The following is a 72,089-nucleotide window of genomic DNA, read 5'->3' as shown; positions in this document are numbered from 1 at the left end:
ATATCTCATTGTTTTATAGATAACATATCATATGACTTGTATCATGTAACATATACTTTATTCTCTTATAATTACATATTCATAAATCTCTTATGTTTATATTACATAATTTATATTATCTCTTCATGTAATCACATATATTATTCTTATCAATTCACATGGCTTATCCCACTAACATGTATTCGCACAAATCATGTAACATATGTAATAACACATAACATAACACATACACTCATGTCAAACATATGCCTACATTTATGAATTTATACATTTTACTATAGGAAATAGACTCGTCACAAGTCCTATTTCCATTGAACATCATATACCACTAGTTTGCACTCACTTGGCCTCACTAGTCAATGTCGGTTTATTATCTCTTTCTCGATGACTATTACTTGGTCGACTTGTCCGCACTTTGCTCTCGATCATTATCTACACGAATACACTGTCCAATACATATCATAATTCGAATTACTCACAAAGATTCTTACTATTGCAAGCTAATCACAACACTAATTTCTAAATTCTAATACAATTAGTATCGGTATTACAAGCACAATATCGATACCTCTATGCTTTTAGTATTGATACCCTTCCACGGTATCGATACCCAATTTCGATTCTGAAATCATTATTTTAAAATGGTACCGATACTTGTTTAATGGCATTGATACCCCCAATATTGATACTACTCATTTGGTATCGATATTCTTTGAATAATTTATAAGTTTTTGCCTTATGGTATCGATACTCTTTCAGCAGTATTTATACCCTTTAAACCAGTATCGATACCCATGCCCCAATAATCAATCATTTTCTCTTTGAAGTATCGGTACTAAATGAACAGTACTGATACCCCTTGCCCTTAATACACTTCTTCAACCTGAAAATCTTATCAAACTCCATTAATTCTTCTACTATAACATCTTTTTAACCCTTTAAACTTAAATATACTTCCTCAAACCATCTTATATCACTTTAAAAGATCTAAACGTTCAATATCTCATTAGAATTCTTAGAGCCAAGAATCTTACTAAATTTTCTATATGTTCTTAATTCATTCTATTGCTTTTAGCTTCATAATTAAATCCTTGACAAGTCAAATATGACTTAAAAATCCATTTATAACTTCTTCCTCATCAATTCACTTAAAAACTCTTAATATTTAATCATTTATAACTTATTCACCTTGGAGTTTCAACTCACTTTAATATCTTATTAAGCTTTCTTAACACTCCAAGAATCAAAACTAAGCTTAAAACTCAAGAAATAATCAGCTTGTAAGAAACTCACCTTTGAAATGAGCTCACGGGAAAAATAGAAAGAAAAAGAAGCAAGCTGAACCAAGTTCTCCAGATTTTTCTTTTCTTTCATTCCTTTTTCCACTCGGTTAAATCCCTTATAAAGAGAAAATAAAAATCTTTCTTATTAAATTACCATTTTGCCATTCCATCTTTCCTTCTTTCCCACTTAATCCAAGCAAAAAAATTACAATTAAATCCCTAAACTTTTTAATTTTCTTAATTTGATCGCCAAATTTTAAAAACTTATATTTTAGTCATTAACTTGACTTTTGGGATGTTACATATGGGCACAAGTAATTGGTGCTTAACATTTTTCTTGAACCATCCATGATAGTTTACAGTAATGTATCGGATACAGTACCTATGTTGGACATAGTGTGGTTGCCACATTGAACCCAAAGAATCCATTTATGCTTTGATCCCAACTCTGCGATATGAAATGACACAGATTTTTTTCCTCGTGATAACTTGTAAGCGTAAGTTTCGGAGAAAAAAAGACCAAGAATATGTATATTCTCCTTAAACAAGGGCAAAAGCAACTTGAAGTATGTTGTGATTACCATCTTAGACAACTGCCAATAGTAAAACTTGCTTATATTTTCCATACAAGAATGTCCCGTCGATTTGGACCACATGTGTAATACCCCAAACATCGGGTCAATTACTAAAATGTAAGAATTTAAAATTTTTATTGTTTAATTGGAATGAGTTGAAAAAATCAAGGACTAATTGTGGAAATGTTATTTAGGACTTGATATTAAAGGTGGAAGAATGGAATGGCATATTGCACTTTTTGTAAGGGATAAATTAAATATTCATTTTTAAAGATATTAAAACATGTGTGGATAAGAAAAAGGGGAGATATTTCTGGAAGCAAATTTATCTTCCCTTCTTCTCCATCTTTGCCACCGTGACTCTATTCTTAATGTGAGTTATGTTTCAAGTTGATTGTTTCTTTCATTTTAAGTTGGTTTTTGGATCTTGAGTGATATTAAAGCTTAAGGAAAGCTTAAAGACGATTAGAATATAAGAGCTTTGAGAAATTATAATGAATTAGAAAAATGGGTTTCTAAGGGAATTTATAAAATATGGGTATTAATTGGATTCTGAATACATATTTGACTTGTCAAAGATCTATTTAAGGTGTTTGAAGCTTTAGAAGTGATTGAAAACATGTTTGAATACTTGGGGTGATTTTTTAGTTTGAAAAGTTATATGAATAAATTAATATGTTTCAAAGGGATTTATAGAGGTAAGTTAGCTAGGATAAGTGTTAATGAGTTTGAGATTATTAAAGGAACTTTAAGATTTTGGTGAAGGGTGTGTAAAATTTGAAGTGGAAAAAGATGAAAGCTGGGTAAGGGTATCGGTACTGTAATAACAGTATCGATACTATAGGATTAAATTGAAGAAAATAGTTTGAAATTGAGGAACAATATCGATATTGATTGAAGTAGTATCAATACTAAATTGAAGAAAATGAAATTCTATGAGTATATGTTATTATGTTTTATATGAAAGTGTTTTATATGAGTTTATTCTATGTGAGGGCTTTATATGTGAATATGCTTTATATGAGTAAATTGATAAGTGGAATGTAATATGTAATATGAAATAATTATGAACTATGAGCATATGATAAATATTGAATAAATGTTATGTGAAATTAAATATTATGAGAACAAATTCTACATAGACTTGGATAATGTTTCGTGAAACTGTTCTACGTGAAAAATGTTCTACATGAAAATGTTGTATATGAAAATGTGCTAAGTGAAAAGATTCTACGTGAAGATACATTATGGAACGTACGCTGCGAGAATAAAACACACTTTAAATACTAAAATGAAAATAATTATATGGTTAAAGCCCAAAGTATATTTTATGAGAATTAGGGGTATAGTTGGTATGCCAAGAGTTGTGGGTTCTATGTGGTCATTCGGGATAAATCTAAGTGGTCCTTCGGGACAATTCTATGTAGTCCTTCGGGACAATTCTATGTGGTCCTTCGGGATAATTCTATGTGGTCCTTTAGGACGAATTCTACATGGTTCTTTCGGACAAATCTACTTGGCACTTCAGTGCAAATTATATGAGTAGTGGTGACTGCAATAGTCCAGAACCTCAATGTAAAACAATGAGTAAAAACATTAAAATTTTAATGAAGTGTCTATTGGTTGGATATGAAGTGTTTCAAGGAAAGGTATAAGCAAGTGTCAAATGTATCTAAATTAATCAATAAGTAAGTTTATATATTATAAATTATGAATAGTATGATGTTTCGTTAATAATTCTTTTGAAAAATTTTCCATAACTGATATATTATTTTAATATACTCTGTATTGCCTCATTAAGTCATAGAATTAGCGTGTGATTGTTTTCACACGTAGGATCCACGTGCTTCGAGGAGTAAGTTGAATAAGCAAGGGTGGTACAACGTACTAGTGAGAATTATTAGATCAGAGAGAAATTTGAATTGTATAAGTTTTTATTTGAAATTTGTTGGCATGTACTAATTTTATTGTTTTAAATTGTAGATGCTCTGATATATTTTGTAAATGTGGTTTCAATTTTTACTGTAAAAGTCAAATTTTAGTCAAATTCTCAAAGAGTCAAAGAGTTTAAAAGTTAATATGACACCTCATATTCTTATTCGGGTCGGGTACGGGTCGAGGAGTTACATTTATTGGTATCAAAGCCTAAGTTGAGCCAAGCTTTCGAAATAGACTGGCCGGTCGACTATCAAAAATGTTTGGTTTGTACATGCCAATGAAATAACAAGTATCTCTGATCTGATGGTGTAATGAGTATGTTATCGTGGCTAGTCTAGTTAAGTAATTAGATATTAATAGATGTCAGACTACGAGGGCTCCTAAGGTAAACAAGATATGAAGTTTAGAAACATTCGATTATAAGGAAGAACTTGAAAACTGTTGGATTAAAAATTTATTTCAAAATAGAAAGTGATGGTTAAATGTTTTAGGTTACAAAAGAAAGGATGAATAGTATAGAAGTCTCTACCGAGAATACAGGATAAATTTTGTTATGGATTAGACCTCTCAATTTTTAAGCTCTAATAGATGGTTGTTCAAGGTCAATGATTTAGAAAGATTCGAAAGTAAAGATTTTATAGGAAACAAGTGCAAATGATTAACTTTCACGATAAGATGCAAAATGGATTCGTATTGATAAAGATATCTTGTTAAGGAATGATGAGTTTCGCAGTTAAAAGTATAGAAACATTTCTTTATAAATTTGATTGAATATTAGAATTAGAAGATATTGAGGCTAGTTTGGCAAAAAAGTTTGGAGTTGAACTAGATTGCGTTGATATTTATGTGCTAGGGAATTGAATTCCCAATTGTCTGAAAGCCAACGATAATATTACTTTTCAATGATATTGGATTTAATGAAGATAAATGAAAGACATGAAGTAGAGTATAGATAAATAGTAGAAAGTATAATGTATGTATGAACAATGTTTGAGTAGAAAGTTGAAAAGTTATTTTGAATTCAAAATCTTTTGGAATTCTATGATTATTTAAAAGATTCATGAAGAACTCTGCGTAACCCTTCCCCCACTAAGAAAGTTATTATTAAAAGAGGCATCAATTATTTGGATTAATAAGAAACAAGGAAATGCAAGGAAGGTAATAATAAGATCAGTTGAAAATTTATAATTTGGAAAAATTAATTCGGAGAAATAAATGCAATGTAGCAGAGAATATTTGAAAATGATTATAATTAGTATTGAAAATAAAACAAGTTGGTTTCATTTGAAGTAGAGAAATTTATTTTGAAGGATGACTAAGGATTTAGAAATTTTTAGTTTATATGAAGCCAAGAGTTAGAATAGCAAGTTCAGTCTAAGTGTAAAAGTTTTAACTGGATTAGAAAATTCGTTAGAAATTGTAAAACTTGAAGTACAATATATATTTTAAAGGGTTAGAAATGTATTTGAATTTAGTTCTGATATATCAAGTGGAGAAATTTTGAGTCTAAAAAAATGACCTATGTCACAATGAAGTTTTTGAACTAAGAAAGGAAACTTGGAGTGTGGGTCAAATTCTAAAGTTGAAAGTAAAACAAAGAGAAGCGATATGACTTTCTAAGGATTTTAATAGAGTTGTAGAAATCAATATGTTACGTCGATTGGTGTTGGAAAAATAAGATTGCACAAGAATGCAAAAATAAAGTTCAAGTTGATTTTGTTTTAATAAAGGATGAACATATAAGTATATGTTAAGGATAGAACATGAAATCAAGGAAAAAGGAAGAGCATAGGATATATTAGGGCAGTAAAGAAATAAAAAAGTATTGTCACTCTGGAAGGAAATAAAGACATAAGAAATTCAAATGAATAGTTTAGAGGAGTAAATATGACAAGGGTTATAAAGCGGTATAGTCTAAAAGTTTAGCATGTTGGTAAATTGAAAATATGTGGAATAAGAGTAAATAGTTTTTAGTTTTAGGTGGAAATGGTAAAGAGTTATTATGAATTTTGGATCAAGTTGCTTTTGAGACTTAGTAAAAAGGACTCAAATTGGGTAATGGTGGAGCAGTTAACAAAGACCGCACATTTCATTACTGTTTGAACTGATTTATTTCAATGGATAAGTATGTGGAACTATACATCAAGGAGATAATAGACTACATGAGTGTCAATTTTAATTGTATCTGATGGGATTTAAGGCTTACTTCAAGGTTTTGGAATCATTTGAGCAAGACTTTCATAACTCTATCTAATTTTGGCACTATTTTCCATCCACAGTTAAATTGTTGGTCTGATCAGGTTATTCAGATTTTAAAAAAGTTATATTAAGACATATGGGATTGAGTTTAAAAGAATTAGGAGAAAATTTGTATGCTAAGTTAATCAAGCAAAAGTGTGAATTTTCTAAGGTTGTATTCTTGGCCATGTAGACTCAGCTAAGAGGATAAGGATATGTATTTTAAGGAAACTTGAGATATTGTTGAATGAAATTACAAGGATTGATCAGAATATAGTCAATGATTATATTTTTCTCTGACTAAGTTATTGAGGATAGGCATATTACTTAATTGGATTGGTAAGTGTCAAGAAATTTTAAGATGTTACAAATAATATTGACATAAGTTCCAAGGTTAGTATGATTAGAATTTGGAAAAGATAATGTTAGTCATAGCAATGTGTATTATAATTAGAGGATGTGTGTTTGTATAAGAATAAAAGTTTTAGTTACGTTGTTAAGCTACTAAATAAGTATGAAAGAAATCAACTGATTCACAATATCCAGTTAACAATAATTGGAGATACTTTGTTGATAGGAGACTACTAACTTCAAGGTAAATGGTGTCATATCTATAAGGATCTCTAAAGTCAAATGTATGTATTGAATCAAGTGAGTGTAAAGACAGGAAATAGATTGATTTTTTTGAAGAGCGAGGAAGTGTTTATCAATTATAATCATGAAAGGTTAGTATGGTACTAATGTGATAGGGTCAAGAGACACTTTCATTTTAAGAGTTCTGAATATGAAATTTCCTTTTAAGATAGTTGTTGATCAACAAAAGTCTTACGCGGATTTGAAGAAAAAGGAAATTGAATTTCCAGTAGGTGACAAAATTTCCTCAAAATATCACCTTGGAAGAAATTACTTCGGTTTAGGCGTAAAGGAAACTCAGTCCTAGGTTTATTGAACCTTATGAAATCTTAAAAAGAGTTAGACCAGTGGCATATCAGTTAGCATTGCCACCAGAGATGGAAAAGATCCACAATGTCTTTTACGTGTCTATGCTCAGGAGATATCGATCAAATTCTTCGCACATCATAGCACCCGATAAAATAGAAGTTCAATCTAACTTGATCTACAATGAAAAACCAGTGTAGATTTTGGCATATGAATTTAAATAGCTAAGGAACAAGAAGATCCCATTGGTTAAAGTTCTCTGGGAAATCACAAAGTAGAAGAGGCGACATGATAGCATGAAGATGATATGAGAAGACAATTTCCTCATCTATTTGTACAGTAAAAATTTGAGGACAAATTTTCTTAAGGGTGTAGATTTGTAATACCATAAACGTCGGGTCAATGACTAAAATGTAAGAATTTAAAATTTTATGGTTTCATTAGAATGAGTTAAAAATTAAAGGACTAATTGTGGAAATTTTGTTTAAGACTTGATATTAAATGTGGAAGAATGGAAGGGCATATTGGTCTTTTTGTAAGGGATGAATTTAATATTTATTTTTAAAGATATTAAAACATGTGTGGATAAGAAAAAGGGGAGATATTTTTGGAAGCTAGTTTATCGTCTCTTCTTCTCCTTCTTTGCCACTATGACTCTATTTTTAAGGTGAGTTATGTTTCAAGTTGATTGTTTCTTTCATTTTAAGTTGGTTTTTGGTTCTTGAGTGATATTAAAGCTTAAGGAAAGCTTAAAGATGAATAGAAGATAAGAGCTTTGCGAAATTATGATGAATTAGAAAAATTGGTTTTTAAAGGAATTTATAAAATATGGGTAGTAATTGGATTCTGAATACATATATGACTTGTCAAAGATCTATTTAAGGTGTTTGAAGCTTTAGAAGTGATTGAAAACATGTTTGAATATTTAGGGTGATTTTTTAGTTTGAAGAGTTATATGAAGAAATTAAGATGTTTCAAATTTATGGAGGTAAGTTAGCTAGGATAAGTGTTAATGAGTTTGGGATTATTAAAGGAACTTAAAGTTTAAGATTTTGGTGACGGGTGTGTAAAATTCGAAGTGAAAGAGGTGAAAGTTGGGCAAGGGTATCGGTACTAGAAGAACATTATCAATACTATAGGATTAAATTGAAGAAAATAATTTGAAATTGAGGAACAATATCGATACTGATTGAAGTAGTATCGGTATTGAATTGGAGGTAACTATACCAAGAGTAAGGTATCAATATTGTAATTGAAATCTGACTTTCAGAATGTCAAAATGGTATCGGTACTGAAGTGCGTATCGGTACTATAGAAGAGATGTATCGGTACTGTGGGTAGAGTTCAAATACTATTCAGTCGGAAATTGTTAATTAGGTGTTTCAATTTGCTTAAGTAAAGATTATTTGGTTAAATGTTACATGAGATCCTATATTTATATTGATCATGTTAATGTGTAGATTCAATTGAAAGCAAATGTTGAGCAAAGTGAAGTATAAAGTTGGGGAGTTAAAGTGAAAAAAAGTTACTTAGGGCTTAAGTGAGGCAAAGGTGAGTGTTGTTTACTTATTTTATCTATGATTGGAGGATGGCTTGCGATGAGCCATTCTCAAATGTTCTTGAGGAAAATGAAATGCTATGTGTATATGTTATTATATTTTATATGAAAGTGTTTTATATGAGTATATTTTATATGAGGGCTTTATATGCGAATATGTTTTATATGAGTAAATTGATAAGTGGAATATGATATGTGATATGAAATAATTATGAACTATGAGCATATGATAAATATTGAATAAATGTTATGTGAAATTAAATATTATGAGAACAAGTTCTACGTGAATAAATGATATACTTGGATAATGTTTCTTGAAACTGTTCTACATGAAAATCTTATATATGAAAATGTGCTAAGTGAAAAGGTTCTACGTGAAGATACCTTATGTAAACGTACACTGCGAGAATAAAACACACTTTAAATAATGAAATGAAAATAATTATATCATTAAAGCTCAAAGTATATTTTATGAGAATTAGGGGTATAGTTGGCACGCCAAGAGTCGAGGGTTCTATGCGATCCTTCAAGAAAAATATATTTGGTCCTTCGAGACAATTCTATATGGTCCTTCGGACAAATTCTACGCGTTCCTTCGGGACAAATCTACTTTTGTGCAAATTATATGAGCAGTGGTGATTGTATTAGTGCACAACCTCAATGTACTCGCATACCTTGAGTTCTCATCGATATATGTTGGGCTAATAAAACAAATTTGATATAAACTGAACAATGAGTAAAAGCATTAAAATGTTAAAAAAGTGTATATTGGTTGAATACAAAGTGTTTCAATGAAAGGTATAAGCAAGTGTCAAATGCATCTAAATTAATCGATAAGCAAGTTTATATATTATAAATTATGAATAGTATGATGTTTTAATCGTTAATAATTCTTTTGGAAATATTTCTATAACTATTATATTATTTTAATATACTATGTATTGCCTCACTAAGTCATAGACTTAGCGTGTGATTGTTTTCACACGTAGGATCCACGAGCTTTGAGGAGTAAGTTGAATAAGTAAGGGCGGGACAACGTACTGGTGAGAATTATTAGATCAAAGAGAAATTTGAATTGTATAAGTTTTGATTTGAAATGTTGTTGTCATGTACTAATTTTATTGTTTTAAATTATATATGCTCTGATATGTTTTGTAAATGTGGTTTTAATTTTACAGTAAAAGTCAAATTTTAGTCAAATTCTCAAAGAGTTTAAAAGTCAATGTGACACCTCAGATTCGTATCCGAGTCGGGTACGGGTCAGGGTGTTACAATGGGCTTGCAGTATTTCACAGTAATGCACTGTGCGTAAATCCAAAAAAGTCTGTAGAATTTGCATCGATCGCGAAGCACTCGATCATTGTAGTATGCATGGTAAGTTTCGAAGTCCATAATTGTCCTAGGATTCAATCTGTGTAACACTCTAAACCAACTTGGTAGTTCATTGTAAGATGCATCCCATTCACCGTGAATTTTTTTAATGGCATTTTGCTTTGCCTTCCATGTTTTCCTGTATGAGACGGTATACTCATACTGCGATTGTATAGCTGAAATCAACATAACAATAGCTATATGGGAGCTTGCTTTTACCATGGGCATGATGGCTTGGCAGATCATGTCGAAGTCCAAGTTGGAATGATCCTGGTTAATCCCTCCAACACAACATTTGTGAGGACCGTTGTATATCGTTAGTTCCCAAATATTGTTTTTCCTCTTCCTCTTCGATACACGAACCATCCAATTGCATCCGTTATCACGTTTAACACAGTGGCAGACATACTTTTCGGTGGTAGAGCGGTCAACTCTGGACTGAACATAATTACGAATATTGTAATTCTTAATTGTCATCATCGCTTATTTTTTGCATGAAAACTTCATTCCTTTATATAACTCACCATCATTGACTGATTAGTTAAATCCATAGTCACCAACATTAGGCATATCTGCAAATTCTGGCTCGTACATTACACCATAGTCAGTTTCATACATGTATGTTGAAGGTTCAGAGTGTATCGTATTTGTGGGAACTTCATCTACATCATCATCATCATTGGAGTCTATGTTGAACAGCGGTGATTCTGGGTGAATGAATAATCTAGTCTCAGTACCATCTGCACCTGGCTCACGAAGAGGTTCTTCTGGTGGAGATGAGGGTTCCTCCACTCTATTGACATTTAGGTCGAACAAGTTGGTAGTTGCATGCCTTCCCCTTGAACTTGAAGACATCTCGACATTGAGGTCGAAAAAGCTCGCAGTTGAATGCCTCCCTCTGGAGCTTGAAGGTATCGTGTCAAATGGGTACTGCACAAATTGTTGCATCGAGGGCATCTCCATATTCAGGTCAAAGAAATTGGCAGATGAATGTATTCCCCTTGAACTGGACGTGATGTCGCCATACAGATTGTTTGTGGACCCACCTCGGTACAGATCATAAGATGTTGCTGATGAATGTCTCCCTGTTGAACTTGATGGGATGACACCATGATGCGAATTTCCTATTATGGTGTTAAAATCATTACACATTACTGTAGTTGGGTTGTCAACTTGATCAGCTTATTGAGCCATCCCATAGTGGGAGCATAATGACATACCACGAACAACACACACTTCAACAAATTTCGCATGCATCTCCGTATCGGCGTCTGAATAATGATTTTGAGAATCAACCATCATTGCAATATAATCATCGTTCGATAGTTCGAACAATGTATAAGATAACGGAAACACCGATGTTAGAAATATGTACGGAAACGAGGACGGTTTTCTAGTACTTCCAACATAAACCTTCCTTGAAATCTTCGTTATTAGCTCCTCAAGAGTTACGTTTCTCTTGAAGGATATTTTGAGAAAATGATTTGATGTGAACACAACGTCGGTTTTATCTTCCCGAATTTCTCCATCATAGTAAACAATAGTTGAAATACGCGTCATTCTGAGAGTTTGAAAGATTGATAGTCTTATATCTGCAAAAAATAATAGCTAAAATACATGTAATATTTGCGTCTTTCGTTGACGTGGCGTCAGCTCGGATAAGGCACGGATCATGATATGCGCCTTGTCAGAAAGGGTACTAGATCAATATTTTTTTTGAAACGATGCCTGAGGTAATTAATTCCTGTCAGTGTGAATTTTGGGTAAAAAACGCCCATATTTAGAGGAATAAGGTGTCTCATAAACCACGTGAGTGATGGAACAAGAATATTCTAACCTTGCGAATGATAGAATAATTTAAAAAAAAATTAAAAGATCAATAATTTTTTTATTGTTAAGGCTGTTTAATGGGTTTGAAGTAATAATTTGTGTAGGGTAATGTAATAATAATTGAACTAACATGTCCTGTGATTTGAAGTGCTGTCTAAATGAAATTGAAATTGAATAGGAATTGAAATGGGAACAACTTAATTCAAAGCCCAATTATTTGAGAAAACAAAATACAGCATTTAAAAGCCATCTCAATCAATCTGCTCCACTTCCACCACATCAGCGCAAATCAACTTACCCTAATCCCAGGGCTCATCCTTAGATGATGCCAAGTACCTAATTGAAGTCTAAACCTGTTTCAGATAAAAAACAATTGAGGATTGAGCTGTAGAAAGTCTTGCAATAAAACAGCCGATGTTTGTTTCTTGGTAGGAGAGATGGATCAAATTTGTCAAACCGACCATGTCCCATGGTTCATATAAACAAATGTTCAAATATTCCTGGAAGACCAAACCTCATCGAATTGAAGAGAACAGGATTAGACAAAGGCCGCGCCGCCTGTGTTTTCCAATATGTTTCTCCCACTGTCCAACGCTACCTTTGACCCTGTTTTACCCTCGCAGATGGTAGACCAAAATGCCAAAGAAAACATAGCGATAAGAAGGGGGGGACCAATATATATTTGCTTCCCGGAACAGATTGTTTGTTTGCTTTTGTGATAAATAGTGAATTTTTCAATCAATAATTTAGAAAAGGCGCAATCGAATTATTCTAAATAAATCCAAATTTCGTCTTCTTTCTTCACTGTCAAAATGGCGGTGGCCATGCTTTGCAGAAAGCCCGCACTTTGTGTTCCTTTTTTCCTTTGCACATTGCTTCATTCACATCTAGAGCTGCTTAAACTAGTTAAGCAATCTTAGAGGTAAAAAAAATATTTTTTTAAAGATTTTAAGTTTAAACATCCGTATTTTAGGGTTTGTATGCACTTACCATTAAATAATTAAAAAAATTATAAAACTAACATATAATCACTTAAAATGATAATATAAGTAAGCTTCTTTTATCAAGATAGCTTCATGTATGAACTCACTTTCTCTCTCTATATATATAGTGTTATGTTGTATTTATAAAGTAGGGTTGAAAGAGTGATACAATGATACATTCCACTAAAATTAATCTAAGTTTTGGACGGTAACCCAATTAGTGGCCTAATTTGCATGTTACGTATGAGATAAACACCAAATTGAGTGGCCTAAAACTTAAAGGGAGTAAATAAAGTTGATTCTTATCCGCTAATGACAACCCCCTCCTCAAACTAATAATTTATAGGTTTAGTTACCAAAAGATTACTACCAATTTCGAACCAACACTTTTAAATAAAACTTTAGCTTAATAGATTTATAAGACTGAATATTAATATTTAATTTTCAAATTACAATTCATGGTTGGGTTTTTTTTTTCATTCTTTCGATGAAATTCTGAAATTCCAACATGTCAACTTTTGTTTATATTATAAAGGATGTATTAGGGGTCAAAGAAAGGGGGCTATCATTTTCCAGAAAATAAAGTAGTTTTTAACTTTATGCATACATCAACATCAATGATTTAGCTATCAAATTAAATAAAATTTATCACTTTTTCTATGAATAAATTCTATCCAAATTATGCTGATATGCTTAAGTTATTTTCCTTCAATTTTAGCTACTAGTGTTTTATATTGAATATGCTAAAAGAAAAGAAGCTTCCCAAACATTTTACAATTTATAACCTATTAGTTCAATAAATAAAGTAGAAAATTTAGTAAAGTATTTCATACAATATTAGAAATATTAGTATCTAAATATTTACCCAAATATTTAAAATGTATTTTATTTATTGAAAAAATTTTATATGTTAAACATACATAATAATTTTGTGTACTTAAAATTATGATGTCCTTTAAAAATTTTGTATACCAAATAGATATATAATAATCGTGGTATTTCAGTTGAAGTTTTGGTATTATATTATGGTATTTGGACACATAAATATAAAGTCGTGACTTTTTAAATTTTTACATTATAATTATAATTTAAACATATATATCAAACTCTTGACAGGAACGGCCAACTAAACATGTTTTCTCAGAAATATACGATAAAAATATATCTTACCAAGCATATATCTAAAGATGTGATTGACAGTGTGTCTTTCTTTCGATAATAAAAATAATAGTATTATTCATAAACCAAATTACCTCAATCAATAATGAGATGATAATTATTTTTAGAAGTTTTAAGTTCGAGCATTAGAAATTATATGGTGTTGTAGTATTTATTGTTAAATGATTGTGAATATTTAAAATAAATATTACTTCTTGTAAGCACCCTAGATGAAAAAAAGTAATATTATTATTTTATAAAGAGTTAATTGCATCATATGTCCTCAAATTATAACCTTAATTTTAAATTAGTCCTTAAACTTTTGAATATTATAATATCATCCCTAAACTATTATACTCTTTCTAAATTAATCCCTAAATTTTTAAATATTCCAATTTCATCCTCAAATTCATTCAAATATGTAATTACTTTCAACCATAGTTTAACTTAAATTTTGTTTTTTTCAAATATATAATAATATAACTTGACCTAACAATTTTATTAACAAGTAGTATGGTTAGTATGTACGTATAGTTTGAGATGAAATTGGATTGTTCAAAATGTTTGGAGACCAATTTAGAATAATGATGATAGTTTGGGGATGAAATTGAAATGTTCAAAAGTTTTGGGACTAATTTAGGATGATTGTCATAGTTTATGGATGAAATTAAAACATTTAAAATTTAAAGATCAATTTAGGATGAGAGTCATATTTTGAGAACCTATGAAGTAACCAACTCTATTATAAATAATTTTGAAAGTATATTATTTTCGTAGCTAATTTTAAAAATAGTATATATGGCGTAACAAAGCAAAATATTTTTACTGGAAATCAGGAGAATTTGCAATCTTATAATTTCTCCCATTTTGGGGTGTGACTTAATGATAATCTGACACGTCTTGGTCGACAAGAAACTTTAACAGCTGGCACGTCGGCCTCAAGAGCTTTGCCTCGTCTGTGTGGGTTTTCCTCGCCATTTTCCCTCCATTTTCCAACTATATTACATTTAGCTCTATTTAACCTTAATCAACTTTTTTTTGATTTGCCAAAATAACCAACTAAATCGCAATGCGATCGATAATTCGCAACGCGATCTCCGGTATCGCAAATCAGTTTCCAGATTCGCAACGCGAACTTCGACTATCGCATTGCGATTTACATATTCGCATTGCGATAGTCGAAGTTCGCGTTGCGATAGTCGAAGTTCGCGTTGCGATTTATTCTAAATTCGTTGCGATTTATTCCAAATTCGTTGCGATAGTCCAAGTTCGCGTTGCGATTTATTCCAAGTTCGTTGCGATAGTCGAAGTTCGCGTTGCGATTTATTCCAAATTCGTTGCAATTTATTCCAAATTCGTTGCGATTTATTCCAAATTCGTGTTGCGATTTATTCCAAGTTCATTGCGATAGTCGAAGTTCGCGTTGCGATTTATTCCAAATTCGTTGCGATAGTCCAAAATCACAACGACGGTATTGCATTTGTTTCTTAAGAATTTTCTCTAAAAAGATAGTATTCGCGCGGACGTGTCGAAGACACGTATTACCACGACCATGAGACGAGACGGGACGGCGGCGGCGGCAGCGCGCGAGAGTCCCCCTTGTTCTCTATCACTCAACAAGGAAGTGGGAAAGCCAAGCCTTAAATACCATTCACAATAGTGTTTCCAATACTATGTGGGATTGAGCATTACCAACACTTGTTCTCAATACTATGTGGGATTGAGCCTTAAATAGTGATATTATTTTTGAATGTTTTACTTAAAATTGCAATAATCGCGATTGATTGTAGATTGACTTTTAATTATGACATATTTAATCGTATAATACTAATGCAATTGGTTGCTGATTTAGTTGTTTTAAGGTGCATGATTATTAATTGTTTCCTGAATAATCACATTGTATTGGAAACAAGTGTTGGTAATGCTCAATCCCACATAGTATTGGAAACACTATTGGGAATGGTATTTAAGGCTTGACTTTCCCACTCCTTGTTGAGTGATAGAGAACAAGGGGGACTCTCGCGCGCCACCGTCGCCGTCCGTTTCGTCTCGGGTCGTGGTCGTGGTCGTGGTAATACGTGTCTTCGACACGTCCGCGCGAATACTATCTTTTTAGAGAAAATTCTTAAGAAACAAATGCAATACCACCAGTCGTTGCGATTTTGGACTATCGCAACGAATTTGGAATAAATCGCAACGCGAACTTCGACTATCGCAACGAATTTGGAATAAATCGCAACGCGGACTTCGACTATCGCAACGAATTTGGAAAATCGCAACGCGAACTTGGACTATCGTAATGCAAATATGTAAATCGCATTGCGATAGTCGAAGTTCGTATTGCGATAGTCGAATTTGGAAAATCGCAAAGCGAACTTCAACTATCGCAATGCGAACTTGGATATTGCAATGCGAATATGTAAATCGCAATGCGATAGTCGAAGTTCGCGTTGCGATAGTCGAATTTGGAAAATCGCAACGCGAACTTCGACTATCGCAACGCGAACTTCGACTATCGCAATGCGAATATGTAAATCGCAATGCGATAGTCGAAGTTCGCATTGCGATAGTCGAATTTGGAAAATCGCAACGCGAACTTCGACTATCGCAATGCGAACTTGGACTATCGCAATGCGAATATGTAAATCGCAATGCGATAGTCGAAGTTCGCATTGCGAATCTGGAAACTGATTTGCGATACCGGAGATCGCGTTGCGAATTATCGATCGCATTGCGATTTAGTTGGTCATTTTTGGCAAATCCAAAAAAAGTTAGTTAAAATCGTATATTAAGGTTATTTTCTCTTAAATAAATTAAAACCAAAATTTAAGATCTACGATTAAATTAAATTTAAAAGTTTATGTACATAATTATTTTAAATCGATGCTAATAAAAATAATAAATAATTTTAATATAAATTTTTATTTGATATATCACGAGTAAATAGATTTTATAAGCATCCATAAAATATTGATAAATATCTTTTTTTTATATATTCAGTAATTCAAAATATAAGTAAATGGGATATTTATCATCATTTTAAGGGAACTTGTTGAAATTTTTCTACTGATAATTACTAATTTTTTTTTAGCGAAAACCATTTAAGGTCCGTCCGGACTGATGAATAATTTACTAAATTAGTTGTTCATACGTAAAAGAACATATATATATATATATATATTCAATTAGTTTAATAAGTAAATATAATTTGGCGCCATGTCAGTAACAATGTTAATGTTATGATTCATGATATAATGTTAGATTTTTAGGGTTTACTTTCCAGATTGTTAGAAGAATAAAAATGAATGTATAAGACTAACAATAAAAAATAACAACATTTTTAGGGAAAAAGAAAGTGGATTATCCTAATTTAAAATTTGTAATTCTCATATTCAACTATCTAAAAATGTATAATGCTTACAAAATTTACCTTAGATAGATTTTAACTCTTAAATTAAACGGAAAATCACATGTATACAATTGTGTTAAATTAACATTTGAGTATCACATTATATATTGAAATTGAAGTAAATTATAGAATTACATATTTAAGATTCTAGAATACTTTCAGTCTTTTATATAAGGTTATTTTATATTGAGCCACGAATCAACCATTTCCAAAAATTTTATACAATGATATGTAATGTCTTTTTAATTTGAATATTAATTAAATAAGATCGTTGTACTTCTTAATTTTTAGATTTAAATATATAATAATTTTTTATTGTTTTATATGAAATATTTTTATCCCTTAATATTTGATCTTACGCTGGCAAGAAAATCCTAAAAAGGGTAAATCTAAAAGAAAATGAAGAAAGGTAGGAGACAAAGTAAGATGAAGATAAGGAGATAATAGTATGGAGGATTGGCCTGTGAGGCATTGTTAGGTTTGCTTCACATGCAAAATACACCAATACCCTTTTGTGACCAGTCGAACAGATGCGGTATCTTTCACGAGTTTTGTCATCCCCACAAAAAAACCTAATCATAATAATAAGGCTATAGAAACGACCTTTTCAAACCCTACCTTTACGTATTTAATGCTCCCTACCTCTATTTTGAAAATCGGACCGGATCAGCCGGTTTAGCCGGTTCAATCGGGAATCGTTGTTTAGTCCGGTTCAATCTAAATCGGTTGAACCGTTATTAGTGAACCGGCCAGAACCGCTGAACCGTTCGAACCGGACCGACTAAAAATCGGAAAAACCCGGGAAAAACCGAGATTTTTGTTTTTTAAAAAAAAAAATTAAACCAAACAACGTCTTTTGTTAAACGAGCCAAGTCGAACTCCAGTATTGCTGAGCTCGACTCGAACTTGAAAACTTTAAAAGTAAGCTCAACTCAACTCAAACTCACAAGCTAAAAATTATCAAGTTCAACTCAAACTCGAAATATAATATTGAAACTTGAACTCAAAAAGGCTCGAACTCAAAAAAAATTAGAAGCTCGATTGAAGCCTAAAATTCGAGCTTGATTGAAGTGAAAGAATAGTTATATAATTATAGTTATATAATTTTGTTATGATTTTTTTAACCCCAAATTTATTTTTTAATTATAGTTATATAATTATATTTATTATTTAATATGTTTTACCTTAAATATTATGTTGTAGTTAATTTGAATCATTTTATTTCACTTGTTTTATGATTTTTAACTTATATATGTTATGACTTGCTTTGAATATGACTTGTGATATAAAAAATTATTTTTTATCGGTCGGTTCTGAAAACCACGCAAATGACAGAGTAACGGACAGAAGCACTGTGGCATCCAATTAGATGAAATCCCGTTATGCCCTCTCCTCCATTGCAAATTACTTGCATTTTCCTTTTCAAACAAACAAGTGTCACGGACCGCCAGCCCATGACCGAGCTAAACTCATTCCAGGCTGCCAGGGACTATCTTTGCCACGTTCTGGGCCTTCTAGAAAACCCAAGTGAGCTGACCCAATCCACCTTGGATACATGATAATTGTTTAGCATTATCTTAGAAGATAATGATGACAACTCGTTGCCCACTTGTTGTAAATAGTGCAGAGCTCTCATCTTAGCCATTGATGTACTTTAATCCCAACCGTTCATTGTAGGGGACTCCAACTATAAAAGGAGGCTCACCCCCCCCTTCATTTACATACCTCAAGTTGAGAAATACAAACTAGTATTCACTCTCAAATCTCTCTTCTTCCTTTGTGCGCCCATCTCTTTGTTTCCCCATTCCCATTGGGTTTTCCAACGTTCTAAGCATTCTAGCTTAGTGAAGGTTCGGGTCACTTAGCCGATTTTCGACCTTGAAAACGTCTAAGGCCGCACGAGCTTCCTAGCAACAGTCTAGCCCCGTGACAAGTGGTATCAGAGCGTGTCATTGTGGGCAAGCAACGATCGTTTCGATCGAGTTTGGTGGAAGATACGAAGTTCTGTTTACTTACAACTCGTTCAATTTAATTTGTTAATTGAGATGGCACCACAACATGGTGATGCGGGAGCTTCCGAGGGAAATGAATCCCGAAATGCTGGAAAGAAGAGAGCACCATCGAGAGATGTTCTCGCGTCCCTCCAAGAGAAGGTTACCAGGCTCGAAGGATCCATGGCAGATGCCCAAAGAGTGCTGGACACGCTAGAGTCCGTAGACCTTGAAAGGCTGAGATTGTTGGATCTCGACAAGCTAGAATCCTTGGATTCTATCAAGGATGATGTTCAGGATTCACTCAATGGGTTGGACGTGAAGACAACGGATCGAGGTAATTCCTTGGAAGCCATGGTAGTAGCTTTAAGGAAGGAAGTCGAGGAACTCAAGAGTGAGGGTTCTGATTCTGAGGTGGCAATGTTAAAGAGGGAGGTCGAGCTGCTCAAGACCGAGCTGTTGGTGTGCAAAGCTGCGTTCGGAAGTGGCGTGGCCACGGTTGCACCCAAAGCCCTGGGCGATATCCCTAAGCCGGAGAAGTTCAAAGGGTCCAGGTCACCCCAGGATGTTGAGAATTTCCTTTGGGGACTGGACCAATACTTTGCAGCCATGGGCATCACGGAGGATGCCAAGAAAGTAAGCATCGCTAGCGTTTACTTGTCCGAGGTTGCCCTCATGTGGTGGCGACGTAGATGCAACGATGTGAAGCGTGGTACCGCTCCCATCGCAACATGGGGAGAGTTCCAAGCAGAGTTCAAGGAACAATTCTACCCGGAGTATGCCGAAGATGAGGCTCGGTCCAAGTTAAGGCGTCTCAAGCAAGAAGGGTAACTGAGGGAGCATGTTCGAAAGTTTGTCGAAGTAAGTCTCCAAGTCCCGAGTTTAAGTGAAGATGACGGGTTCTTCACCTTCATTGATGGGCTAAAACCATGGGCGAAGAACGAGCTAAGGCGACGAGGGGTCAAGGATCTCTCGACTGCCTTAACGACAGCCGAGTCAGTCATTGAGCTTGGCGTCAAAAGTGTGGACTCCAAACAAAGCCAAAGTTCTGAGGCAGCAGTGGCGATAGGGACCGGGCGTCCAGATCCGACAGAGATTCGAGTGGCAACGGAAGGCCATCGAATAGCAAGCACTTGGATAAGAAAGATAAGCCGATTATCCAATGTTACAACTGCAAGGGCCAAGGGCACTTGGCAAGGGACTGTCCGCAGAAGAACAAACTCTCGGCCATCAAGGAGAAAGATGGGGAAGAGAGTGAGACTCTTAAGCTTGGCTCCATTTTAAGCACCATGGAGGTCAAGAAAGGTCGAAAGAAGAAGGGGTTGATGTTCGTGGACGTCAACGTTGCTGGCCAAAAATTGAGTGCACTAGTAGACACAGGATGCCTCAGAATTGTTCATGTTCGAACCAATTGCTAAGAAACTTGGCCTTCATGTGGAGAAGACGAATGGTTCCATCAAGACCGTGAATACCGAGGAAGTTCCGATTGCGGGAGTCGCAAAAGGAATTGAGCTAACCGTCGGGGGATGGTCGGGGAAAAGAAACCATTAAGGTAATTCCTCTTGATGATTTCGATTTTGTTCTTGGCTTAAGTTTCTTGGACAGGATCAATGCTTTCCCGGTACCCTTTGTCGATTGCTTGTGCATCCTGGATCCAAAGCAACAATGCATAGTTCTAGTAAGCCGAGGGTCAGGAGTCGGGGCCAAAGTTTTGTCCGTGATTCAATTCTCGAAGGCGGTGCGCAAGGAGGAACTGACCTTCCTAGTTGTCTTGGTGTGTGACGAGCCAACCATAATCTATGATGTTCCCGACGTGGTGAGCCACGTTTTGACAGAATTTAAAGATGTGATGCCCGCCGAGTTGCCTAAGAAGTTGCCTCCAAAGAGGGAGGTTGATCACAAGATTGAACTTGTGCCGAATGCGGAGCCACCCGCTCGAGCCCCTTACCGAATGGCTCCGCCCGAGTTAGAGGAGATGCGCAGACAATTGAAGGATCTCCTCGATGCTGGTTATATCCGACCATCGAAGTCCCCCTATGGTGCCCCAGTACTGTTTCAGAAGAAACACGAAGGTTCTTTGCGGATGTGCATCGACTACCGGGCTTTGAATAAGCTCACGGTGAAGAACAAGTACCCAATCCCTCTCATTACGGACTTGTTTGATCAGCTTGGTGGTGCAAGGTGGTTTACCAAGTTGGACTTGCGATCGGGCTATTACCAAGTAAGGATAGCCGAGGGATATGAACCAAAGATAGCCTGCGTGACCAGGTACGGTTCTTATGAATACCTTGTGATGCCCTTTGGCCTCACGAATGCTCCAGCCACTTTCTGCACCTTGATGAACAAGGTGTTGCAACCATTTTTGGATCGATTCGTTGTAGTCTACATCGACGACATCGTCATCTATAGCAAGACATTAGAGGAGCATGTCGAACACTTGAATCAAGTGTTCTTGGTATTGCGAGACAATGAGCTCTATGTTAAAGAAGAGAAATGCTCATTTGCCCAGACGAAGGTTCCTTTCCTTGGCCATATTGTTGGAGGTGGCAAGATCTGGATGGATCGGGACAAGATTCGAGCCATTGAAGAATGGAAAGTGCCAACCAAGGTGACGGAGCTGAGGTCATTCCTAGGCTTGGCCAACTATTACCGGCGTTTTGTCAAAGGATACTCTAAAATCGCCACCCCCTTGACCGAGTTATTGAAAAAAGACAAGAGGTGGGATTGGAGCTCAAAGTGTCAAAGTGCCTTTGAAGAACTCAAGCTTGCTATGATAAGCGAGCCAGTCTTAGTGTTACCTGATCACACCAAGTCCTTTGAAGTATTCACCGATGCATCCGACGTTGCTATTGGTGGGGTCCTAATGCAAGAAGGACATCCGGTTTCTTATGAAAGTCGGAAGCTCAATGAGACCGAAAGGCGATACACGGTCCATGAGAAAGAGATGACGGCGGTTGTGCACTGCTTGCGCACATGGAGACATTATTTACTTGGGTCCAAGTTCATAGTGTTTACCGATAATGTTGCCAACAGTTACTTCCTAACCCATAAGAAGTTATCGCCGAAGCAGGCTCGATGGCAAGAGTTTCTTGCCGAGTTTGATTTGTCCTTCGAGCACAAATCCGGGAAAGTAAATTTCGTAGCCGATGCCTTAAGCCGAAGGTACAACATGGAGCTTGTAAGCATGCCAACGGGAAAGATGCGAGAACGCATCAAGGAGGGGTTGTCACATGATCCAATGGCCACTTCGTTGATTGAGCTTGCCACTGAGGGTAAGACTCGAAAGTTTTGGCTCGAGGGAGGCTTATTGTATGCTCGAGGACACCGCCTCTACGTGCCGTAATTTGAAGGATTGCGAAAGGAGCTCATGAAGGAATGTCACGATTCCAAGTGGGCGAAACATCCGGGGATCCACCGGACTTTGGCCTTAATAGCATATCACTATTACTGGCCGCACATGGGCAATGATGTTGAGGCCCATGTGAAGACATGTCTTGTGTGCCAACAAGACAAGATAGAGCAGAAGAAACCAGTTGGATTGTTGCAGCCTTTGCCAATCCCTGAGAGACCATGGGAGAGTCTTTCCATGGATTTTATTGTCGGTCTGCCGGTTACCGATGGATTTTCAAGCATAATGGTAGTGATCGATAGATTTTCCAAGTATGGAACGTTCATCCCAGCATCCAAAGTATGCCCAGCCGAGGAGGCCGCTCGACTTTTTCTAAAGCACGTGGTAAAATACTGGGGCGTACCGAAGATGATTATCAGTGATCGGGACACAAGGTTCACTGGGAGGTTCTGGAAGGAGTTATTCAAGTTGATGGGATCAAGCTTGAACTTCTCAACGAGTTTTCATCCACAGACGGATGGGCAGACCGAGAGAGTGAATACGCTCATAGAGACGTACTTGAGGCACTATGTGAGTGCCACACAACGCGACTGGCCGAAATTGTTGGATTTAGCCCAATTTTCCTACAATTTTCAGAGGAGTGAAGCGACCAATCAAAGTCCATTCGAGATAGTTACCGGGCAACAACCGCTCACACCAAATGCAATCGCGACCGGATACAAGGGGCCTAATCCAACAGCATACCAATTTGCCAAGGAGTGGGAAGAACAACATGAACTAGCCCGAGCTTGTTTGCACAAGGCCGGGAAGCGAACCAAGAAGTGGGCGGATCGAAAGCGTCGGGACGTCAATTTTGAGGTTGGTGACCTAGTCCTTGCCAAATTAAGTGGCATCTTGCGCAACCCATATCATAAAGGGCTTGTACGAAGATACGAGGGGCCGTTCAAAGTTCTAAAGCGAGTAGGCACCATGGCCTACAGATTGGAGTTGCCTCCAACCATCAAAGCTCATCCTGTGTTCCATGTGAGTTTGTTGAAGCCCTACCATCAGGATGAGGAGGAGCTAGATCGAGGCAAGTCACACCGAGCGCCAGTCGGGGTAAAAGTCTCTTACGAGAAGGAAGTAGAAGCCATCCATGCGGAGAGAGCCGTTCATCGAGTGGGACATCGACCAAGGCATGAATACCTTGTTCAGTGGAAGGGACTTCCAGAGAGTGAAGGAAGTTGGGAGCCTTCCGAAGACTTATGGCAATTCCGAGATAAGATTGATCAGTTTCATTCTAGCCGCGCGACGAGGGCGTCGCTAGAACTAGTGGGGGAGAATGTCACGGATCGCCAGCCCATGACCGAGCTAAACTCATTCCAGGTTGCCAGGGACTATCTTTGCCACGTTCTGGGCCTTCTAGAAGACCCAAGTGAGCTGACCCAATCCACCTTGGATACATGATAATTGTTTAGCATTATCTTAGAAGATAATGATGACAACTCATTGCCCACTTGTTGTAAATAGTGTAGAGCTCTCATCTTAGCCATTGATGTACTTTAATCCCAACCGTTCATTGTAGGGGACTCCAACTATAAAAGGAGGCTCATCCCCCTTCATTTACACACCTCAAGTTGAGAAATACAAACTAGTATTCACTCTCAAATCTCTCTTCTTCCTTTGTGCGCCCATCTCTTTGTTTCCCCATTCCCATTGGGTTTTCCAACGTTCTAAGCATTCTAGCTTAGTGAAGGTTCGGGTCACTTAGCCGATTTTCGACCTTGAAAACGTCTAAGGCCGCACGAGCTTGCTAGCAACAGTCTAGCCCCGTGACACAAGGTAGTAATGAATCAATCAGGTGTTCTGTCTTGATTTGATTCGGATGTCAACTTTAGGGTTGTTAACTCTCTGGCTCTGTTTTGAAAACTGGACCGGATCGGCCGGTTCAACCTGTTCAACCGGGAATCGTTGCTTAATCCGGTTTAATCTAAACCCGTTGAACCGCTATTAGTGAACCGGCCAGAACCGTTGAACCGTTCGAACCGGACCGGCTGAAAACCGAAAAAAACCGGGAAAAACCGGGATTTTTATTTTTTTTAAAAAAATTAAACCAAACAACGTCGTTTGTTAAACGAGCCAAGTCGAACTCGAGTATTGCTGAGCTCGACTCGAACTTGAAAACTTTAAAAGTAAGCTCAACTCAACTCAAACTCACAAGTTAAAAATTATCAAGTTCAACTCAAACTCGAAATATAATATTGAAACTTGAACTCAAAAAAGCTTGAACTCAAAAAAAAATTAGAAGCTCGATTGAAGCCTAAAATTCGAGCTTGATTGAAGTGAAAGAATAGTTCACTCAATGCTCACCAAAAGGCTCCATGATTTTGAATGTCAAATTACATCTATTATTTATAGAAGTTAGTTGTGATGCGCTTCTATGTTTCTTAGCAATGTGAGATTGTTTTGTTCTCATATTTTCTCTTTAGACTTTTGGGATGCTCTTCTATGTTTCTTAGCCATGTGGGATTATTTTTAAAAAAAATTAAATCAAACAATATCATTTTGTTATGATTTTTTAACCCCAAATTTATTTTTTAATTATAGTTATATAATTATATTTATTATTTAATATGTTTTACCTTAAATATTATGTTGTAGTTAATTTGAATCATTTTATTTCACTTGATTTTATGATTTTTAACTTATATATGTTATGACTTGATTTGAATATGACTTGTGATATAAAAAATTATTTTTTATTAAATATTTTTGGTATTTTTATTTAATTTTTTAAATAATTATGACGTCGTCCGGTTCTTCCGACAGATCAAATCGATTCAACTGGTTAAACCAGTAAACTGATAACATGACCGGTTCACTAACCGATCCGATTCTGAAAACCATGCCCCCTACCAAAGATTGGATCCCATTTTGATACTCAATGCCACCTTTATGATTTCATGGAGAAAAAGTATTCACACCTCATTCAATAAAATCTGTATTTTCGGTAACTTTGTTTAAAAAACCTTATTTTTCTTTCCCTCCCGTCTGTTTCTTTCTTGGGAAAACTTATCAGCTTTTCATTGTAATCACAATAAATGTTATATCTTTTTTCTATTTGTCATAAATTATATATTTTATGTAAATTCTTTGTTTATTAAGACCTTTCAAGAAATATCTCCGACAATCAAAGCCTTCTGAGAAACAATTTAGAGTTCGTAAAGTATCTCGAATCTCGTATCTTTAAAAAATTTATGACTTTTTGGCATGATTTTTGGTAAATCCACTTGACTCGTTAGAGTAAAATGACCTTTCACGCGACTATATTCATTTGTTCTGTCAAACTACGAGCAATAATCATGATTATAGGTTTGACATCAATACTAACAAGCAGTATAAAAATCCTCATGTATGGCTGAAGATGAAAGCAGCGGCAAATGCAAATAGGGTTAATATGGGTAAGTGCCAAAACCAAATTCAAATTTAGTTCGACTATCTATTTTATTGATAGTTTCTACGCTTAAGTAAATTTTTTATGTAATTAATATGTTTGTACATCTTAAAAATTATTTATGGATTTGTCTGATGAGAGCCTAAACTCTAATCCTCTCCCTAGATATCTCTTAACGCTCTTTATATTTTCTTATTCAATTCATGTCAATTGAACCACTAATCATTACTCTTTGTAAAAAAATAATCATCAAAATCAGTATAAGGGGAAAATTCTTGAACCGCAATTTAAATTAGAGAAAAAAACGTCAGTGACCGAAAATGTCTTATAATATACGATTTTAATCAATTTTTTTTTGATTTGCCAAAATGACCAACAAAATCGCAACGCGATATGAAAACCGCAACGCGATTTAGAAAAGCGCAACGCGATCTTCCAAGAATCGCAACGCGATTAAGAAAATCGCAACGCGATTCCAAGAATCGCAATGCGATTCAGAAAATGAGTAAATTCTTTCAAAAGCTGTTGTATTTGTTTCTTTCTTAAGAATTTTCTTTAAAAAGATAGTATCCGCGCGGACGTGTCGAAGACACGTATTACCACGACCACGACACGTATTACCACGACCACGACCACGACCACGACCACGACCCGACCCGACCCGAGACGAGACGGCGGCGGCGGCGGCGCGCGAGAGTCCCCCTTGTTCTCTTTCACTCAACAAGGAAATGGGAAATCCAAGCCTTAAATACACTTCCCAATAGTGTTTCCAATACTATGTGGGATTGAGCATTACTCAACACTTCAAAGAAAATATAGCAATTTTTGTAGCATGTTTCCCGCTTAATCCATATTTAAAAATATTAAAACATTTTATCATATTAAAACTATATGTATAAGTTTGAATTGAAATGTAGATATCTACAACTCTTTTAATTCTCTTGATAAAATGTTTTAATATTTTTAGATATGGATTAAGTGGGAAAATACTACAAAAATTGCTATATTTTCTTTGAAGTGTTGAGTAATGCTCAATCCCACATAGTATTGGAAACACTATTGGGAAGTGTATTTAAGGCTTGGATTTCCCATTTCCTTGTTGAGTGAAAGAGAACAAGGGGGACTCTCGCGCGCCGCTGCCGCCGCCGTCTCGTCTCGGGCCGTGGCCGTGGCCGTGGTCGTGGTCGTGGTCGTGGTCGTGGTCGTGGTCGTGGTCGTGGTAATACGTGTCTTCGACACGTCCGCGCGGATACTATCTTTTTAGAGAAAATTCTTAAGAAAGAAACAAATGCAACAGCTTTTGAAAGAATTTACTCATTTTCTGAATCGCGTTGCGATTTTCTGAATCGCGTTGCGATTCTTGGAAGATCGCGTTGCGATTTTATGAATCGCGTTGCGATTTTCTGAATCGCGTTGCGATTCTTGGAAGATCGTGTTGCGATTTTATGAATCGCATTGCGATTCTTGGAAGATCACGTTGCGATCTTCTTTTCAACGTTGCGATTTTCTAAATCGCGTTGCGGTTTTGATATCGCGTTGCGATTTTATTGGTCATTTTCGCAAATCACAAAAAAATTGGTTAAAATCGTATATTATAAGTCATTTTCGGTCACTGACGCTTTTTTCTCTTTAAATTATTGGAATAGAAAGAAGGTATCTTCTACAATACCATAAGCATTAGATTTCTGAATCAAATCATCAACTCCGGAGTACCGACGGCCTTCTAGTTCTAGTAAATAATTTAATTAACATTGAAGATGAGTTGAGAATTTGGACAATGCTTCGTCAACCGCCACGTTTATGTTTGCTTTTTTATGTTAAAAAACAAAACTCAAAGGGTTTGGTTGGACAAGTGCATGAACTTACGGGTTGATTTGATAATAATTGTTTAAAACAGGAAACTTAAGTCATGTGCTGGAATGGGAGTGGATTGTTATGACTCTTTTACATCAACCTTTGTTTCTGACTATGTGATGGTTGACAAACTTAGATAGCCATTTACTCGGATGTTTCCTATTTATACCTACACATTTACTATGTCGATAAGGGGTTCTTATTGAGTTGAGCATTACTATGCCCAAGGATGATTAATGAGTTGAGTAGTTTGAATTTGATTCGATCAAAATTCGTTAAAAGTTTGACTCGATAAGTCTAATTCGACTCGAAGTTCGCGAGCAGTTTGTTAATTTTTTTTATATTTAGTAGTTACCTTAAAAAATAATTTCATTCAAAAGGTTAGTAATTTACTATAGATAATAGAAAGATGATAAAGTACTAATCTATTAATTTTCTAATAAACAAAAATATTAAATTATTAATTAATATTTTATTACACCAAAAAATTAAACCCTATATATTATTTTAATGTATTTATAGATTGTTACTTTGGAGTTTAGACTTTGAAATTGCTTCATCATAGACTCTTTTGATAATTTTATTCATTAAATTTATTAATTTATGATTATATTAAGCTTTATATAGTATTAGTAGATTTTACCTATAGTTCATAAAATAAAATAAAAATTTTGATGAGCTTAATGAGCAACAAGCTTAACGAGCAATGAGTCGAGCAACAATTTTTTTAACTAGCATGAATCGAGCAAAATTTTAATGGGTTTAATGAACACGAGTTGAGTCGAACATATTTTTTAAATAAGCACGAGTTGAACACTATCCAACTCACGATTGACTTGTTCAATAAGCACCTTAATGTCCAGCCTTAGAATACTTACCTACATGCATATTTTGATGCATAAAATCGATCCAAGAGCACGTAAGTTATTATAAGCCTCATGTTAGGATGTTGGGAAGTTGAGAATTAGTTAGTAAGTTTGTTAGATTAGTTAGCAGTTAGTTGAAAGTTAGTTGGTATGTTAACTGACTGATTTGAATTGTATATAAATGTAGAGTACTGAAATGGTTAATATACAGATTTGAGGTATTTTTTCCACACGTGTATTTTACATGGTATCAGAGGAAAGGTCTCGTGTGGCTCGACCTTTTCTGATTTTCCCCTCCTTTTTGCACTGATTCATCTTCTCTTCTTTCTTTGTTTCCATGGACTCGATTGATTTCTTGCATCCTCTCTACCTGCATCCGTCGGATACGCCTGGGACTGTCCTGGTCTCGCATCAGTTAACGGGAATTGAGAGTTATAATCTCTGGAGCCGCTCGATTCGCATTGCGTTGCTAGCGAAGAACAAGTTAGGGTTCATCGACGGTGACTGTGCTCGGGGTGATTTCGCTGAACTCTTGCAATCGCAGTGGGATCGGTGTAACGCAATCGTTCTGTCATGGATTTTGAACACAGTAAGTGCTGATCTGTCGGCCGGATTGGTGTTCGCTTCCACTGCAGCACTTGTTTGGAAGGATCTGAAGGAGCGCTTCAGCAAGGTTGATGGGTCACGAATCTTCTTCTTACATCGAGAGATTGCTCTCTTTACTCAAGGTGATTCGTCTGTCTCCACCTATTATTCGCGGCTAAAATTGCTTTGGGATGAATACAGTGCATTAGTTCCTGTATCTTCCTGTACCTGCGTTGATTCCTCGCAAGCCTTGAATCAAGCTCTTCAACAAAGATTGTTTCAGCTTCTAATGGGGCTGAATGAGACATATTCTGCGATTCGGAGACAGATTCTTCTTCTGGATCCTCTCGCTTCGGTTAATAGAGTGTATTCGATGGTGGTTCAGGAGGAGTCCCAGAGATATCTGACTTCTGGCGTTTTCCCTCTTTTTGATACGACGACGATGTATTCTAATTCCTCTAATCCTCGTCGTAATAGATTCAATGGCGTTTGTGATTTTTGCAAAATTCGTGGCCATAAACGAGAGCAGTGTTATCGACTCAATGGCTTCCCTCGTGAGTTCAAATTCACAAAGGCAAAGAAATCTTCTTCTGCTATGGTGGCTAATTCTGAACAGAGTGATACTCGTTCTGAGTCGTTTCCTGTGACTGCTCCATTGGCACCGATGTTTACAACAGACCAGTATAACCGCTTGCTGGAGCTCCTCAACAAGGATGTTCATGATTCTGGTAATGTTGTTGCTGCCAACTTTGTGGGTATGATTCATAGTGGTTTACCTGCTTCTGAACATAATTTGATTACCTGGATTCTTGACACTGGTGCCACGGACCATATGTTGTCTAGCTTTGAATGCTTGAGTAACCCTGTTGCATGTACCTCAAGATTTGTTCATCTCCCGAATGGTAAAACCCTACCTATAACACATACTAGTTCGTATTAGTTTGATTCTTCTCATTATTTACTAAATGTACTATATGTCCCTTCCTTCACTCACAATTTATTATCGGTTTCCAAACTGACAGTTGACTTAAATTGTGATGTTCAGTTTTATCCTGAGTTTTGTGTCTTTCAGGATCTCTTCAGTGGCAAGATACTGGGGATTGGTAAGAAACAAGGGGGCTTGTACATTCTTCATTCTTTTGGTTCTTTTATTAGTTTTGCTTCTAAGATACCTTTCAATGTTAAAACTCATTGTATGTCCTCTATTAATAATAAAACTTCCATTTGGCATTCTCGTTTAGGACATGCTTCTTTTCTCAAATTGCATCATATATCGTTAGGTAACTGTAAATTGGATTCCGCTGTTATTCATTCTTGCTCAATTTGTCCTTTAGCTAAACAAGCTCGATTGCCTTTCCCATTAAGTCAATCTCGGTCTAGTCTCCCTTTTCATCTAATACATATGGACTTATGGGGTCCATACAGAATTTCTACTCACAGTGGTTGTCAGTTTTTTCTGACAATTGTTGATGATTGTACAAGAATGACCTGGGTCTATTTACTGAAACTAAAGTCTGATGCCATTGTTTCTTTAAAGAAGTTTTTTTCTTTGGTCATTACTCAATTTGAAGCTTCTCTAAAAATCATCTGTAGTGATAATGGGTCTGAATTTTTCAGCAAAGATTGTTCGTCTCTCTTTTCTTCCCTTGGTATTGTTCACCAGTCCTCTTGTGTTGATACTCCTCAGCAAAATGGGATAACTGAAAGGAAGCATAAACATTTATTAGAAGTAGCTCGTGCCCTTCGTTTTCAGTCTAGGGTGCCGATTAAGTTTTGGGGAGAGTGTGTTTTAGCAGCTTGTTACTTGATTAATAGGCTTCCTTCTGCTGTTCTTAATTGGAAATCTCCATATGAAATGTTTCATCATAAGCCACCTTCTTTGTTGCATTTAAAGGTCTTTGGTTGCTTGGGTTATGCTACTGAAACTAAACATCGTGATAAATTTTTTCCTAGAGCTATTCCTTCGGTTTTTATGGGATATTCAGAAACACAAAAGGGTTATTTGATGTTTAGTCTTGTTTCTAAGACTTTTTTTGTTAGTAGAGACGTTAGGTTTCATGAGGATTCCTTTCCTTTTCATTCACCTGAGTTGTTATCCAGGCTATTTCCTTCTCAACCTATTATACCTGATTCAGAGTTTTTTGTCACTGACCTATCTGTGCCAGATATGTCTTTAGCTCCTAATAATTCTTCCAGTTTCTCTCAACAGTCTCAATCTAGTCCTAGTGTTGGTGAACAATTGTCTCTTACATCTGTCACTTCTCGTTCTTCTACTGTTCCTATGGATCCGGTTATTCGAAGGTCTTCCAGAATGTCCAAGCGTCCATTGTGGTTAAATGAGTATGTTTCTTGCCAATCATCCACGTGTAGCAATTATCCCATTTCCAATCATATTTCTTACTCTCATCTTCCATTTTCCACTCAATATTTTCTTTCTTCCACTTCTATTATTGAACCTACTAGTTATAGTGATGCCATTAAAGATCCTTTATGGGTCACTGCAATGCAAGAGGAGATTCAAGCATTAGAGTTAAACAATACTTGGTCTGTCGTTCCTTTGCCACCGGGTAAGGTTCCCATTAGATGCAAGTGGGTGTATAAGGTCAAGTTTCGGTCCAATGGTGAGATTGAGCGTTACAAGGCATGTTTGGTTGCGAAGGGGTATAATCAGCGCGAAGGTGTGGATTTTGTTGAGACCTTCTCGCCCGTTGCTAAACTTGTCACGGTACTGACAGTTTTGGCGCTTGCCTCTTTACAATGTTGGCCATTGTTTCAAATGGATGTACATAATGCATTTCTTCAAGGCAATTTGTTTTAAGAGGTATATATGGAACTGCCTCACGAATTCTGCAACCAGGGGGAGAACATGGTGTGCAGGCTGCAGAAGTCTATTTATGGCTTAAAACAAGCATCTAGGCAGTGGAACATGAGGTTGACTGAAGCCTTGGTTGCTGCTGGATATATCCAAAGTAAGTTTGATTACTCACTTTTTACGAAGAGAGAAGGAACAAATATAGTAGTCATGCTTATATATGTTGATGATTTGTTGATCACTGGAAATAATGCTGCCATGATAGAAGAGTTGAAAGCAATCTTGCTTGCTAGTTTCAGGATGAAGGATCTAGGGGAACTTAAGTATTTTCTTGGGTTTGAGATACTTAGGTCTAGAGAAGGAATTTTGTTGAACCAAAGGAAATATGCACTAGAGTTAATAGAAGAGACATGATTAGGAGAAGCTAAACCAATTTGCACTCCTATGGAACAAAATGTAAAACTTACTTCTGCTGGCTATGATTCTGGTCTGATTGAAAGTTGTAAAGAAAAGTTAGATGATGAAGTGTTGTAGGATGATAAAGAAGTTTTCCAGAGATTGATAGGAAGACTGATCTATCTCACTCATACCAGACCAGATATTACCTTTGTGGTGCACCATTTGAGTCAGTTTATGCAACAACCAAAAAGATCACACTTGGAAGCTGCTCTTCGAGTGGTGAGTTATATTAAAAAGAATCCTGGCCAATGAATTTTGTTGTCTTCTACGGGAGAATGTCAGCTAACAGCTTTTTGTGATGCTGACTGGGCAGCCTGTTTAATGACAAGGAGGTCAGTTACTGGTTTCTGTGTTAAACTAGGAGATTCATTAATCTCTTGGAAATCAAAAAGACAAAATATAATAGCAAAGTCATCAGCAGAGGCAGAGTACAGAAGCATGGCGATGGTGGAAGCTGAAATTGTTTGGCTAAGAGGTCTGATATTAGAACTGGGTGTAATAGATCTACAACCGGCCAGACTTTACTGTGATAACAATGCAGCATTGCAAATAGCAGCAAACCCAGTCTTTCATGAGAGGACAAAGCATATAGAAATAGACTGCCATTTTATCCGAGAAAAAAATCAAGAAAGAGTGATCAACACAGCCTATGTTTCATCAGCAAATCAATTAGCAGATGTTCTAACCAAAGCCTTGGGAGCTCGGCAGCACGAGTATTTAATCTCCAAGTTGGGAGTCAAAGATATCTTTGAACTACCAGCTTGAGGGGGAGTGTTGGGAAGTTGAGAATTAGTTAGTAAGTTTGTTAGATTAGTTAGCAGTTAGTTGAAAGTCAGTTGGTATGTTAACTGACTGATTTGAATTGTATATAAATGTAGAGTACTGAAATGGTTAATATATAGGTTTGAGGTATTTTTTCCACACGTGTATTTTACATAGGATGCAAACGTGTTAAATTAACGCGATGGTATACAATTGATTTCTTTTAATTTAAACGAAAATTACAGTCTGAGGTTAAACGATAATCGAATGATGTCGCGATCTTCTATTTTCGTGAGGAAGGAGATGATGTAAAGTGAAAATAAAAGTATATGTTATATTCTAACCGGATTTATAATAGACAATTAAATTAGATTTTATTGTTGTTCTAATAGTTTAAGATTACTTAGTAATTGAGTTTATTTGATAATTAGATACTTATTTTAAGTAAGATTTTTTTAAAATAAAAATATTTAATAATCAAATATTTGATTATATAAGTACAGAATATATATCAGTAGAATGAGGTGAGAGAATTATTTTTGATGGATGTAATCATTTTATATCTTTTGTAAGTTTTGAAATTTATGTGGAATAGATGATTTTTTTTAGGAATATTGAAAAATGATTTATGATACTTTGAAATTTGATATAGACGTTGAATTTGAGGATACTTGAGATATTATATTTGTACCCTTTGTGAGCTCTATATCTACAATGATTTATTGTACTTCTTATCTTTGAAGTTAGGTAAAGTTAAATCATGTCAAATATTATTTTTTGTGTATGTCCTATTTTATGTTAAATTCCATGTAATTATTTTTCAATTTCAAATTCCTAACAATATGAAATCATTAGGGTTTTTCTTAGGAAAGACGGATTAATATACGACTAAGAAATGGCGTAACCGAAAATTTAATAAGATAATTAACAAATTCGGTAAAGCACTACCGAAAATGTTGACATGCTCATAATGTTGTAGGTAGAAAACATGAAGAACTATTAAAAAAATTGATAACCGGTAAACTTTGGCATCAGTAGGTATCGATATATATATATATATATAAGTATACATACTTAATTCACTGTGGAAAATATTAATTTAGAGTTATCTTTAAAGTGAGTTTTAAGTTATTAATTTAGTAATTACAAGTGTCTAATGGTGTATTTTTATGTTACAAAATATATTATTATTAAATTAAAAATAATAAACATAGATATTACATATTTATTATTATCTTTAGGTAAATTTGTTAAATTTAAATTCTAAATAATATTTTATAAGAAATCTAAATAATCAAATAATTTTTTTGTGCAAATGAAATTATTAAATTAATGTTGTAGGTGGAAAACATGATGAACTATTAAAAAAATTTTGAAACATAAATTGAATATCTTCTATATTCATAATTACTCTAAAAATATGAATATTGTTTTGACAGTAAGCTATGTCTAACTATTATCCTGAAAAAGTATCCATACCTATATTGTATGTATCGACACTTATATTTAAAACTTATCCTGTTAAAATAAAATAGGTGCTACCTATTATATTAAACTACCTACCGGTTTGTTTGAAAGTTACTAATAATGTAAACGGTAAAATAAAATAGGCATTACCTGTTACGTTAAAATACCTATCGGTTTGTTTAAAGGTTACTAATAATGTAAACGGTAAAATAAAATAGACACTACCTATTATGTTAAACAGGCACTACCTATTACATTAAATTATCTACTGGTTTGTTTAAGTGTTAATAATAATGTAAACAGTAAAATAAAATAGGCGCTATCTATTACGTCAAAATGCCTAACTGTTTGTTTAAAGTTTACTAATAATGTAAACGGTAAATATATACAATTTAACCTTTTGAAATATTTTTTTAAAATTCGAAAGTATGGATACTTACTCTAAAAGTATGGATACTCTAAAGGTTAATAATAAATACTTACTCTAAAAGTATGGATACTGTTTCGACAGTAATGTAAATGGTAAAATATATACAACTTAACCGTTTGAAATTTTTTTTTTTTAAATTCGAAAGATATGGATATTTACTCTAAAAGTATGAATATTCTAAAGGTTAAGTTATTTACTCTAAAAGTACGGATACTCTAAAGGTTAATGATAATGTATCCGTACTCTAAAAGTATTAATATTTGCTAAAGTATTGACTATCAGATCATAGCCGTATTGATATTTATTTTAGAAATAATTGTCATCCAAAGATACGTAATATATTAAATCCTACCGATATAATTAACACAACTTTAATATTCCATATTGCAACCTACTTCTTTATTCAAAATAACATTATTGGGTGCAACCTAGTATGTTAATATTTATTTATAACAAAATAATAAATTAACATATTTTGTTGTCGTGGGTTTTCGAAGGCCCTATTAACTTAAACTTTGTTAACATTTTAGGCGCAACCTAATATGTTGATAATATTAATAACAAAATAAATAATTAACATATTTTGTTATCGTCGGACTTCTAAGGCCCCATCAACTTAAAATTTGATAATATTTTAGGCGCTACCTAATATGTTGATAATATTAATAACAATTTAAGTAATTAACCTATTTTGTTATCGTCGGATTTTTAAAGCTCCATCTGCTTTAAAAAGGCGCTACCTATTACATTAAATAAACACTACTTGTTATGTTATTATGGTTGATAATGTTTCCAGTAATTAACCTATTTTGTTATCGTCAGATTTCTAAGGCTCAATCAGCTTAAACTTTGGTAATATTTTAGACGCTACATAATTTGTTGATAATATTGATAAAAAATGAAGTAATTAACATATTTTGTTATCGTCGGATTTCTAAGGCCCCATCATCTTTAAAAATGTGCTACATATTACGTTACATAAGCGCTACATGTTATGTTATTATGATTGATAATATTTTCAGTAATTAACTAGTTATGTTAAAGCCAATATTTTTGATGCATTTTACATACGGCAATAATATTCCCGATTATTATTATTATTATCAACACAAATAACATTTCAGATAGTGCTTTTAACTGATCACCTATTTAACTAATTAAACTATTTTTAGCATTATATTAATCTACCTCACAACAGAACCTCCCGCAATCATTCTCTCATTGTTTATCATGAGATTTTAAAATAACCCCGAATATTACCTAGTTATTAGTAAGTTTAATTAATGTGTTGGATTATAAATTAATTTTTAACTCTTACAAATTTGTCAAAAATCATATAAAAAGTTGATAATTTCCTTGTATTCAAGAATGTTCTCCGGAAGTCTTGACTGCAATGAAAATCTTACAAAAGAAAAACGTAAATGATACAATAATAAAATGTGATATATTTTGATTTGAACTTTGTTTAATAATACTTTATGTGATATTTTATAGGAAAGAAAACCCCAATTGACATGAGATAGTAGATTGACAGTAAAAAGAGCAGCAGGAGGGGATTGGGTATTCAGAGAAAGATAGATGAAGGGTAAAAGCATTAAATTAAAGTTTGGAATTTTGTTGAGAGTAGGGGATGAAGATGAAGATGAAGATGAAGATGAAGATGAAGATGAAGATGAAGATGAAGATGAAATTAAAAGTGGAAAGGAGAAATGCGTAGCGTAGCGGACAACTGGGCGTAACATAAGACGCGTGTCTCGGACCAGCTTTCGAACCTACTTTCCCTTATAAATACAAAAGTTGCTTTTAGCTGTTCTGGGACATCTGTGCCCGGGGACCTATCTTTCACCCTTCCAGCTATACAAACCCATATTGTTCTATCCCAACCATTTTTCTTTTGACTAAACTACACTATATATCATTAAGCTTTATCTATTGACTCACTTATATCATTGTCCTTTTAATTTTATCAATTCTACCATTAGATTTTAGTTTTATATTCAATTATAACACTTCGTCATTAAATCACTAATGGCATGATGATATGATTAATGATTATTGACGTAACCTACCAAATCAAAACGACGTTATTTTGGTGCGATTGATTTGATGCATAAAACGTCATTTTAGACACTAAATTTTAGGAATATATTATTTTTGTCACTAAAAATTTATATAGTTTACTTTTTTGACACTGCACTTTTTGACTGTCGTCAACAACCAATCACTACCCATCATCGATCATCTTTCACGGTAAAATCAAAATCAAAACGTTCACATTTCACTCCTTATTCTTCTCATAAGAACAATTTTCTACGAAACCAACTCAAAATCGACAAAATTTAAAAATTATACAATTTTTTATGTTTAGATACTTTCTTAGATTTATAAGATTTTGAGTGTTTGTTCAAAATTTTGAATGTGAGAAGCATTATTTCAAGAATACGAACGACATACCTCAAAACTAGTCTTATCGAACGATAATTAAAAGTTAATAGAGTATTAATGCATCAAAGTTTTAAATAGTTCTTCGTCGATTTTGATTGGATTTCGTGAAAATCAATCTTAAGATCTTATCGCAAAATATGACTAACGATGAGAAATAATTGGTTGCTGACAACAATAAAAAAGTGTAGTGCCAAAAAGTAAATTGTTTAAAAGTTTAGTGGTAAAATCAATACAGTAATAAAGTTTAATGCTTAAAATAATATCATTTTGAGCATCAATAGTCTCGCCAAAATGATATCATATTGGTATGACAAGCGACATCAACAACTGTTAACCATGTTATCGTCTCGTTACTATCTTAATAGTTGAGTGACATAATTGAATCTAAAACTAAAATTCAATGTTATAGTTGACAAAACTAAAAGTTTATTGGTATGAACAAATCAATGAGTAAAATTTAATATATCTAAAGTAATTTACTATTTTTTCCTTCATTTAAATGATATATATATATATATATTATTAAAAATATATTTAATTTATAACCAAATGCAGAACAAAATCTCGTTTCTTTTCTCACAATTATTCGCGGGAAATATATAAAAAGTTTAGAATGGAGAGCAGGGGCATGACTGTCATTACAGAGCTATACCAATAGCAGTAATTCAGACGGGGATTCAAACTTGATGTAAAGCTAGAAATACTCTCTCCTGCAGAGGGTTATAAATATAGCAAGCTCAACCTCGCCCCCTCGGCATATAATATCTGGGTTTCTTCTATTTCTTCTTCGTTTAAACTTTTAGTTTTTTTGATATATTTTTCCATCTTTGATTTAATCATTCCAGGGAGGGAAAAGGGGCAGTTTTTTTTAGATCTCCCGTTTTTCTCAAATTTGACTCCCCTGTTTTATTTCATAATACAACGAAAAAAATATGGAAGAAATCGAGTATCCTTTTGGATTCAACAATGGTGTTGCTATTGGGTCTTCCCTGTCCCAGCTTATATTATCGGGTGGCTCAAATACCCTAGATTCAATCTTCTCTCATTGTCCACCATCCACGACCACCACCACCACCGAGCCATTAGGCTCTTCAGTCTATCTCCGCCAGCGAGACCAGCTACAAAAGTTCAGTCAACAGAACAAACAGAACGATTCCTTCTCCTGCAACTCTCTTCGTTTTCCTTCTCCGGCGTCGACGAGCAGCTACTTTAGTCCTCCAAAGAAGAAGCAATACAGAGGGGTGAGGCAAAGACAGTGGGGGAAATGGGTGGCCGAAATTAGACTCCCGCAGAACAGAATGCGAGTGTGGTTAGGGACTTACGAAACAGCCGAAGCCGCCGCTTATGCATACGATCGTGCTGCTTATAAGCTTAGAGGGGAATACGCAAGGTTGAATTTTCAAAACCTCAAGGATCCAAGTAATCTGGGTTTCGGCCATGGTGCTCGGTTGAATGCACTGAAGAACACAGTGGATTCAAAGATTCAAGCCATTTATCAAAAACTGAAAAGAGAGAGAGCTAAAAAGAAAGCCAAAAAGGCCAACTACAACCACCCTGCTGCTGCTGCCTCCTCCCCTGAAGTTAAGGTAACGGAACCGAGTTCGTCGTCTTCATCTTTATCGCCGGCGGTTTTGAGTGAGAGTTTAAGCAACGAGTTGCTGTCACCGAGTTTGTCTGAAGGTGGATCTTGGAGATGTGAGAATTCGGCGTCCTCTGTTTCGAATGATTATCCGATAATGATGGTGGAGGAACAACAATACGAGGAGTGTTGGCTTGCAAGAATGCCGTCTTTTGATGCTGAATTGTTATGGGAGATTCTCGCTAATTAGGGATATAACATTATCTGCTTCAAATCTTTTCACAAAGTGAAAATTTCAGCAGATAAACACCGGGAGAGACTGTTTTTCTATTTTGTGTTTCAGTAGTGTAAAAATGGTAACTTTCGTTGTTATGCTTAGTGTTTTCTGGCTTGGGCTTGTAGGAATAAGATTCTTGCTACTTCCGTTTCAAATTATGCTAAATTGGCTGGGGATTATAATCTAGGGAGTTGTGCGTTTGTAAGTGAATTCCGAGATTAAGATTATCTTTAAAGTTTTGGATTCAAACGCGTCATTTATAAAATATTTAAATATTAATTATCAAAAAATTAAATCTTCCGAATATATATATTTTATAATCAATTATTATTAATAAAAAATAAAATTAATAATTAAATCTGCTTAGTTCTTATCACAATCAGCAAGTATAAAATATTGAAAGATGCGTAAACATAATACAAGATTAAGCTCACTTGTGTCTAATCATTTAGTGAGACTTGGCAATGGCTTTGATGGATAGAGACAAATCTATCAAGGGCAGGATCGTAACGGGGTAGAGTTGAATTGAGTTTTTTTTTTTAATTTATACCAATCTAAATATGTATGTTCTATTTAAACTCAATTCAATTTAAAAACTATATATCTTCGTCCGACATTCATAAATTTATTTGAAAAAATTTACATTATTACCTTGGATAGGGTCGAGTGGGAGTTTTCACCCTCCACCCGAACCCGACATCATTCTTTTAAAAAAATCTGATCTAACCTAATTGAACCCAAATATTTTAAAAAATTCATCTATATCAAATTTGATAGAATCAAATCTATCAATTTTAGATTAAATTGTCATACCTAGTCAGGCTTAGGTTCATTTTTGTGATGAATTTGGTTGTCATCAAGCAAACCCTATTCTCCCTTTGATTCAAGAAGAATCATCAAGGGGCGTATCCAAGGGGCAAGCAGGATCTTGTCCCCAAAATGAAATAAAATACAGTTTAAGTCTCTCAACAATTGTAAAGTTTGAAGTTAATGAAATGGTGAAAATATTTTCTACCCCTCAAAAATATCACATTCAGTTTATTTTTTTAAAAAAATTAGCTTAATTAAAGAAATATCCAAAATCTATACTTCTTTTCTCGTTTAAATGCTTAAAGTTAATTTCGGTCGAAATAGATATCAAATGTTTTCAACATTATGATTTTAAGTGTCTAGTTCGTCACGGTCGTTAAAAAAATATTGCCAATCATTTAAAATGTGATACGTAATGCGTTATAATTTTTTAAAAAACTTAAAATTATTTTTACTTAAAAAGTTAAAATATCTCTAAAATCCCAAAACATTAACTCTACGTCCGCCGTCCTTCGTCGCTTCTGTCTCCGTTGGCCGCCTACCCGCCTGTCATCCTCTGGATTCCCTTGGTAAGCTGAATATCGAACATTGACATAATGGTCATCCTCTTGGCATAGATTATGCACTCGCTGCATGAGTTTGGAAGGGTAACTGTGAATCAAAAGCTAGCTCTTTTGATATTCACGGATTTCATGAAGAGCGACGGTTCCGGATGGTAGTGGTGAGGTTTATTAGTATTGGTGGATTATAATTATTTCTCAGATCATATGATTTATATATTAATCGTTACTGTGTTTGACCTAAAATTATGATGATTGTCTATTGGATAGCAGAACAAAGAGATGATTTCAGATAATAAAATGACTTTGACGTATCATGTAGATTTGACATTAGTCATGTGATCAAAAAATATTGAGAACCATCATGATGCGATTGAGATCATTAGATGTTAGTCCTTTGCATATTGTTTTTTCCAAGCATCCACTTAAGAGTGTTCGATGAGAGGATCCAACCTGTAGAGACTACAGAATGGGGCATTTTGTTTTCTCCTCGCCTCTGACTACTCTATCTACTGACTGTTCCTCCATGGTACGTTTATGATTTGCTATTTATAAAGTACGTTCATGATGAAATGGAGGTGGTTCCTCTGATCGAAGTTGAGGCAACCCTTATGATTCTGATTCCGACATTGAAATGGAGGTGACCCTCCGATCGAAGTTAAGACAACCCTTCTTCTGATTTTGAACGGAGGTCAATACTTTCAATATAGTTAATAAAATTTTGAAGCATAATCTTATTATTATACTTTTTAAGTAAATAATTTTTAAAGTAATGTCGCATGTATTTTTTGATTGTTCCTATGTCATTTGCTTAGATTTCGTGATCAAAATAAATGACAGCAAATATTTTATGTATAAATTAAAGAAAAATAAAATAATTTGTACTCCATACATTGAAAAATTAAATATAATCTATATACCATACACAAAATTAACCAAAAAAGGTAATCACAATTTCGTCCTTTTCCCAGGCTCTACTTAATGGATCATGCATTTCTTCTGACTTGCGATGCCTACCCTCCGTTATTGGTTTTTTGGTTTAGTAAAGCAAAGCTTAGAATCTGTGAGCCCATTTACTCTTACACTCTCCTTTTTCTCCCTCGAGCCTTTTTTGACTTCTCATTCACTTCTCGTTTTGATCTTTTGCTACTACTTACTACTTAAAAGAAATATCCAGAAAGAAACCCAATTTTCTCTCTCTTTCTTCAAATAAACAGAATGCTACGAGCAGGGGTTTGGTTTTGCTTTGTTGCTTCTTCCTTGAAGCCTCATTTTGGGTTCCCATTTCTAATGGGGACTCGATAACGTGCTCTGGGATTGTGCCCATGAGTATAGGAACGAAACGATATCGATAAAGGACTTCGGTGGTGTCGGCGACGGAAAGACGCTCAATACCAAGGCCTTCCGGAAAGCTATAATCGGATTCAGCATCTGAGAAGGAGAGGTGGCACGCTACTTTATGTGCCTTCTGGGGTTTACTTAACGGACAGTTTCAATCTTACTAGCCACATGACGCTTTACTTGGCTCAAGGAGCTGTCATCAAAGCCACTCAGGTAACTCGGATCTTTAGCTTCTGATATTACTCTCTTGCCCATTTTTGGCAGAGTAATTTGGAAATTTTGACGATGGAGATCTCTATGTTTCAAGGTGAAACTTGAAATGAATTAATCATTGATTATATTGAACTACTTCCTTCTTAAATGGTAATGCTAGCTGTAATCTGGGTTTTAATTATGAAATAATTGCAAGGGTCATCTTCTTTTTCAGGACTGCTATTCTTGCTTTTTTTCTTGTTATTGTCCTTTTCCTTTAAGATTTCGGCATTGGTTGCTTTATAGATAATAGTGCAGTTTGTATGAGATATGGTTGAACTGGCCTTCATTAAGGCACTGTTTGGCTCTGCTCTGGGTGGTCTAGAAAGTTTGTATGATAGTGCAGCTTTGGGTGTTAAGAAATGTCAAATGAGAAGAACATTGTGGACCTCATAGAGCTGGCATGCATTGAATCGGTCAACTTGGAGATATCTAATCTAAATTAATAATACACCTCTATTCCTGTGTTTATTATTTTATTGGTATAATATAAAATATGTATTTAATATTTAATTAAATAATTATTTTGATTCTTAACTTATTCATTTATTTGGTATTAATATTTTATTTTAAGATAAAAAGATTATTAATATTTAATTAAATAATCACTTTAGCTCTTGCTATTATTTTTAAGTATTTTGACTTTCAACTTTTTATTTTAAAGAAAAAAATCTTCTATTTGAAATGTTAATCGTTCAACATTTTATTTTAAAGAAAAAAAATCTTCTATTTGGAATGTTAATCGTTTGTTGATTAATGAATTTTTATCCATTAATATCAAAACGTTAATAGTCAAAATGTTCTAAAAAAATAACGGCAAAAATGACAATTTAATCAACCGATAAAAGTTTTTTTGTCATGCCTATTTTATTTAGTCTATAAACTTTTGGTTATATCCATTAAATACTAAAATTACATGCTTATTTTTTTAATCATCGATATTTGATCTATTGTTTGATTAATTCAGATTGAGTAAAGCAGAAACATATATTCTTCCAATTTAATTTGTTGCATTCATGAAATCAGATCTGAATCTCTAACATTGTTATTAAAATAACAGTGAACAATCTGAATGTGGTATGATATGTTGGAGATTCTTAAAACTTTCTTGCTGGATTAACTTCTCTCAGGACACTTTGAATTGGCCGTTAATTGCTCCTTTGCCATCTTATGGAAGGGAAGGGAGCACCCCGGAGGAAGATATATGAGCTTTATTCATGGAGATGGACTGCAAGATGTGATCATCACTGGTATGTCCTGTTATTAATGTGTTGTGAATATTCTGCTACCTTTCCTCGTATATTTATTTCTTCTACCATTAACCATCATGAATCATTTAAACCTAATGGATCTAATATTTGACTTATCTATTGAAGGTTTGTGTTCAATTTAAAATCCATGGTTTGTTTTGTTTCAACCATAACAGTGCGAATGGCACAATTGATGGTCAAGGAGGTATCTGGTGGAACATGTGGAGGCAGAGGACTCTTCAGTTTACAAGACCAAATCTCGTTGAATTTGTGAATTCCAATGGCATTCTCATTTCCAACGTCACTTTCAGGGATTCCCCCTTCTGGAACATTCACCCTGTTTATTGCAGGTAATTTCTCCATTGATTCTTACATTGTAATCCTTCATTGATTGCTTATATACTTTTTACAGCGATGTTGTTATTCGGAATATTACCATCCTGGCTCCACCTGACTCCCCAAATACAGATGGGATTGATCCAGGTAAAAAGATAATGAAATCAGTTTTCATTCGTTGAATTCATCTCAGGGTTTCATTTTCAACATTACTTGTTTACTTTCATACATACAGATTCAAGCTCCAATGTCTGTATAGAAGACTCGTTCATTTCTACCGTGATGACCTCGTGGCGGTAAAGAGTGGATGGGATGAATATGGGATCGCTTATGGACGTCCCAGTTCTTACATCACCATCCGACGAGTAACAGGGACAACCCCATTTGCTGGAATCGCTGTGGGAAGTGAAACATCCGGAGGCGTGGAGAATGTGTTGGCTGAGAACATTGTTCTTTACAACACCGGAGTTGGTGTTAACATCAAGACCAACATCGGAAGGGGAGGGTTTATAAAGAACATCACGGTGTCTCAAGTGTTCATGGAAAATGTAAGAACGGGTATAAAAGTAGCAGGCGACACCGGTGACCACCCTGATAACAACTTTAACCCAAACGCCCTCCCATTAGTCAACGGTGTTATATTAAAGAACATTTGGGGTGTGGAGGTGCAGCGAGCAGGTTCGATGCAAGGCCTCAAGGATGCCCCTTTCACCGGCATCTGTCTTTCGAACGTTAGCTACCAGGGTACGACAGGAGCAACGCCTTCATGGAAATGCTCAGATGTAAGTGGGGCTGCAATCGAGGTAAGCCCATGGCCATGCACCGAACTCACTAGTCCACAACAAGGTGGTTCTTGCGCCAACCATTTCTAAGATCCATTGATATTAGTTTTCTGATTCTCTTTTGTTCTTTAATTGCAAAACTAAAATTCGTGAAAACATGTGATCTAGCAATATGAGTCTTATAATATGATGAGTATTATACAAGGAATTATCGTATTGTTCATCTGGAAGGCGATCTTATTTAGTACCTTAAGAAAGTAGACTAAATAGTAAATACCCTGGCATACTGTCAGGGCTGATAACAGTGGGTGAAAATACTCGAATATGCATATAGATATAGATGCATAACTAGATCACTATGATTATATTACGTGCATGGTTTATTCAAAAATGAATAAAGAACCTGCGAAACTTCTCCGTGAACCTGCCTCCTCGGTGCTCCTTTTCCCTTGCCTCTCCCTCCTTATGGTGAAGATGATCGTCCTGTTCCTCATGGTCATGGTGATGATGATCGTCCTCTTCCTCATTGTCATGGTCATGATGATCTTCCTCATGGTCATGGTCATGATGATGGTGGTGATGATCATCCTCACGGTCTTGATCATGGTGCTTAAACTGGGCGCCATCATCGTGAAAACTGCCCCATCTGGCGTCGACCTGACGAACACACCGTGTGACTCCGGGTCAAAGCTTTTATCGTCGGACAGAATCATGTCGTTGCCGTAAGAAATAAAGCGCTTGTGATGGAAGCGTGGGTTCAAAGTCCTGAAACGTTTATGGAAACGGCAGCTGTGCTTGTGACGGAAAGGAAACAAAGGTCGCCTTGGGAAGTGACGATTTACAGGAAGAAAACGGATCCTGGTCAAAGGGATGGATCCGATGCCGGAGGCATCATCGTTGTTGAGATCGGGCCTCTCGCTAGGGAGAAAGATGGAGGTTGTGGTTGTGGACTCAGGGTTGGATTCAGGTAAATCGGAAGATGTTTCGTCGGCGGTGAGGAAACGGGCATGAGATAAGGTGAAGAGGAGAAAAAGGGAGAACAAAAAAGCCAGTCTTGCCATTTTTTTGGATGAAGGTAAGTTTTTTGGTGGAATGGTTGGGTAATGTAGTTTCGGAGAAGAGGTCAGGGACGGAAGCTGGCAAAACAGGGATGACTCAGCACGTGGGTTTATTATTGAATTTTAATTGTTTATTTAAGCTTAATTATGACCCCTCTCTTCTGTAATAATTGATTATTACTATATTTAGGCTTTTACAATCAAACCTATTAGAAGAAATCATAATTTGATTTTGATTTTAGTTAAATATTGAGATACATTTAACAATCTCTTTCATCTAGTTTTTTTTTATCATTTTAAGTGAAATCACGATGTTAATTAAAGATCTTACTGGAAGATAATATTAATTTTTCTGAAATTAAAATCTTTTCTGCATAAATTTAAATATAAAGGGAAAAGAAATTATATTCTTGATTAATAATAAATTATATAATTTGATAAGAAAAATAAATAAAGTATATTTGATAAGTCTGACTTTTGTACCATCAACTTTTGGTTTCGTGTAAAGAGGGTCGGAACTGTTTTTATTATATTTTTAATAAATTTTCCGGACACGAATCCTTTGACTTTGAAAATGAAAGAATAATTAGAAAAAAACAATTACGTAATAATTATTTTAATATTATTTAAGTAAGGTTTTAAGTTTAAATTTATATATTTATATACTATAATTAAATATATATTAAAGATCAATCTAAATTGATCAGGACGAACAAAATTTTAAAACCGCAAGTGGAAAAAATAAACAGCATCCTACTAAAAAAATATTTTTATCCCTTATAAATATTATACTGATATTTTTATTTTTTATATTTATGTAAATCTTTACATAGAAAAATAAGAATTATTAAATGAGGTAAAGGTAGTGTGTAAGTATCAAACACAATATTAATAAGAGAAAATAACCTCAGTGACCAAAAATCCCATATAATATACGATTTTAACCAACTTTTTTCGGATTTGCCAAAATGACCAACAAAATCGCAATGCGATCGCTAAATCGCAATGCGATCGCTAATTCGCAACACGATCTCCATTATCGCAAATTCGCGTTGCATTTTCGCAATGCGATAGTTGAAAATCGCGTTGCGATGGTCTACAGTATCGTTGCGATTTTCCCAATTCGCAATGCGAATAAGTAAATCGCAACGCGAATTGGGAAAATCGCAATGCGAATAAGTAAATCGCAACGCGAATTGGGAAAATCGCAATGCGATACTTACTATCGCAATGCGATAATAAAAAATCGCAACGAGATACTTACTTTCGCAACACGATACTGACTTTCGCAACGCGATTTACATAGCGCCATTCGTATTAACGCGTATTTTTTTTTTCAAATTCCAAACACGTATTTTTTCTTAATAAATCGGAAAATGAACCGTCCACAATAATCGCAACTCATAACCTCAAACCCAAAAACACAACACTCAGTCTCATCTCCATCTCTCACTCTCTACGACGAAATCCGTCCCCATCTCCGAAGATTTCCGTCCCCATCGCCGGCGAAATCCCTCACAACCATTCACAGTCAAAATCCCTCACAATCATTCAGAAATGGAAAATCAACCTCCGAGGGTTAGTTTTTTTTATTTTTATTTTGAATTTTTGCATTATTTTAGGTTTTTCATATTGAGATTGATGATAAGTTTACTGGTAATTTCAATAATAGATTAACCATTTCACTTAGATTTCTTATAAATTCATTCGATTGATGCCAATACTGCTAAACTGTTTAGCCTGTGAAGTTAGTATTTGTCTTTGCTTTGTCTTTTGGTTGAAGTAATGCAGAAGAAGAATAGTTTCGAGAATGAAAATCGCAACGCGGAAATAACTATCGCAACGCGAAACCAAAATCGCATTGCGATTTTCATTTCGCGTTGCGATTTTTATTTCGCGGTTGCGATTTTCATTTCGCGTTGCGATTGTCTGGTCGCGATAGTCATTTCGCGTTGCGATTCTCTCGTTGCGATAGTCATTTCCGCGTTGCGATCCTCATTATCTCGTTGCGATTTTCATTTCAACCAAAAGACAAAAACAGTGTTGCAAATTTTAGTTTCAAGAATAAACTACTATTTATGTTTATTTTTGTTTTTTGTATATCTTGACAGTGTATTTTGGTATATCTAACTTGGTATGTTTATTGTTTTTTTGTAGAAATTTTTTCGGCTTCATTGACATTAAGGAATAAAGTTAGCCTAGCCACTACAATTGCTTTGAAGCTTTCACCTGCACAAAGAAAATTGTTTGAAGAAACCTGCTTCGGGCCATGGCTGAGAGTACAGCATCCGGGTGGAGATGCTAGTTTGACCCATTGTGGCTTCAGACCATGACTAGCGATCTACCCGACAGTATACAACGTGGTGAGGAAGAGATATGGTTTCATTTTCCACCGGCGTATACTTGTTTTGGGCGGAAGGAGTTATGCTTAATCACTGGTCTATGATTCGGACACGATGATGTAGGCCGGTACACTCGTCATATCACCCGCCCATCATGGTTATCCAGGGTTTTTCCTGATGAGTCAATAGAGAAGCCGAACTTACACGTCGACGACATGAAGAAATTGTTTAATAAGAAAGATGGTTTTACTCGGATGAATGACGTCGATGTTGTCCGAGTATGCCTTCTACTACTTTTGTATGCCGGCTTTCTAGGCAGAGAGGCCAGACAACCTATTCCTCAGGAGCTAATATTATTGGTAGAGGACCTAAATGCATAGAATCTGTTTCCGTGGGGTTCGTATATGGAAAGCTACCTGGACTAAGTTGTCGTCTGCCTTTGATGACCGCAAAAGTTTGCGGGGCGATGGGTCGAAATACACTTTGTCAGGCTTTGTTTGGGCCTTTAAGGTAAGAATTTCTATATAATGTTTTCAAAATTATAATTAATTATTTAACAATTACTAATGTTTGTTATTATATTGTTTGTAGATTTGGATATTCGAGGCTTTCCCCAGCATGCGGACATATGCATTAAAATCCTCAGATGATATTCCTAGGGCTATTTCCTGGAAGAGGAAACGTATGTTGGATTGGGAAGACTTAATACCATATGCGACAATAAATAATGTAAGTTAACACAAATACTATCATATATAAACAAGTTTAATAGTAGACATTTAACTTTGTTTAGTTTTTATATTTTTAGGAGGCTAACACTCCATTAATGAGACTGACACCCACGGAGGCTGAGCTTGCCACTGATTGGTGCAAGCTAGTCAGCGTTTTTTTGATGGCACGAATGATGAGCAGCCTCCACTTCCTCCACTTCGAGAGCCATCACCTCACCCAGAGCCATCACCTGATCGACCCGACTATACACCTCTACAACGAGAGCCATCACCTATCCCGTCACATCATCGAGTCTCTTCTCCACCATCACCTCATGATAGGCGACCGACAAAGATGCCACGACTTCTATCTCCCTGTTCTCCACCTCCACGGGATGAGTCAAGGGAGTTACGTGATGAGGTCAATGCCTTGCGTGAGGAGATCGGTACTCTACGCGATAACGATGGTGCATGGCGTGTGGAGGTGTCTACTTTACGTGGTGAGGTTGCCGCTCTACGTGAGATGGTAGTATCGTTGCAGAATGAGGTTCATACTACGCAACGAGGTAAGTTTAAGATTTTCCATATTTAACTTGATGATAAATTTACTCGTAATTTCACTTAAATTAACCATTTCACTTAGATTGCTTAGTAAATTTATTTGGTTGCTGCCAAAACTGCTAAACTTTTTACTTTAACACTGTGAAGTTAGTATTTGTCTTTGTTTTGTCTTTTGGTTGAAAGTTTGAATATATTTATCTTTGTTTTCACTGTTTAAATATCATGTCTGTTATTTACTGATATTTGTATTTTTATTTAGCGGACCGATAAGGTGGATGCTTTACGTCGGGTTTTTCTTGCACGACAGAGTTCACGCATCAGACGGCGTACACGTGCTATTAAGTCTCCGTATACCCCAATAGTGCGAAGACACCGCAAGAAGAAGCCCGACTCGCCTATCATCCCTCAAGAGTCCACTCCTATCGTTGAAGAGGCCCCTATCATTCCTCGAGAGTCCCCTCCCACCGTTCAAGAGGCCACTGTCATCGTTGAAGAGGTCCCTCCCACCATTCAAGAGCCCGATTCACATGGCGTCATATGTAGGATTCTTGAGAAACCCTCTGACGTGCCGGACATGATGGATTCAAGTTGGCTCTCGTATGAGTTACCGGCCAGTACCATACCGGTATCTGAAGAGGAGAGGAAACAACTACCGGACACAATTCTGGATAACACCCTTTGGGCTAAGACCGCAGTTGATTTTTATCTACATGAGCGAAGCAAGGGGTGTTTCACTGACATATGCAAGCTCAATGATGATATCTATTTGTTGCTTGATCGGTCTTGGTGGGGCGTATTATTAGGGGTCGAAGACAATGGCTATTTCGATGGAGGGGTAAGTCTTATATTTTTCTTATATTTTCATTTGATTAATTTTTTAAAATTAATGTAATTCACTAATATATGTATTTTTTTGTAAAACAGCATATCGATGCGTGGGTGTCACGTCTACTAATAATTAGGAAACTTAAGGAAAATAAAAGAAATACACGGTATACAATAATGCCGACGGCTTTTAACGCAGTTCACTTGAAGAATCAACGAGATGAATCATTTGCGTTGGGCAATGGACAAGCTAAACTTTATCCTGCATGGTGGGAGGTCGATAAGGTTAGTGTTTATTTTAGATTGAGTTTAAAGGTATTCATAAATAAGTGCGCAAATGAATGAATTATTACTTATGATTGCAGGTGTTTATCCCTGTTTTGGAACGTAACCATTGGCTTCTCGTCGAGCTTCAGATCCCATCCCTTAAGGCAATAGTATATGACAGCATGATAAATTACATATCATTGGCTGATTTAAGAGATATTATTAAGGGATGGAGCTCTTATTTGGCTAAATACTTGGATGCGATAAATTATTGGACTCGTTCTGGAAACAAGAAGCCAAAGAAGCTCAATATTACAGTTAGCAGAGACGAGACCGCACCACAACAAACGAAAGGACCCAGAGGGATTGTGGTCCTCTCGTATGCTTGGCGTTGGACCGTTTGATCACAGGAAGTATAAAGTATCTACCTCCCATCGATATAGATAGAGCTGCAGTAGGCTTGTGGTTTCGACATTATATGGCTAGATCGATATATACGAGACGCTGCCTACCTGCATCCGCATTATAAAAATGTCCATAAACAATTGGTATGTTTATAGGCTTGTGGTTTGAAAATGTTTGGTTAAGTACCTAGAATTCAATAATTTGCTGTTTGTAGGTTTTAGATGTGTAGAAAGTGTTGTTTGAGCAAATGTTTGGTTTATGCAGGTTAATCTCAGAAGTGAGCTGCGTGAAAATGATGTATGGCTGCAAAAGTTGATTCAATAGTAGAAGTGTTATTTTCTCTAATAATTATTGCTTATTTTTTGATTGTTTAATTGATTTGTAAAAGGTGATTTGTAAAAGTTGATTTGTTTAATTGATGTTAACATAATTCTTATTTGTGCTTGTTTAATTGATTGAAATGTAATGGTTGATTTTGTTGATTTCAATCTGCATTATGTTGAAGGCAAAAAGTACTATCGCAATGCGAAATGAAATCGCAACGAGAGAATCGCAACGCGAAAATGAAAATCGCAACGCGAAATTAAATTCGCGTTGCGATTTTCATTTCGCATTGCGATTCCCTCGTTGCGATTTTCATTTCGCATTGCGAAATTAGCGTTGCGATTTTCATTTCGCATTGCGATTCTCTCGTTGTGATTTTCATTTCGCATTGCGATAGTAATTTCCGCGTTACGATGGACATTAACATGATTGCCTATTAAGTGATAACAACTGGAACAGATCATAGCAATTTTCAAACTCAAGTTACTAATACATGCCTAACTGAAAATGTTAAAAGTTCACACATAAAATCTACATAATACAACGTTTGCATTTAAAAATCACCTAAGTTAACAGTCCCAAAAGGTGAAGCCAGTTGTGATTGGGATTTTAAAGATGATTGCGATTTTGATTGCCTTTTTCTTGACACCATATGAGCTTTGGATTTTGATGATGATCCATATTTTGGTAGAGGAAAAGATGATTGTGATGGCACTGGTGATCCACATGTCAACCTTGTATGACCACTTTCCTTGCACCGACTACATGTCGATCTCTTCTTCTCTTCACCCTTAGACGGTATACGATCGTGACTTTTTGGTCGGCCAGGTAGCCTTCTGTCCATGGCTGGTGGCAAAACTGTTTGTAAGTCATCTGGTATGTCCCACTCAGAAGGATGTGAAAATAGGGTAGACAATCTCGGCATAAGTCTGTCGATATACTTCTGTAGTGTAGCAATCCATAGCGTATGTGCTTGAATCATCTTGGTTTAGATGAAGAGCAACTTTTATAACATGGCCACATGAATAACCAGATGTTTGTCATTTCATACAACTACACGTCCTTGCATTTCGATCGACAAGCCCATTTAAGTTATTATCCAGTACTTCAAACAAAGTGTTTGAACATGGTTCAACTCTCCATGACGTTGACTTCACAACACGTTTCGTTATCTTTTTTTCAGTCCATGGTGTAACACGATGTTCCAATGTTCCTGTAAATTTAAATAAATAATACTTAGTAAAATATATGATAAGTTACGAATTCAAAGAATAATACCTGCATGTTTCTTTTCTTGTAGTACCACTGTTGAATAGAGGCTCGAAAAAACTCCATTAACATAGTAATGGTAATTTCCGGGAATGACGACTTAGAGCGTTAATTGATTCTGCACTATTAGACGTCATGAAACCATATCTTGCTCCAAGTTGATGTACTCTTGACCATCTTTCAAACCCGACATCTTCTAGTGTTTGAGCACACTGAGGCAAAACACGTCTTAAACAGTTTATATGCTTATTGAAATCTACTTCCCGATAAGCCTTTACAGCATTCCAGTATGTCCATTTGTGCTTTTTTATACCAGCAGACCTTGATTTTAGATTTCTATACAAATGAACACCACAAAGTCCATGAAAAGCATCTGGGAAACACCTTCTAACAGCGTTGTCAATTGAGTTTGCCCTATCGGATATGATTGTCAGATTGCTAATAGGACCTATGCAATCCCTAAGATGCCCCATAAACCATGTCCATGAATCAGAGGTTTCAGATTTGCCAACCCCGTAAGCTATTGGCAATATCCCATTGTTAGCATCCATGGCTACTGCTAATAAGTTTACTCCAAGGTATCGACCTTTCAAATGTGCTCCGTCAACTATAATAACTGGGCGCATGCAAGTAATAAACGAACGAATCTACAAAATATAGTCACTGTTTCCGCGTTGCGATTTTCATTTCGCGTTGCGATTTCATTTCGCATTGCGATTTTGTCGTTGCGATTTTCATTTCGCATTGCGATAGCCATTTCCGCGTTGCGATAGTCATTTTCGTGTTGCGAAAGTAAACTATTCTTCTTCTGCAAATTGAAACTTGAATGGATTGCATTACTTCAACCAAAAGGCAAAAACAAAACCAAAAACAAATACTAAAAAAAACAGATTGGCAGCAACCGAATGAATTACGAGTATGAAAAATCTTAAACTTACCTCGTTGCGTAGAGTATGAACCTCATTCTGCAACGATGCTACCATCTCACGTAGAGCGGCTACCTCACCGCGTAATGTAGACACCTCAACACGCCATGCACCATCGTCTTTGCGTAAAGTACCGACCTCCTCACGCAAGGCATTGACCTCATCACGTAACTCCCCTAACTCATCCCGTTGAGGTGGAGGTGGAGAACAGGGAGATAAACGTCGTGGTATCTTTGCCGGTCGCCTATCTTGCGGTGATGGTGGAGAAGAGGCTCGATGATGTGACAGAATAGGTGATGGCTGTCGTTGTGGAGGTGTATAGCCGGGTCGATCAGATGATGGCTCTAGGTGAGGTGATAGCTCTGGGCGAGGTGATGGCTCCCGAAGTGGAGGCTGCTCATCAACCGTTCCATCAAAAAAACGCTTACTAGCTTGCTACCAATCAGTGGCAAGCTCAGCTTCCGTGGGTGTCAACCTCTGTAGAGGAGTGTTGGCCTCCTAACAATATAAAAGCTCAAACAAAGTTAAATGTGTACTAGTAATAACTTGTTTATAAACATATGGTAGTATTTATGTTAACTTACATTATTTATTGTCGTATACCGTAGTAAATCTTCCCATTGCAAGGTTCGTTTCCTCTTCCAGGAAATAGCCCTGGGAATATTATTTGAAGTTTTTATTGCATATGTCTTCATGGCGGGAAAGGCCTCAAATATCCAAATCTACAAACAATATAATAACAAACATTAGTAATTGTTAAATAATTACTTATAATTTTGGAAACATTATAAAAATTCTTACCTTAAAGGCCCAAATAAAGCCTGTCAAAGTGTATTTGGAACCATCGCCATGCAAACTTTTTCGATCATCCAAGGCAGACGATAACTTATTCCATGTAGCTTTCCATAAATACGAGCCCCACGGAAACAGGTTCCACGCATTTAGGTCTTCTACCAATTTGATTAGATCATTTGGAATAGGTTGTCTGGCCTCTCTGCCTAAAAAGCCGGCATGCAAAAGAATTAGAAGGCATACTCGGACAACGTCGACGTCATCCATCCGAGTAAAACCATCTTTATTATTCAAAAATCTTGTCAGGTCTTCTACGTGTAGACTCGGCCTCTCCAGCTCAGGAAAAACCCGGGATAGCCATGATGGGCGGGTAATGTGTCTAGTGTACCGACCTACATCATCGTGTCCGAAGCGTAGACCGGTGATTAAGCAAAACTCCTCCCGCCCAAAACACGTATACGCCGGTGGAAAATAAAACCATATCTCTTCATCACGACGTTGTATAGTCTCTGGTAGATCTCTAGTCATGGTTTGAAGAAACAGGTGTGTCAACATCGCATCTCCACCGGGATGTTGTACTTTCAGCCATGGCCCGAAGCATGTATCCTCAAACATTTTTCTTTGTGCAGGTGAAAGCTTCGACGCAATTGTTTTGGCCAGGCTGACTTTATTTCTCAAGGTCAATTGAGCCGAATAAAAGTTCTACAAAAACAATAAACATACTAAATTAGATATACCAAAAACTACACTGTGAAGATATACCAAAAACAATAATAAACATAAATAGTAGTAGTTTATTCTTCAAACTTAAATATGCAACACTGTGAATTTCGTATTTGTCTTTGTTTTTTGGTTGAAGTAATGCAATTCATTCAAGTTTCAATTTGCAGAAGAATAATAGTTTCTGAAAATGAAAATCGCAACACGAAAATGACTATCGCAACGAGAGAATCGCAACGCGAAACTAAAATCGCGTTGCGATTTGCATTTCGCGTTGCGATTTCTTGGTTGATTTAATAAGCAATCTAAGTGAAATGGTTAATCTATTATTGAAATTACCAGTAAACTTATCATCAATTTCAATATGAAAAACCTAATAATAATGCAAAAATTTCAAAAAGAAAATAATTAAAAAAACTAACCCTCGTTGGTTGATTTGGTTGATTTTCCATTTTCTGATTGTGAGGGTGGCTCTGAGAGATTTAGATAGACGGATTTCGCCGGAGATGGGGACGGATTTCGTCGGAGATGGGTGAGAGAGTGAGAGATGGAGATGGGACTGAGTTGTGATTTTAGGTTTTAGGTTATGAGTTGCGATTACGGGATATACTGTGGACAGTTCAGTGTTCCAATATATATTAATATTCATGTTTGGAATTTAAAAATAAAATACTTGGCCAGGATACTAATGGCGCTTTGAAATTCGCATTGCGATTATGTATTATCGCGTTGCGAAAGTCAGTATCGCGTTGCGAAAGTAAGTATCTCGTTGCGATATTTTATTATCGCATTGCGATAGTCAGTATCGCATTGCGATTTTTCCAATTCGCGTTGCGATTTACTTATTCGCATTGCGAATTGGGAAAATCGCAACGATACTGTAGACCATCGCAACGCGATTTTCAACTATCGCATTGCGAAAATGCAACGCGAATTTGCGATAATGGAGATCGCGTTGCGAATTAGCGATCGCATTGCGATTTTGTTGGTCATTTTGGCAAATCCGGAAAAAGTTGGTTAAAATCGTATATTATATGGGATTTTTGGTCACTGAGGTTATTTTCTCTATTAATAAAGATCACACACAGATCTTCTATCACTGTTTATAAACATTTATTGAATAATTTTTTATAATGATTATTTGTATGTTATTATGCAGTTTATATATATATATATACATGGTTTTCAGAACCGGATCGGTTAGCGAACCGGTCATACTATCGGTTCACTGGTTCAACCGGTCGAACCGGTCAGAAGAACCGGACGACGTCATAATTATTTAAAAAATTAAATAAAAATACCAAAAATATTTAATAAAAAATAATTTTTATATCACAAGTCATATTCAAAGCAAGTCATAACATATATAAGTTAAAAACCATAAAATCAAGTGAAACAAAATGATTCAAATTAACTACAACATAATATTTAAGGTAAAACATATTAAATAATAAATATAATTATATAACTATAATTAAAAAATAAATTTGGGGTTAAAAAAATCATAACAAAATGATATTGTTTGGTTTAATTTTTTTTAAAAAAACAATCCCACATGGCTAAGAAACATAGAAGAGCATCCCAAAAGTCTAAAGAGTAAAAATATGAAAACAAAACAATCTCACATTGCTAAGAAAACATAGAAGCGCATCACAACTAACTTCTATAAATAATAGAGGTAATTTGACATTCAAAACCATGGAGCCTTTTGTTGAGCATTGAGTGAACTATTCTTTCACTTCAATCAAGCTCGAATTTTAGGCTTCAATCGAGTTTCTAATTTTTTTTTTTGAGTTTAAGCCTTTTTGAGTTCAAGTTTTAATATTATATTTCGAGTTTGAGTTGAACTTGATAATTTTTAGCTTGTGAGTTTGAATTGAGTTGAGCTTACTTTTAAAGTTTTCAAGTTCGAGTCGAGCTCAGCAATACTCGAGTTCGACTTGGCTCGTTTAACAAACGACGTTGTTTGGTTTAATTTCCCGGTTTTTTCCGGTTTTTAGCCGGTCCGGTTCGAACAGTTCATCTTTTCTGGCAGGTTCACTAATAGCGGTTCAACCGGTTTAGATTGAACCGGACTAAGCAACGGTTTTCGGTTGAACCGGTTGAACCGGCCGATCCGTCTGGTTTTCAAAACAGAGATATATATAAACGCTTAAGGGTTACTTTTAGTTCTATAGTATATTCAATTTATAATTTTCGTCCACATGATTTTTTTTGCATTAATTTAGCATCAATTTAATTTTTAAAATTGTTTACGGTGTTCATCCTACCCTTTGAAATGAGTTTTTACTAGAAGAACAGTTAGTCTTTTGCGTTCATCAACATCAACAATTTCTAGATCATCCAATATTTACTAACATGACTTGATGATAGGGGTGTTCAATCCGTCGGTTCAATTAACCGATCGAACCAAACTTTCAAAATTTTTATTAATTGATTTTTTTCGTTTTAACCGTTAATCAAATTGATTTTTTTTGAAAATAATTAATCGAATTGAACAAAGTTTGGTTAATCGGTTGATTAACCGAATTAACCAAAATTTTAAATAATATATATTAAATATTTGATATTTTCGACTAATTTGGTTAATTCGATCGATTAATTCGGTCAAAATTGAAATTTAAACTCTCCTAAAGCTATTAATATATAAATAATATAAATAAAATTTTAAATATTCAAAAAGTTTCAATTAATTCGGTTAATTAGTCGATTTTGAACCGAATTAACTGATAACCGAACTTTAAAAAAATCATTAACTTTTAACCGACTAATTAACCAAAACTTTTTTAATTCGATCGGTTTAACCGATTAACCAAAATTTTGAACACCCCTTCTTGATGATGATGTGACATTTAATAAAAAGATAAATAATAAAATTTTTAAAATATACAACCGTTAGAAAATATCCTTAAAAAAATTGACTTAATCACTTAATCTCATTGAAACAAATAATAATTTTTTTGAAATTTATTCTAATAATTATGATTAACAAATATTTTAATCTAATCACTTAGTTCACATATGTAGAAAACTAATATTTATGTTAGTCAAAATGATTAACGAATTCTAAGGATTAAGATAAATACCCTAAATAACTTCGAGAGCTTAACTGAGGCAAAAAAAAAATAGGGACAGAAACGATAAATTTGGTCTAATACAAAGACAAAAGTAACCCTTAAGCCTATTAATAATTATACGATAGTGTAATTATTAACAATTTTAATTTATGCCAATATTTAAAATAATATTAATTATAAAATTAAAGAGTATGATTATAATTGTACGATAGTGTAATTATTAACAATTTTAATTTAAGCCTATCAATATTTAACTGATAAAATAAAATTATATCTTAATTTATGTCAATAGAATAAATTATAATTACACACTAATATAAGTTAAATTTAAAATAAATATTAATAATAAAATTAAAGAGTATGACAATATAATTCGTACCCATGTTCTTAAGAATTGAAGAAATGTTATTGAAGGTCTCTAATTACACCAAATTTAGAGGAGTCCACAAGTTATGATAGTTGGTTAAACATTCACAAGTTGCTAATTATATATAAATACAACTCAAATTCAATTATAAGATATCTTTTCAAACAATATATATATATTTAAATTAAATATCAGTAAACCCCATAAGCTTATTAGTATGTTTATAAATATATTATTATAATGAGAAGCTAATTCAATTTTGGAGTGATGCGATAACAAGAAGAATAGGGAGTTGGACGAAATTAAAAGCTTGTCTTCATATGTTTTAGGGTTGAACGTACAAATTTTTATAGATTTTTTTTGTTGAATTAATCACTGATATCCGATCTATTAATTGACTAATTCAAATAAGGTACTTCAGATGCGAGGGTGACCTTCCAACCCGTTTTGCTCTATTCGCAAACGCCATGATTCGAACCCCTGACATTGCTTAAGGTACCTGAACAATCAGAGCCTGCTCTTGCGTCAACAGAATTCTCGCATTCCTCTCTTTCCAAATTAAATAAACAACAGAATTCCATGCAAGTTTAAGAACAATAGTAAGGAGAGACCTCCCCTAATCATGCTAGTAACCCAATTCAACTCTACATTCCAGTTCATAACCCTCCTATGCAAGCTGCATGGCCTCAAGACTCCAGACCAAACATTTTTAGAGTAAGGGTAACAAAAAGATGGTCCTTAGACTCCTGATCATCATCACATAGCACACATCCTAGCTCAACTTGGAAACTAAAAGCAGCAAGCCTATCCCTCGTAGGCAATCTATTCAAAATAACCATCCATGATATCACGGAATGTCTAGGAATATGACAAGTATGCCAAATTAATCTTATACTAAAAAATACTCTCATTCATAGTTCTAATCATATCCCATAACTTTGCAGCCCCAAGATTAAGAGTAGTAAACATATCAGCAGGAAGGACCACTCTAAGCTTTAGCAACTTTTTCCATAGTCAACAGCAAGTTCCTTTGACCTCTATTTGCAAAAAATCAACCCCCTTCAAAATATACTCATAGCTCCAAACTACCCGACGAGACTCATCCTTCAACAGAATACGCTTTATAAGCTGCAACAGATAAAAATCATTCCACAACCTCAAACGCTTGAGACCAAGACCACCCTCCAACTTAGGACAACAAATAAAACTCCAACCCACCCTTGCACCACTCACAACTAAGTCACAGGCTTTCCAAAAAATAAAAAACCCAGGTGCAAAGCTTGTTTATACGTTGCAAAACAACTTTTGAGAATATCAACTATCTACTCTTAATAATTTTGGATGCTAAATATGACAACTTGAATGAGCTGGATCCTCCCAACATAAGACAAAAGTCTAACAACCCAAATTTGGGGTCGGACCTCAATCTTATCAACTAGAGGTTGGCAATCAAAGAAGCTTAACTTTATAGTTACTAAGGAATCCCCATGTAATGCACCGAAAGACTAGAAGACCTTATGCCCGTTTCTTCCACAATAGCATACATCTTGCTCTCACCAATCCCGGTGGAATAAATTTTATTTTTGGTATCATTGAATTTAAGACCAGAGAACTCATAAAACTGTTCCAAAATAGTCCAAACTACCATCATTGAGTCGCAACTACCCTTCGAGAAGATCAAAAAGTCGTCCGTAAAGCAAAGGTGGGTAAGCTTAATTCTATGACACTTGGGATGATAATTGAAAAACCCATGGCCAGCAGCAACATCCAACATCTTGGGCAGGACATTCATGGATAAAACAAATAGAAAAGGAGGCAAAAGATCTCCTTGCCTGACACCCTGCGCACCCTCAAAATAGCCAACTAAATCCCCATTCAATGCCACAGAAAACTTGAGAGAAGTGATACAAGATCTAAATTAGTCAAACATAACTCTCTGGATCTCCAATGCCTCCAAAACTTAGAGAATAAAATCCTAACTAACGGTGTAAAAAGCCTTTTGAAATATCGATCTTCAAAAAACACATGAGAAAAAAAGTGGATCTCTCATACCCCTAACAAACTCCTCAGCAACAAGGGTATTATCTATGATATTTTTACCTTTAACGAAAGCACTTTGACTTATCGAAAAAACCTCTGACAAGAACTTGGAAAGTCTCTTTGAGATAATCCTAGTGATTCACTTATAAACCACACTACAACATGAGATGGGTCTAAACTCCTTCATAGAAGAAGGGTTCATCACTTTCGGAACAAGACTAAGGGCGGTACTATTGAAAGCCGAATGCAACCAACAAGTATTGAATAAATAAAACACAACCTACACTAAATCCTCCCCAACAATATCCCAAGCTACTTTAAAAAACATGGAGTATAACAATCCAGGCTAGAGGCTCTATCTCCATTCTGCTCAAACATTGCCTCTTTAATTTCCTCCCTACTAATCAATCTGCCCGTCTTACTATTTGCATCTTTAGAGAAAGTAACATTCAAAGATCCCTGAGGAGCCCCATAGAACAACTAGTAATACTAGAGTTAGACTGACCAATTGACCCTTTATAAAACCCTACAGCCTCACCTGCAATATTTTAAAATTCTCCAATAACTATTCATCCTCCGAACGAATACTAGTAATGACCTGTTGGCTGTGTCTCTTGGAAACTATTGCATGAAAAAAATTTGTAGTTTGATCCCCTCTTGGATCCAAGTGGTCCTAAATTTTTTACGATAGAAACTTTCCTCCACCGAAAGGTCCTCAAGCTCCGTATACACCTCTTTTACTTTAGTCATACCAAATACATTTCCATCTACAAAATTCCCCAACTGAACACTTTCCAACTCCATCATCTTTTCATGCACCATCTTTAATATATCCCCAAACTTTTCCACATTAAACTGTCTTAACCGAACCTTAAGCATCTTAAGCTTAAGAAATAACTTGGACATAGAATCAACTCCCATAATCGATTGCCTTTACGAGTCACCCACAATCTTTAAAAAAAAAACAGTGACGAGTTTAAAAGTTAAAAACGAAAAGGTTTGGGAATGGATTTAGCCTCCATATCAAGTAGCATAATCATAGGACATTGATCAGATATCTTAGGCACCAAAATATCCACATGTGAACGAGTAAACCTTTGAAGTTAAGAAAGATTTCACAAGAACTCAGTCAAGTTTTTTTTAGCAAAAGGGCTATCCTCCTGATGATTAGACCAAGTGAGCATCGGACCAGAAAACGAGTGATCAAACATTCCAACGGAAGAAAGCCAACTATGAAAGTCAGCCATATCACCGTTAATAACATTGAGCCCAGCATAATCAGAGGTCTCATTCGGAAGAAAAATAACATTGAAATCTCCCAAAGCTATTATGTAACACCCTCAATTTAATTGCTTTTAATATGTTTTTATTTTAATTATTTTTAGGGACCATTTTGTAAACTTTTGAGGATTTTAGATAAAAATTCAAAGTCCCTAAAAGTTCAAGGACTCATTCCCTAATTTGACCATCGTTGATTTGCAAAGAAAAAGAAAGAAAGAAAAGGTGAGATATTTTAAAACATGTGGCTAAGTGAAAATAGAACCCTTGACTTATAGGTATAATACCCTTTGCCCTGCCATATAGGCTAAGGTACTATTATGATTAAAATGATAAAATTCGTATTTTGATAATTCCCCCAAATATCATTTTCCCTAATTTGAACCTAAAGCCAGAAACCAAATCCCTAAATTTCTAAAACCCCAAATCATTCAAGCAATCGTCTACCGTTGCCATTCGTTGCACATCGTTGTCGTCTCTGGTCGACATGTTGTAAACCGCCGCCACCATCTTGATTGCCGTTCACCCTCGACCAAGAACCGACCATCCCTTCGCTGAGACCCGCTGCCGTTAGTTATAAAAAGGCCCTCGATCGTTCGTCAAAAAACTCACTAATCTCCTCAATTTTTCACGATTTCACATCAATTTCGGCGTCCAGTGACCTCAGTATCCCCAACATCGAATTTCTCAGCGTCTTGCAACCAAAACCTAACTTACGGTGTTCCCTCTTCATCGGTTGTCCGTCGTCCACTGGGGGTAAATCCTCCGAACTCTTTTTTCATTCGTTTAACCTTGGTTTGGCTTGATATTTGTTCAGGAGTGATCGGAATACCCTAAAGTGCACCGGTTCCACCTCACGCGTCACCGTTGCACGTGGGCTTCTTGGCTAGAAAGGAAATTTCTGGAATAAGTATAGTTAGACTGGATCGAACATAACTAATTTGGATAGATCGAATTGGTCAATGTTGAACCGAGTCAACTCGCTTTAAGTCAACTCAAACTGGTTAGTCTATTAACTTTGACCAGGGTTGACTTTGATCAAAACGTCAATTTTTTTAAAAAGATTGAACCGAAATAGGAGTAGAGTTTACCTCTGGAGTGTCGTCCGATGCCGCCAAATGCATCAAACATGATGGGAAACCCGTCGGTCGCAGATGGAATGATGACGTTCCTACAGTCAGCATTGACTGGAACAATGGAGAAGGGGAGCGCGGTGGTGATGGGCGGCGAGAGGTGCTCGGCCCAGGGTGTAACGAGGCGGTCAGTGAAAACGCCGAGTGATACGGAGAAGATGGAATGTTTGGTGCGTGGCCCTGGCCTAGCATCGGGCGAACAGAAGGTAGTAGTGGAACGGAGTCAGAGTCACTTGGTATGGAGACAAAAACCGACGCATTGAGGCGGCGACGTCGCCCAATTGGTTTCTTGTGCGCACCATTGTGGAGTGGAGAGGGGAGGACGTTTTGAAACACATTAGCATGAGTGGAATAATCCGGTAAGGTCGGTGACAGTTAGGAGACAAAGAGTCGATGGAAGCGTTGTTTGGGGAGAGGTAATCGGTTTGGAGAAGATGAAAGGGAGGTTGGTTTAATTGTTTCTACGATGCATGGGGGGTGTTTGAGTTTGAGTGAAATTATTTTTGATTAAAATAAAGGGGAGTTAAAATTAAAATGGGAAGTGATAGAGATAGGGATGGGGTGGAGTCCATAATCAAAGTAAAAGAAAGAGGGGATAGGGTGAGGTAAGCGACAGAAAGATAACAAAAAGGGGGGCAAAATTTTCATGTGGGGTTTGCTAACATGCGCATGCCTTCGAAGGGTTACGCTAACGTGCTCCGTTTAATGAAACGGTGCACACGTTTTTTTTCCTTGTTCCACTGTACTGCTTTTCACATCACTCTTGGAGTCCGAAATTGGCACCGTTTGAATGATAATTTCGTAAATCTCTATCTCTTAAGTTTGATTAAAAACATTTGGTTCATGTAAAATAAAAACAATGATTAAATGAAACATGCTCAATTGAAATAAAATAAAATTAAAAAAATGTAACAGAATTAAAAACAATGGGTTGCCTCCCACGAAGCGCTTTTGTTTAATGTCGTTAGCTCAACGACCTGATTCAGACTACATGTTCTTCTAGGTCAAGATCTTCAATTAAGCAAGCCTGACTATTCACATAATACAGTTTTATTCTGTGTCCATTAACTTTAAATCGAGTACTCGAATCATCTTCAAGTTTAACTGCACTATGAGAAAAAATTTCAGTTACCGTATAAGGTCCACTCCACTTCGATCAAAGTTTAACTGCAAAAAGTTTTAACTTTGAATTAAAAAGAAGAACTTTTTTTCTGATAAAAAAGATTTAAAAGCAATTTTTCAATCATGGAATTCTTTTGTTTTGTCTTTATATATCCCGACATTGTCGTAAGCATTTTTCCGGATTTCCTCTAGTTCATGTATGTGTAACTTTCGTGTTTCGCCAACTGCTTCCAATTCCATATTGCATTGCTTTACAGCCCAATATGCCTTGTGTTCCAGCTCGACTGGTAAATGACATGGCTTACCGAATACAAGACGATATAGTGACATGCCGATATATCCTTATATGCAGTTCGATAAGCTCATAAAGCATCAATCAATTTCAAGCTCCAATCCTTGCGATTTGGCTTGACTATTTTTTCAAGAATTGTTTTTACTTCACGGTTTGAAATTTCTTCTTGTCCGTTATTTGCGGATGATAAGTTGTGGCAATCCTGTGATTTACTCTGATTTTTCATAAGTGCATCAATTACTCGATTAATGAAGTGTGTACCGCGGTCGCTTATTATCGCTCTTGGTGTGCCAAACCTGGAAAAAATACAATTCTTTAGAATTGAACTGTAGTTTTGGCATCGTTGTTTCGAGTGGCTTTAGCTTCTACCCACTTCGAAACATAGTCAACCGCAAGAATGATATAACAATTTCCAAATGAAGAACAAAAGGACCCATATAGTCGAGTCCCCAAACATCAAATATTTCGCATATATGAATAGGATTAAGAGGCATTTCATTTCTTCGAGTCAAATTACCTACACGTTGGCAATTATCACAGGATTTACAAAATAAGTAAACATCACGGAAAATATGAGGCCAAAAGAAACCGCATTCCAAGATTTTATGAGTAGTCTGCTTTGGTCTGAAATGTCCACCACTCGAATAAGAATGACAAAATTTAAAATTGAGCTTACTTCGCTTTCAGCAGCACAACGTCGAATTACATTGTTTGAACCATGTTTTCAAAGATACATATCATCCCAAATGAAGAAATGAGATTCTCTTTTAATACGGTTTACTTCAGCTCTCGTCAAATTAGATGGTAATTTATCTGTAGCTAAGTAATTAACTATATCTGCGAACCAAGGTATTGACTTCTACGCCATCATCAAGCTTTCCTCCGGGAATTCCTCACGAATGGGAGGATCAACTGTAGTGATTGGAAGCCGACTTAATTGATTAACCACCAAGTTCTCACATCATTTCTTATCCTTGATTTCCAAATCAAATTCTTGGAGGAGTAAGATCCAATGGATTAGTCATGTTTCGCCTCTTTTTTGCTAAGCAAGTACTTCAAGACTGCATGATCAGAGAAAACAACAACTTTAGTGCCAAGAAGATATGATCTAAATTTATATAATGCAAAAATGATAGTTTCGGTTGTTAAATAATTCTGTTGTGCAGAATCTAAGGTACGAGACGCATAGGAGATAATATGAGGCTCTTTCCCGATCCTTTGTCCGAGTACGACTCCAACACTTCCATCCGAAGCATCATACATGACTTCAAAGGGAAAATCCCAATTCAGCGGTTGAACTATGGGTGTCGAAACCAACTTTTCTTTTAAAACGTTGAATGATTCTATGCATTGTTGGTTGAAATTGAAGGTTTTATCCTTCTGTAACAACTCGCATAATGGTTGCGCCACCTTGGAAAAGTCCTTAATGAATATGCAGTAAAAACCTGCATGACCAAGGAAAGAACGAATTTCCCTCACCGTAGTGAGGTAAGGAAGTGAACGTATTATATCGGTTTTTGCCTTGTCTACCATAATTCCTTTAGAAGAAACAATATGATCTAGAATTAACCTTTATCAACCATAAAATGACACTTTTCATAATTCAAAAAAGGTTAAATTCTAGGCACCAACGTAACATATTTGTCAAGTTTAATAGACACTCATTAAATGAATTATCGTAAACAGTGAAGTCATCTAAGAAGACTTCGATACTTTTCTCAATATAATCAGAAAAAAATAATCATACATCTTTGGAACGTGGCAAGTGTATTGCAAAATTCGAAAGACATTCACCGATAAGCGAAGGTGCCGAAGGGGCATGTGAATGTTGTTTTTTCTTGATCTTCATATGCTACTAGAATTTGGAAGAAACATGAAAATCCATTAAGACAACAATAGTGAGTTTTATTGCCTAATCTTTATATTATTTGATCTACGAATGGAAGAGGAAAATGGTCTTTTCGCATTAATGAATTCAACTTCCTGTAATCGATGCAGACTCTCTATCCATTCTGAACTCCTGTTGGTACAAATTCTCCCTCAGAATTATTGAAAACATTTTGATGTTTCGATATAACAAATTAAGTACAAATGAATTTTAAGATTTTACAAATGATTATTCGATTTAATTATTCGAATATCAAAAATATTACTCCAAGTCTTTTAAAGATCAATTTCAAATCATTACTAAAGTGTAAAATTGTTTTTTATACTTCAAATATTTTTGAAACAATTTTCACAAAGTATTTCGAACCAAAATCGAGCCAAAAATCAAATTTACAAAGTGATGTACCGATGCATTACGTTGATACGTTGATGCATCAATGCACACCCATTTCGAATGCATTTTGTGTACCGATGCACAATCCATGCATCGGTGCACTCTTGAATATTTTGAACATCGAATGCATTTTATGTACCGATGCACATACCATGCATCGATGCACTCCAGGTTCATTTGAAACATCGAATGTAATTAGTGCATCGATGCACCCCTAGTGTACCGATACACTAAGTCTTCCAATGGTTGAAATATTTGAATTTTGCACATAGTGTACCGATGCACCTTGGCTATGTATCGATGCACCATACGCTCCCAACTATTTTATTAATTATTTTTACACCATAACGACTCTATTGACTCCACTGATGATCCCCAATGTTCAAAAGTGATCCAAGGAGTATTTAAACAAGATTAGGAGCTATTGATCAACAACAATTAAAGAGAGAAGCTAGAGAATCAAAGAGAAAGCCTTGAACTTATCGTTTGAGCATTTTCAAGCCTATTTTCATTCAATATTCATTTTTCTTTCAAGAACACCATTTGTGCTCTATTGTATTTATCTTTGAGTGTTATTTCTTTGTTCTAGAATTGTGAAAACAATCTACCTTGTGAGGTTTTCTTGTAAGTTTGCAAAATTTGTGTATTTCTCTTTGAAAAAGAGTGTGCTCAAGAATTTGGGGTATAATTCTTGAGGGTGTTGTAAGGTTACTCTTTATCCTGAAAAAAGAATAAATTAGTGAATTTGTTGAAAAATATTTAGTGTGGATAGCTAAGGTAGTGGACGTAGACTTTAGTTGAGAAAGTCGAACCACTCTAAATCGATGTGCAAATATTTTTCATTTTCTGCAAAAGCTTCCATGAAATATTTATTGCTTGGCTAAATAGTCGATCGATTAACTCAACAATTGGTATCAGAGCCTCACTCATTTGAAGGTTTAATCGCCTCTTGAGTTGATTCAGGAAAAGTTATATCGATATTCAAGTCATCAATGACCTCCACTTCAAACTCAGATTTCGGTCTTGATTCTATGCCTATCAATAAGCCTCCTTTCTTCATTGGAGCTAATTATGCTTATTGGAAGAATAAAATGAGGTACTTCATTCAAACAAGTGAGATGAGGGCATGGAATATCATTAAAGATGGATACTTCATTCCTTCCACTCATTCAAGATTGTGGAGTGAAGCAGAGATAAAAATGTTCCAGCTCAACTCAAAAGCTATTCACATGATTTTTTGTGCTTTTGGACCAGATGAATACGAGAGAGTTTCATCTTGTACAACTGCCAAGGATATATGGGATAAACTTCAAGTCACTCATGAAGGCACAAATGAGGTAAAAAAATCTAAAATTAGTCTTCTAACTCATAGCTATGAAAATTTCAGGATGAAGACATCAAAGCTATGACATATAGATTTTCCACGATTGTCAATGGTCTCAAATCATATGGAGAGATCATTCCAAATGAAAAGCTTGTGAGGAAGTTAGTTTACTCTCTTCTAAAATCTTGGCAATCAAAGAAGAAGACAATCATCGAGGCTAAGAACCTAAAGTCTTTAACTCTCAAAGAGTTAATTGGTTAACTCCTCACTCATGAAATGATACTTCAAGATGAGGTAGACCTTGAGAAGATTAACGAGCCAAAGAAGGAGATGAAGAAAAAGAAAAACGTGAGAGTTGCTCTCAAGACCACAAGAGATGAAAGTGATTCAGATGACGATGACGAGGAGATGCCATTATTTGCCAAACGGTTCAAAAAATTGATGAGGCCCAACCGAGGAAGAAAATTCAAACGAAATGAAGGCTTCAAAATTAACCGAAGGAGAAAGACCCCATTATTTGCTACGAGTACAAAAAACCAGGTCATGTCAAATACGATTGCCTGCAATTAAAGAAAATGGGTCAATCCAAGAAGAAACACAATGCTCATGTGGCTACATAGAGCGATTAAGAAGGTTCCGATGAAGAGGAACAAAAAGTTGCAAACTTGTGCTTGATGGCCATCGGGGAAAATTCTCAGGTAACCTCTAACTCATTTGATTCAGATGATTTATCTTATGATGAGTTATTAGAGGTTTATAATGGGTTGGCTTCGGATTATAAGACTTTATTTTCAAAATACAAAAATGATATTTCAAAATTGAAAAATGAAAATAGTCTTATGTCCAAAACAACCAATGATCTTGAAAGTAAGATCAAAGAATTACAAATCAAATTAGATGAATTTGAAAAGAAAAATACCGATTTGCATAACTTACTTTCAAGAGTAAATGATGATCATCAAAAGAAAATAGATGATCTTAAACTTCTTTTAATAAAATTGATCTAAACATTTTGAAAAGGAAAAAGTTCAAAAATCAACTTTGTTAGAAAAGTTTTAAAAACTACAATCATAGAGGTCCCCGAAGAACCTCTAATAGAAAAATCATTAGAAGTATATGGGTTCCTAAAAAACTCATTACTACTAAAGATAAGGATATCCTACATAAATGGATACCTAAGGGGACTAGAATTTTGGAGACTAATGAATATGGACCCAAAAGAAATTGGGTACCAAAAATAAAAAATTAATCTATGTTTGTAGGGAAAGGAGCATTGCTACAAGGCACGAGAAACAAATTCAAACTCATGGTACCTTGATAGTGGATGCTCAAGACACATGATCGGAGACAAGAGCCGGTTTATAGAGCATAACGCCAAAATGGAGGAGAAGTGACTTTTGGTGATAATTCAAAAGTTCTCATTGAAGGTATAGGTACTATAGGTAATACCTCTTCCATACAAATTGAAAATGTTTTATATGTGAATGGTTTAAAGCATAATCTATTGAGTATTAGTCAATTATGCGATAAGGGATCCAATGTCATGTTTGATACTAATGGTTGTAAAGTCATTGACGTTGCATCTAATTGGATTATGCTTGTTGGTCATATAATAGGGAACATATACATGGTGCATTTAGATTTTATAAATATGACTAATTTATGCCTAGTTGCTAAGGATGAACATGATAGTTGATTATGGCATAGTAGACTAGGACATGCTAGCATGAGTGTTTTACAATGACTAGTTCAAGGAGATTTAGTTCGAGGGTTGTCAAAGTTAAAATTTGATAAAGATAAAATCTGTTATGCATGTGCTAAAGGAAACATCAAAAAGCTTCCTTTAAATCTATCAAATATGTATCAACTAGTAGAGTTTTACAATTGATCCATATAGATCTTTTTGGGCCAACTAGGACTACTAGCTTAGGCGGAAAACAATATGCTTTTGTCTTGGTAGATACTATTCTAGATATAATTGGGTTCTATTCTTAAGTACTAAAGATGAAGCATTAGAAAAATTCATTACGTTTTCAAAAGTAATCCAAAATGAAAAGGTTACTCCATAACTAGTGTTAGGAGTGATCATGGTACTGAATTTGAAAATCTTGGATTTACTGAGTTTTGTAATTCTAATGGTATTAGCCATAATTTTTAAGCACCTAGAACACCTCAACAAAATGGAGTTGTTGAGAGGAAAAATCGAACTTTAGAAGAAATGGCTAGGACCATGCTTTGTGAAAATAATTTGCCAAAATATTTTTGGGCGGAAGCCACAAATACCCTTGTTATGTTATTAATTGATTAATGGTTAGGCCAATTTTGAAGAAAACTCCATATGAACTTTTCAAAAATAAAAAGCCTAACATCAGCTATTTTCATCCTTTTGGATGTAAGTGTTTTGTTTTAAACAACGGTAAAGAAAATCTTGGCAAATTTGATGCTAAAAGTGATGAAGGAATTTTTCTGGGTTATTCCTTAAATTCTAAAGCTTATCGAGTATCTAATAAAAGAAATTTAGTTTGTAGAAGAGTATATACATGTTGTTTTCGATGATAATCCCCTTTCGAGGAAGGATTCTTGTGTGAATGATGATGTAGGTATTGTAAACACAAATGACGTTAGACATGACTTGGAGAACCATCATCAAAGGAAGAAACGAAAGATAAGGAAACTCATGATGTTCTTGAGAATCCAACCATTGAAGAAAGGGAATTCTCTTACGCAAGAGAATACAACTATGTCAAGGATGGTGAGATAATAGGTGATCCATCTAAAGGGGTAACAACTCAATCTTCTCTTAGAAATATATGTAATTATGTTGCATTTATCTTATGCATAGAGCCTAAGAATATTAAAGAAGCATTAAATTATGAACATTGGATTATGGCTATGCAAGAAGAGTTAAATCAATTTGAGAGAAGTAAAGTATGAACATTAGTTGAAAGGCTAGTAATAAATCTATTGTAGGTACTAGATGGGTATTTAGGAATAAGCTTGATGAAAGTGGTAATATAGTGAGAAACAAGGCTAGCCTTATTGCTCAAGGCTATACTCAAGAAGAAGGCATAGACTATGATGAGACATATGCTACCGTAGCTAGGATGGAAGCAATTAGAATGTTATTAGCATTTGCATGTTTCAATGAATTTAAATTATATCAAATGGATGTTAAAAGTGCATTTTTAAATGGTTTTATAAAAGAAGAAGTGTATGTGGAACAACCTCTTGGTTTTGAAGATTCAAAATTTCCGGATTATGTTTTTAAATTGACAAAAGCACTTTGTAGTTTAAAGCAAGCTTCTAGATCTTGGTATGAAAGATTGTCAAATTTTTTAATTGAAAAAGGTTTTACAAAAGGGAAGGTTGACACTACATTGCTTTTAAAGCATAAAGGTAAAGATTTATTAGTAGCTCAAATTTATGTTGATGATATAATATTTGGTTCTACTAATAATGTTATTTGCCAAGAATTTTCTAAGCTAATGCAGAGTGAATTCAAGATGAGCATGATGGGGGAGCTCTAATTTTTCTTGGGACTCCAAATCAAGCAAATAAAAGATGGAATCTTCATTAATGAAGTAAAATAGGTCAAAGATATTCTCAAGAAGTTTGGATTGGAAAATGGGAAACCTCATGCCACTCCAATGAGCTCATCAACAAAGCTTGACAAAGATGAAGGAGGTAAATGTGTGGATGTTAAATTGTATAGGTCAATAGGTCAATGATTAGCTCTTTCCTTTATCTAACCGCAATAGACCGATTATTGTGTTTAGTGTTTGCTTATGTGATAGATTTCAATCATGCCCTAAGGAATCACATTTACTAGCTGTTAAAAGAATCTTTAGATACATTAAGGGCACTCCTAGTTTAGGACTTTGGTATCATAGAGACTCTAGCTTTAGCTTGCATGCTATCTATGATGCGGATTATGGAGGATACAAAATAGATAGGAAAAGAACCTCCGATACTTGCCAATTCCTAGGAAATATGCTGATTTCTTGGTTTTCAAATAAACAAAATTGTGTTGCATTATCTACAACTGAAGCGGAAT

The 72,089-nt window shown here is 35.3% G+C and overlaps 3 protein-coding genes and 1 pseudogene across 3 annotated transcripts; 2 read left to right on the top strand and 2 right to left on the bottom strand.

The window, feature by feature from the left end:
• Positions 1–38,506: 38,506 nt before the first annotated feature.
• On the top strand, positions 38,507–39,746 carry LOC120172102 (ethylene-responsive transcription factor ERF061-like). Its single transcript, XM_039179661.1, has one exon. It carries the CDS (start codon positions 38,668–38,670, stop codon positions 39,562–39,564), a length of 897 nt encoding a protein of 298 aa, XP_039035592.1. The 5' UTR covers positions 38,507–38,667; the 3' UTR covers positions 39,565–39,746.
• Positions 39,747–42,124: 2,378 nt separating this feature from the next.
• On the top strand, positions 42,125–45,126 carry LOC120172124 (annotated as a pseudogene).
• A 10-nt stretch (positions 45,127–45,136) lies between these two features.
• Positions 45,137–46,059, bottom strand: LOC120172100. Its single transcript, XM_039179659.1, has one exon. The coding sequence runs from the start codon at positions 45,981–45,983 to the stop codon at positions 45,303–45,305; it is 681 nt and encodes a 226-aa protein (XP_039035590.1). The 5' UTR covers positions 45,984–46,059; the 3' UTR covers positions 45,137–45,302.
• Positions 46,060–60,039: 13,980 nt separating this feature from the next.
• Positions 60,040–61,526, bottom strand: LOC120172123. Its single transcript, XM_039179673.1, has 2 exons — positions 61,365–61,526; positions 60,040–60,456 (listed from the first exon to the last, which is right to left on the bottom strand). The coding sequence occupies exons 1-2, from the start codon at positions 61,524–61,526 to the stop codon at positions 60,040–60,042; spliced, it is 579 nt and encodes a 192-aa protein (XP_039035604.1).
• Positions 61,527–72,089: the final 10,563 nt, after the last annotated feature.

This window comes from Hibiscus syriacus, unplaced genomic scaffold, assembly GCF_006381635.1.
Source record: "Hibiscus syriacus cultivar Baekdansim isolate YM2019G1 unplaced genomic scaffold, ASM638163v2 tig00111842_pilon, whole genome shotgun sequence".
Lineage (NCBI taxonomy): Eukaryota > Viridiplantae > Streptophyta > Magnoliopsida > Malvales > Malvaceae > Hibiscus > Hibiscus syriacus.
The sequence above is the reverse complement of the archived record's forward strand: the minus strand, read 5'-3'. Positions and strand labels throughout refer to the sequence as shown.

What these genes read in the sequence shown, in the direction of transcription:
- LOC120172123 (XM_039179673.1), bottom strand. Translation starts at nt 61,526, where the DNA reads ATGGGAGTTGATTCTATGTCCAAGTTATTTCTTAAGCTTAAGATGCTT. An exon ending in GGAATTTTGTAGATGGAAAT is followed by an intron (nt 60,457 to 61,364) that starts GTATTTGGTATG and finishes ACTTCTCTCAAG; the next exon opens with TTTTCTGTGGCATTGAATGG.
- LOC120172100 (XM_039179659.1), bottom strand. Translation starts at nt 45,983, where the DNA reads ATGGCAAGACTGGCTTTTTTGTTCTCCCTTTTTCTCCTCTTCACCTTA.
- LOC120172102 (XM_039179661.1), top strand. Translation starts at nt 38,668, where the DNA reads ATGGAAGAAATCGAGTATCCTTTTGGATTCAACAATGGTGTTGCTATT.